The sequence below is a fragment of the Octopus sinensis genome, unplaced genomic scaffold, assembly GCF_006345805.1.
Source record: "Octopus sinensis unplaced genomic scaffold, ASM634580v1 Contig19321, whole genome shotgun sequence".
Classification (NCBI taxonomy): domain Eukaryota; kingdom Metazoa; phylum Mollusca; class Cephalopoda; order Octopoda; family Octopodidae; genus Octopus; species Octopus sinensis.
Genome location: NW_021836291.1, coordinates 424,644 through 482,653, shown reverse-complemented (window position 1 = coordinate 482,653; position 58,010 = coordinate 424,644). Strand labels below are relative to the sequence as shown.

At 38.3% G+C, this 58,010-nt stretch overlaps 4 protein-coding genes, 1 long non-coding RNA gene and 1 other non-coding gene across 6 annotated transcripts; 3 read left to right on the top strand and 3 right to left on the bottom strand.

Moving 5' to 3' along the window:
• Window positions 1-14,042: 14,042 nt before the first annotated feature.
• Window positions 14,043-14,123, bottom strand: Trnal-cag. The gene has a single exon. It is a non-coding gene; the product is annotated as a tRNA-Leu (tRNA).
• A 533-nt stretch (window positions 14,124-14,656) lies between these two features.
• On the top strand, window positions 14,657-15,036 carry LOC115232111 (splicing factor U2AF 50 kDa subunit-like). Its single transcript, XM_029801976.1, has one exon. The coding sequence runs from the start codon at window positions 14,668-14,670 to the stop codon at window positions 15,034-15,036; it is 369 nt and encodes a 122-aa protein (XP_029657836.1). The 5' UTR covers window positions 14,657-14,667.
• An 11,218-nt stretch (window positions 15,037-26,254) lies between these two features.
• On the bottom strand, window positions 26,255-27,386 carry LOC115232110 (squalene synthase-like). Its single transcript, XM_036500248.1, is given in 4 exon segments — window positions 26,255-26,449; window positions 26,489-26,510; window positions 26,625-27,007; window positions 27,009-27,386. Coding segments are annotated over 4 exon segments (978 nt in total).
• Window positions 27,387-30,750: 3,364 nt separating this feature from the next.
• LOC115232109 lies at window positions 30,751-31,586 on the top strand. The gene is made up of 2 exons (XM_029801973.2): window positions 30,751-31,226; window positions 31,259-31,586. The coding sequence occupies exons 1-2, from the start codon at window positions 30,800-30,802 to the stop codon at window positions 31,483-31,485; spliced, it is 654 nt and encodes a 217-aa protein (XP_029657833.2). The 5' UTR covers window positions 30,751-30,799; the 3' UTR covers window positions 31,486-31,586.
• A 13,303-nt stretch (window positions 31,587-44,889) lies between these two features.
• On the top strand, window positions 44,890-45,598 carry LOC118762016. The gene is made up of 2 exons (XR_004997797.1): window positions 44,890-45,125; window positions 45,157-45,598. It is a non-coding gene; the product is annotated as an uncharacterized LOC118762016 (long non-coding RNA).
• A 10,556-nt stretch (window positions 45,599-56,154) lies between these two features.
• Window positions 56,155-57,172, bottom strand: LOC115232108 (tyrosyl-DNA phosphodiesterase 2-like). Its single transcript, XM_029801972.1, has 2 exons — window positions 57,059-57,172; window positions 56,155-56,421 (listed from the first exon to the last, which is right to left on the bottom strand). The coding sequence occupies exons 1-2, from the start codon at window positions 57,170-57,172 to the stop codon at window positions 56,155-56,157; spliced, it is 381 nt and encodes a 126-aa protein (XP_029657832.1).
• Window positions 57,173-58,010: the final 838 nt, after the last annotated feature.

Sequence of the window (58,010 nt, the reverse complement as noted above, 5' to 3'; positions counted from 1 at the left end):
TATAGCAAAGTCCAAATTTGAAAAAAATCTCTGGATAGTAGTATAGAAAAATATTGATGCGACCAGTTAAGACGGGCTACTTTTAGATCGTATAACATTTACTGCGATGGTTAAAGATATATGTACTAGAAAAAGCGGGCTGTTTTCCGGATAATAAATTTCTGAGAAGCGTAGATAGTAAGTTGACTTTTTTTTTAGTTCAAGCAAAAGTGAATTATCAAAGGGAGGGCCAGCTGCCTGACAGATCGCAAATCTCTTCGCCAGGATAACGACGATCGTTTCATAGAGAGGCAGAAAAAAACATTCGTTATTGGGGGGTCGGATCTTGGAGTCGAATTTGCACAGATTCATCTCCAACTTCCACCGAGAGTCAAAAAAGCAATCTTTTACTGTTTTTTAATTTTGTTATTCCTTTTTTTAAATAAATCTTTAATTTTTTTATTTGTTAAAATTTTACATGTGATGGCGATCCTGTTTCCCCTCACTATTGCTTGGGACACGTTCTGGCGGAGCAAATTGAATTTAGTGTTATTATGATCCTAACTCGCTCGGATCACTTTTATATAGAATTTAAATTTGATTTTTGAAAAATTATGTTAACGGGCTTCTAGTTAGTTTGTAAAGTTTAAGAACAATTAGGCCGCTGGAGAGATCTCGCATATCGGAGGCACATAAAAATGTCAATATACTAATTGTTCAAGGACCATTAAATATATTTTTAACTTAAATAGTCAATTTTAAATACATATTCGAGCATATTTCCTTTATTGAGACACGTGTTTATCAAAAAGGCTTTGATTTGACATGGATAAAGGTCCTAAAAAAGGTTGAACAGGCTAATACAATTTACTATCATATTTACACACTTATGTCTGAAAAAATCGAGTCGATTGCATTTACACACGTGGGGATCTCGGGGGGTGTTTTGTCGGGAAATAAAGACTTATTTTTAGTTAGGATTATGTAAAGTTCAGACAGTTCAGCTTTTCAAATTTGTTAATCAACTAATTTATAATATGTTTAGTGAATTTTTTAATGTATTCTAAAGATTTTATCAATAAACTGCATAATTCCAGGCCTCTTCTAGAAGGGTTCTTATGGATAGTCCATTAGCATACATTGTAGTAGCCTATAAAGAAACTAAGGTCTAGGAACGTCTGACTCCAGTTTTGCATGCAAAAACGTTCATAAAACATCAAAATTGATATATAACAATATTTTTAATTAATTAATTTATTTATTTTCTTATTTACATTGTAAGTCTGACATCTTAAGTTACATCGTACATGGTTCCTTAGTTTGAGATAGTAAAAAGGTTTAGAGGAGGTTGAACAAGTTAATATAGTAGACGATCAAGGGAGGCAGTTGTCCTGAAAAAATCAGGTCGATTGGTTGCACACAAGTGGAGATCTCGCGTTTATTTTTGGTGAAAATAAAAACGCATTTTTAGATTTAAATAAGAACGCTATTATTTTAGAAGTGATTTATTATGTTTCTTGCCACTAAGGTAAATTTTGTTGACGTATTTGATCCAATTGAGTAAGATACTTGCGGTTTGATATATTACAATAGGGGACTCAAATAGATCCGACGTTGACCCTGAATCCCATCGCACGTGGTGCACCCACTAGAAACAATTAACAACCATCAAATTTAATCGCTTTAAAACATAATAATTTATAACTAAATTAACTAAAATTTCCTCCTGCGTTTGGAAATCACCTCGGTTTTCTCCTCAGACCTTCCTGAAGAAATGAGGGACAGAATTCATAACTCTCTCTAGGAACATCTGATGAGATTTCTGAATACAGAAATGAATTTAGAACGTCAAGATTAACATTTATATATATTTTTTAATTGCTAATTATGTATTTGTGATTTGTTTAGAATTAATATGTTTTATTACATGTTCCCACTAGAAACATGTTACATCAGTCAAATGAAATTTAAATATTACACAATTAAGTTGAAATAAAATATAACTATATTAGCTAAAATTTTCTGGCGAACTCGAAAAACAAGTTCTTTTTTATGTCAGACATTCCTAGGTGGAGATAAGAGATCAATTTCTAGATCTCGAAGTATAAAGGTCTGATCTCATATCTGATAACATTTTTGAATTCAGCGTCCAAAAATAATATAAGTTACCTTTTATTATTTTTTTTATAAATTTATTAATAATTTAGTTTGTTTTTCAGAAAATCCTGGTAATTTATTTGCCGCAGCCTGAAACTGGCTGACTTACTAAAGACTGCCCAGCTTTGGGCTAATCTTTCGATAAAATTGGAGCACAAGCTACAGTCAGTAGAGAAATAGAAAAATCACCAGAAAAAAAATTTGAAAAAATGGCCAAAATCCCAGAATAAATTTCGACTTTTTTTGACTATATAGGGGGGAGGTTAAATTTGAAAAGCTTTTTGGGCGTTTTTGGTTGCAAGCGGATTTAGGCTTGCATTTGGAAAAATGCTAGCTTATTCTGTTTGAAATCGAATGAACGTGGGTTCCGCTTGCTGCTTTGAGAATTTAGTCTCTCATGTCTTTTTTTCCACAGCCGACTATGTTACTCTATATGACCTATAGTTTATCTGTGGAAAGTTTGAACGTGTGTAAGTTACGGGTAGTTAATAAAATAAGCCTGAACCAGTATACGAGATGGACAGTTGTTTCCTATAGTCAGAGTTGGCGCTGGTTGTTCTTGTTGTGCCTATTGCAGATGGTTTTTTATTTCGTACCAAGCGGTATTCTGCTTCATGGGTTGTTGGAATGCAACTGTTGGAGCGAATGGCTATGTTCTGCGTATGGGCTTGAACAGCTAGAGGCTGGTATTTGTTGAATTGCACTTGAACGTCCTTTTTGGCGTTCTAGTCAAAGTAATAGATAGCTGGTTGATCCTGCCAGTAGTCATATGCTTATCTTACAGATTAAGCCATGCAAGTGTAAGTTCATGCTCTCTAATGAGCGAAACCGCGAACGGCTCATTAAATCGGACATAACTTACTTGATAATCTCACACGACGGTGGATAACTGTTGTAAATCTAGAGCTAATACATGCGTATAGCTTCTCGAAGCGCAATTATTAGAATTAGTTGACTCTGGATAAACTTGCTGATCACAGGCAGTGCCTGCGACGTATCAATTAGATGTCCGCCCCATCAATTTTCGACGGTGAGGTAGTGGCTTACCGTGGTTACAACGGGTAACGGGGAATCAGGGTTCGATTCCGGAGAGGGAGCATGAGAAATGGCTGCCAGATCTATGGATTGCAGCAGGTGCGTAAATTATCCACTTTTGGCATAAAGAGATAGTGATCATAAATAACGGATCCGGGCATTTGCCAGGAGATCGTAATGAAATAACTGTAAAAGCTTTAATGAATGCAATTGGAGGGCAAGTCTGGTGCCAGCAGCCGCGGCAATTCCAGTTCCAATAGTGTATACTAAAGTTGCTGCAGTTGAAAAGCTCGTAGTTGGATCTCGGTGTGCTAGTAGTACGTAATCGCGTGCTAGTAGGCCGTGCTAGTAGGCCTTTTGTTTGATTGCTGCGTAAGTGGTAGTTGAGCATTGAGTGGTAGGACAGTGAACAACCAAAGTAGAACTGGCACGGAGAAGGGGAATCTGACTGTGTAATAACAACAAAGCAGTGCGATAGCCGTAAACGGTTTTGACGCAGTGTGATTTCTGCCCAGTGCCCTGAATGTCAGCGTGTAGAGATTCACTTAAGCACGGGTAAACGGCGGGAGTAACTATGACTCTCTTAAGGTAGCCAAATGCCTCGTAATTTAATTGATGACGCGCATGAATGGATTAACGAGATTCCCACTGTCCCTATCAGCACTCTAGCGAAACCACAGACGGGGTAACGGGCCCGTGACAATCAGCGGGGAAAGAAGACCCTGTTGAGCTTGGACTCTAGATTGGCATTGTAGGAGGACATTGGGGATATAGTAATAGGTGGGAGCTGTTCCGCAGCGACAATGTAAGACCACTTCCTCAGTCGTCTTCCTACTAATTCAGTAATACCGTGCTTCCTTAATGGGAAAGTTTGCAGTGTAAGGCCCGTTCGGGGTCGATCGGATCTGAAAACAGTGTCATTTGGGGAGTTTGGCTGGGGCGGTACATCTGCTAAACAATAACGCAGATGTCCAAAGGTGAGCTCAGGTGGAACAGAAATCTACCATAGCGCGAAAGGGTAAAAGCTCGCCTTATTTGCATGTTCAGTACGTATGCAAGGCGCGAAAGCGTGGCCTATCGATCCTTTTACTTTTATAAGCTTTAAGTTAAAGGTGACAGAAAAGTTACCACAGGGATAATTGGCTTGTGGCACCCAAGCGTACATAGCGACGGTGCTTTTTGATCCTTCGATGTTGGCTCTTCCTATCATTGCGAAGCATAAATCGCAAAGTGTAGGATTGTTCACCCACTAACAGGGAACGTGAGCTGAGTTTAGACCATCGTGAGATAGGTTAGTTTTACCCTACTGATTGAGTGTCGTTGCCACAGTAATTCTGCAAATTACGTAAGGAACTGCAGAGTCAGACATTTGGTTCATGCACTTGACTGAAAAGTCAGTGGTGCGAAGCTATCGTCTGAAAGATAATAACTGAACGCCTCTAAGTTAGAATCTTGACTGGCTGCAACGATATTGTTCGAAGCTCTTGTATAGCAAATTTATGCTTTTATGCTGCTACTGGCTTGGTGTCGTTGATAACACTAAAAACTGTTGTTACACCAGGTTGACTTGCATTTTCACTGAGCTTTGTGCTAAATTATATGCAAACGACATATACTGGCATGGGAACTGTACATACGAAAGCCACGTATAGTGGCGATCTACTGAGGTCCATCCCTTTGCCTAAAATTTGTCCGCTTGTCGGACGCTTCTACCATTATTTATGACGGGCCAGAAACTGTAGTATAGTTGCTATATTCTCTATCTTACGTTATTAAAGGGCAATTAATCCAGCCTACTAGGATAAGTTCAAACCAACAAGTCAAAATCTAAAATAAACTCTTGTATAGCAAAGTCCAAATTTGAAAAAAATCTCTGGATAGTAGTATAGAAAAATATTGATGCGACCAGTTAAGACGGGCTACTTTTAGATCGTATAACATTTACTGCGATGGTTAAAGATATATGTACTAGAAAAAGCGGGCTGTTTTCCGGATAATAAATTTCTGAGAAGCGTAGATAGTAAGTTGACTTTTTTTTTAGTTCAAGCAAAAGTGAATTATCAAAGGGAGGGCCAGCTGCCTGACAGATCGCAAATCTCTTCGCCAGGATAACGACGATCTTTTCATAGAGAGGCAGAAAAAAACATTCGTTATTGGGGGGTCGGATCTTGGAGTCGAATTTGCACAGATTCATCTCCAACTTCCACCGAGGGTCAAAAAAGCAATCTTTTACTGTTTTTTAATTTTGTTATTCCTTTTTTAAATAAATCTTTAATTTTTTTATTTGTTAAAATTTTACATGTAAAGAAGAACTGATGGCGATCCTGTTTCCCCTCACTATTGCTTGGGACACGTTCTGGCGGAGCAAATTGAATTTAGTGTTATTATGATCCTAACTCGCTCGGATCACTTTTATATAGAATTTAAATTTGATTTTTGAAAAATTATGTTAACGGGCTTCTAGTTAGTTTGTAAAGTTTAAGAACAATTAGGCCGCTGGAGAGATCTCGCATATCGGAGGCACATAAAAATGTCAATATACTAATTGTTCAAGGACCATTAAATATATTTTTAACTTAAATAGTCAATTTTAAATACATATTCGAGCAAATTTCCTTTATTGAGACACGTGTTTATCAAAAAGGCTTTGATTTGACATGGATGAAGGTCCTAAAAAAGGTTGAACAGGCTAATACAATTTACTATCATATTTACACACTTATGTCTGAAAAAATCGAGTCGATTGCATGTACACACGTGGGGATCTCGGGGGGTGTTTTGTCGGGAAATAAAGACTTATTTAGTTAGAATTATGTTCAGCTTTTCAAATTTGTTAATCAACTAATTTATAATATGTTTAGTGAATTTTTTAATGTATTCTAAAGATTTTATCAATAAACTGCATAATTCCAGGCCTCTTCTAGAAGGGTTCTTATGGATAGTCCATTAGCATACATTGTAGTAGCCTATAAAGAAACTAAGGTCTAGGAACGTCTGACTCCAGTTTTGCATGCAAAAACGTTCATAAAACATCAAAATTGATATATAACAATATTTTTAATTTATTAATTTATTTATTTTCTTATTTACATTGTAAGTCTGACATCTTAAGTTACATCGTACATGGTTCCTTAGTTTGAGATAGTAAAAAGGTTTAGAGGAGGTTGAACAAGTGAATATAGTAGACCATCAAGGGAGGCAGTTGTCCTGAAAAAATCAGGTCGATTGGTTGCACACAAGTGGAGATCTCGGGGGGTGTTTTGTCGGGAAATAAAGACTCATTTTTAGTTAGAAATATGTAAAGTTCAGACAGTTCAGCTTTTCAAATTTGTTAATCAACTAATTTATAATTTTAGGGAATTTGTTAATGTATTCTAGAGATTTTATCAATAAACAGCATATTTCCAGGCCTCTTGTAGAAGGGCCCTTATAGATAGGCCATTAGCATACATTGTAGTAGCCTATAAAGAAACTAAGGTCTAGGAACGTCTGACTCCAGTTTTGCATGCAAAAACGTCCATAAAACATCAAAATTGATATATAACAATATTTTTAATTTATTAATTTATTTATTTTCTTATTTACATTGTAAGTCTGACATCTTGAGTTACATCGTACATGGTTCCTTAGTTTGAGATAGTAAAAAGGTTTAGAGGAGGTTGAACAAGAGAATATAGTAGACCATCAAGGGAGGCAGTTGTCCTGAAAAAATCAGGTCGATTGGTTGCACACAAGTGGAGATCTCGGGGGGTGTTTTGTCGGGAAATAAAGACTCATTTTTAGTTAGACATATGTAAAGTTCAGACAGTTCAGTTTTTCAAATTTGTTAATCAACTAATTTATAATTTTAGGGAATTTGTTAATGTATTCTAGAGATTTTATCAATAAACAGCATATTTCCAGGCCTCTTGTAGAAGGGCCCTTATAGATAGGCCATTAGCATACATTGTAGTAGCCTATAAAGAAACTAAGGTCTAGGAACGTCTGACTCCAGTTTTGCATGCAAAAACGTTCATAAAACATCAAAATTGATATATAACAATATTTTTAATTTATTAATTTATTTATTTTCTTATTTACATTGTAAGTCTGACATCTTAAGTTACATTGTACATGATTCCTTAGTTTGAGATAGTAAAAAGGTTTAGAGGAGGTTGAACAAGTTAATATAGTAGACCATCAAGGGAGGCAGTTGTCCTGAAAAAATCAGGTCGATTGGTTGCACACAAGTGGAGATCTCGCGTTTATTTTTGGTGAAAATAAAAACGCATTTTTAGATTTAAATAAGAACGCTATTATTTTAGAAGTGATTTATTATGTTTCTTGCCACTAAGGTAAATTTTGTTGACGTAGCTGGCAAATCTCGATCCCAAAGCGTAGACACAAACCAGTGCGGCCGAATTCGTTATCCAGGAACATTCCAGCAGAGGAAACCGGCAATGCGTCAAGCAAATCGGCCGAGTGGGGTTGACAGGCACAATTAATGCCTGCTAACTGAAATTGGTCAGCACGTAGTCGGATATCTTCGAGTACATGGGAACAATGTATATCATCCCAGTTCTTTTGAACTGAGGGGACGTCCGGGGTTTTAAGCCCACAATTAATCCACATGTTGACACCTGCCGCATATTCCAACAACTCGGGCTGTTCAGAGAAGGGGAAGAGAACAGAGTTGACGAAACTAGCGGAAGCAGACAACGAGGAAAGATAACATGGGAGGGATAAATCTTCACAAGAACGAATGCCGATGCCCTGTAACGAATAGGTAAATTAACCCGTCGTATGTCTGAAGGTTTGAATTTGATATTTACGAGTAGCTCAAGAGTTTTGGAGACCATGTTGTCGAGACGAGATAAGTGATTTTGTTCGAGAAAGCAGGGCGATGAGCGCATGAGATAAGTTAGCTTTGGTATAAAGAGATAGTTCTTGAGCAAGAAAAGGCCTAAATGGGATTCAAGTTTGGAAATGCGGGAGATTAGAGTTTCCAATTCTTCGAGCCTGTTACATAAAGCCTTCCTAGTAGCCTTGCTATTGATTGGGGAACCCAGAATGATAAGGTCATCAAGCTGGGTGATTGACAGGTCTTCAATATGGTGAGATAAGGTGGAAAAAATAAGTTTGAATTCTGAATGGCTCGCAGACAAACATATCAGCTCGGATTTGGATCCATTCAAAGCGAGTCCAATGGAAGCAAAACCAGAAATAATTTTTTTCTACATCATTCTTGACGATCTCCAAAGCCCCACCAAGAGTAACATCATCGAGGTACCAAATGTTGACCTCAGAGGACAATTGGCGGGCAATGTGATCAACACCGAGTGAGAATAAAAGAGGCCCAAGAGGGTCGCTTTGTTGAATACCAGTTTCGGACATAATAACATTGTCGGCAAACAAGAGACAGCTGAGGGAGGCGTAAGCCAGATGGACGATCAAATATAAGGCAGGGAAACGACTTCGGACAGTTTCAAGGATATGATCGCGCCGAATCGAGTTGAACGCGTTTTTGACATCAATTTTAAGGAGAAATGGGATTTCATTACATTTTGCAGAAGTCAGCTGCCATCGATACCCTCATTGCTACTGAATGGAAAAGAACTGAGGGTGGCAGTTACTTCTGTTGAAGAGACGGGATATACAGAATGGGAATCAGTAATCAGATCTGGGATTTCAGATGCACCGGGGTGTTTAGAGGGCAATTGGTCGAGGACTTTATCAGAAGGGGAGGGGCAATTGTAGTGTTCGGGGAAATGGCACGTACTGCACTCCGAACGTCGCCTTGCATAAGCTTGCTGCGAACCATTCGAGTAATGTCCTGAGTGCTCTGAATTGGACGAAGGAGCCTTTCAGCAGCATGAAGGGAAAAATAGCTGATATCAAATTCTGAATTGTTGAAAAACTCGCAGTTTGTTTTAATTTGCTGCGAGACGGACAAACGGTCACCACGAAGAGGGCCGTTTAAAGGGCTGCCCAGACAGACAGGGACAAATGAAAGAAACTTGCACCAATCGCACCAAGAATTCGAGGCCAGAGCCCCCTCAATAACTAGAGCTAGTTTTCCAATTTGAAAAAATAATAAGTATAATTGATCAAATATATTTTTCAGAAATGGTTTTACTCAAACTTACTAAACATGAACTTGAAGTAATTAAAAATATTCAATTAGATGTATTTTTATGGACCGATTTCAGAAATCTAAAAAAAAGATACAGAAAATTAGCAGAACAGTTAATTTTTGAAGACGAAGGGATAGTATACATAAAATACAAAAACCAGAGGTTACGCTTTTCCCCCAAGAAGAAAAGGAACTTAAAATAAAAACTATCAAGGGGGACACATTTTGGAAGAGAAAAGTTGCTTTCGATACTGAGAAAGAAAGTTTATGCAGTAACCTGAGTCGAAATTACTGCTGTGATCTCAAAATGCGTTCACTGTCAGGAGAATATGAATTGAATTATTTGAAAGCCATGTTTTCGCCGGAGAAAATATGAAAAAGAGGTGGGAATGGAAATTTGATGAAGATTTAGCCGTAGGAAATAATGTCCTACTCAGACACGATATTGATGCACATCCGAATAATCGAAAATACCCCTTGTATGACCAGATTGATTTAACTATATACCAAATATCCAAAGTTGATAAAGATAGGTGCGCACTTAAAGATATGAATGACGATTCGTTCAAATGGGTTTTGCCGACTCTTGGTAAAATTCATTCAATCAAAAAATTGAATAAATTGACTTAATTCCATTATCAAGTTATTTTTAATTAATTATCAGGTTATTTTCGTATGATTTTGATAAAATTTTTAAGGGGGTATTATCCAACCCGTGACATAATATTTTAAAACTGTCGCGAACTACGCTGGCGACCATGGTGACCTACATAGTTGACATGGTTGACAGGGTGACCTACATAGTTTGACACTAATTACTGACTCAAGATAAATGCTAAATATTCAAAAACCTTAACATTTTTTAACTCTATTCATAGTAACTATCTTGGTTTCATTTCCTAATTCGATCTAAATGTTAGGAAAAACAACTAACCATTAATCTGTTATTATACATTATATTTTTTACTTTTCCCTTTTCTTCATATGGGGATTCAAATCTGTGTAGCTTCAATGACGGATTCGTCTCACAATCTTTTAAGATTCGAACCTAAACTGTTATTATTTAATTATACCTCATTCCCTATTTCAAAATCATATTTTGACCTGTGTACTCTCATCTTTTTATTCATTCATTTAAAATAAGATGAATTCATGTCTGGAGGAGTAAAATTAAAAATTTTGTTATTCGTTTCTAAAATAAATACATCGTAAATTTACCACTAAGTTTATCTTTGACAAACAATGCCTCATTATTTTCATCTAAATTATAAATAAGATTATAACCTGGTATTTCATGAATCACAGTGTTAATTCCAGAAATACCCCTAAACTTTTTGAAGGGGGTCTCATTGATCGCCGAGTGGTGTGTCGTATTATAAGAAAAAGTTACTCTGTCTAAAAATTGTTTCCAATTTTTAGTTCCTTCTTTATCCATCAGTTTAGCCATACTCCGTGTCAATGTTTGGTTAAAGCGCTCAATTACACCCTAATTTATTTCAAATTTATAAACTTGTGACTGGGGATGGTTTGGTCTTCCATAAATATGTTTGATTTTATTTTCTCCGCATAGTTGATCCATCAGTTGATTTTTGAATTCCAATCCGTTGTCCGTTTGCAAAACTTGACAATATCCAATTTGACAAAAATTTTTTTTAATTTATTTCCAACTTCTAAAAGTAAATGTTAAGTTTTACCAAAAGCAGATTTATTTTTTAAGGATTTGCAAACCACGAATTTGCTGTAGATGTCAATAATTGTTAATATCCAATTATATCCATCGTTAAAATCTTTATATCTTCTAACATCAATAAGATCCGCCTGGAATCTTTCATTTGGACTTCTTGCCGTTACATGGTAATTAGAATCGGATACCTAAGTATATTTAATCAAAAATACTTTTAACGGGCCAGCAAATTTACAAATTTCGCAGTCTTTTATAATTTGTTCGATAATAGGGCGCTTCACAGTAAAATAAAATTTACAGCACTTCTTATGAAGCTTTAGCATTCCCCAGTGGCATTCTTGGTGAATAGCGAATGCCAGTGTCTTCATCTCCATTTCATTGTCCAAACAGATAACCAATTTGTGTTTTTGGTTATTATCGTCCTTTAGATAGAGACTACGAATTAGGAATATCAAATATACCGATCGTCAATTATCATAAATTGATTAGCTTTTTTAATAAGTTTGTATTTTTCGGATTTAGATGTAGTTTGTACGGGTATTTGGAGTTGTGCATTTACAATATTTTGGTATTCACTGTCATTTTTCACGTAACCTAAGGATTGAGACTATACTAATACAACATCTTTTGGAAGATAGCATTTTTCTAATTAAAATGACGCTAAACCCTTTTTATAATAAATTATTTTTGTTTTTAATTGAATGTCAAACTATGTAGGTCACGCTGTCAACAATGTAGGTCACCATGGTCGCCAGCTATAGGCGCGACAAAAACAATTCTTGACAAGATTCGAATTATTTGTTTGATATTAAAAATTATTTTTTTCCGTTTGAAATTGAATTTTTACGCAAAATTTAAATTTTGCCGGACATAATTAATTGAATTTTTTGATTTTAATAAAACAAATTAAAATTTAATAAACAGACATTCACCCACGTCTCTCATAAACTTCTTTTTTCATTGACATAACCAGATTTTCTAGGTATTTTTTGGTAGTGCCTCCCATATTTGAAATAATTTTGTTTCCAAATCTTTAAAATTTTTGGTGAATTTTGCAATCATTTGTTTTTCATCGTCGCCCAAGCATGCTCCATTGGATTCAGGTCAGGTGATTGAGAGACCCAATCATAAATTGTATATTTTCTATCTTTTGTATATTCAGTTACTGCTCATGAAGTATGGCAAGGGAAATTATCTTGCTAAAAATAAAAGAGTTTAGCCCCATTTTCGACCCTGATTGTTTTAGATTATTTGACAAAATGTTTATATTTTGCACCGTTCATTTTTCGATTAATGATGACGAGATTGCCCACACCTTTATATGAGAAACATCCCCAGACCATTAACAGATATTAACAAAAATTACCTTCATTAAAAGGAAAACCACTTATACAGAGGAAAGATGGAGGCAGACAAAGAACCTTGAAACTCTACTGGGAAATACCGAAGATATCTCTTACACAAAAATGTTAGCTGCCGTCGATTTCAAAAGATTGATAAATATCTGGATCTGCTAAAAAATAAGTCTAAAACTTTGACTAAGGATATATAATGCCTTGCTACCAGTGCTTCTATACAACGCCGGTACCTAGAGATTTACCAAAAAATCATTCTGTTTCTAGATTCTTTCCATAAAATTCAGAGGAGGTAGGTCACTTGTTTGGGACGTGACCTGTGTGGATTTTTTTCCGAGACGCTGTTGCCCTGGACAGCATATTCTCCAGGATAGGCTTGCGCGCTTGCGGAGGAGAGGAAGAGGTCGAAATGCGTACTTCTTTCCTGCGCTTACGAGTTTGTCCCCCTTGCTTTTGAGACCACGGCCGTGGTCGGTAAGAAAGCTGAGAAGTTGTTGCGTCTGCTTGGCGATAAAATTGCTTTGAAGACCCATGACCGGAGGGAGGCGAGCTAGCTTTTCCAGCGCGTCTCGGTCCCTATTCTACGCGGGAACTGCTTCTCGATCCGCAATACGTCTTTGTCGGACTGACCCCCAGGTCCGATGTAGCTCTACTAGTTTCTGATTTCATTTCATTAAAAAATAAATTTTAAAAAAAGTAAAAAAGAATCGTTGGTATATTGGCCACACAAAGTATCCAATGAAAGTCAATTATAAGATATGCATTTTGCGGATTATAAGCATTGAAATCCTGGAAGGCAGATGAGGCCTCTGAACATATCCGAGGATGGATGAAAAAACACCGTATAATATCGTCTTGAAGTCTACTTAAAACTACAAGAGTTTCCCAAATCCAGAAGAAGGCATAGACACTGCCTACCAGTAGTGCTAAAAGAAACTTTATTTTTATTAAACATAAATTTAAAATCTGGTGAAGATCTTGACGAAAATTTCAAGAGGGCCAAATAAAGAGGGAGATAGAGGAATTTCGTAAAAAGGATGATGAAGAGGATGGCATGTGCCAATAACTGCTTTGACGAGAACTGTCTGAAACTAATAAGTCTATTGTTTTCTGAAACTGATTTATCCGTAAAAATAAGAACAAAGGATTCACTGGGATTCAACACCAATATATGGGAACTCCACAAATAGACTCTTTATACCCAATTCTATTCATCATATAGCTCGAAACGGGTCGTAGACAGATGAGAGATTATATGGACCCTAAATACGAAGATACAATCACACTAATCTATGCAAATGATGTAGAATTTGTATCTACTAACAAAGAAATATTTTATCAAATTTAACTAAAAGCACAAAATATTTAGAATAAATGGTACCTGCAAATAAATATTCTGAAAACTGACTATACTCAAATCAACAGTTTAAGTCAAGAAATGATGGAGGCACACAAAAAAACTCGGCTAACTACATATTTTTAGGTTATGTCTAAATACACCGTGCAACAAAAAGTATTATTTTCGCACAAGAAATAATGGATTTCAAGGAAAACCAAGAACATCACTTTCAACTTGTTCAAAAATAGACTACGCAAAAATCGGAAGAAAAATGCTGACTGCAAAAGAATTAGACCATGTTCGAATGAGGGACAGTAAAATGCAGATAATGATAGGTAGGATGTTGGAAATAAATGAAACAATGATATGAGGGTGATAAAATACCAACAGTGGGATTCGAACCCACGCACGTTTCCGTAATAGCACCTGAAGCTACCGCCTTAACCACTCGGCCATGTTGGCATTTTTTTAGTTCAGATTCTTTAAAAACTATCTATAAAGTTTTGTATTTTTATTGATAGAAGTCTAAAGATTAACAGATTTTACGATGATTAGTGAAAAATTGATCAAATAAAACTTTTAATAATAATATATTTATACATATTATTTTTTTAAAAATACACTTCATTTTGCTGTCTTTTGTTGATGCCGTCTGAAGTTGAACTTAGTTCATTATATTGCCTTGACAATTATTAAGGGAGACGATCTCGGAGCCCTCGAAGAGAAAGGGATAAAGATCGGGGGAGAGAAAGAGGGCGTGATCGAGACAGGGATCGCGACCGAGACAGAGAACGTGACCGGGATCACAGAGATCGGCATAAACGTTCTTCTCACCGTCATTCTCGTTCGAGTCCTCGTCCTCTATCACCACTTCCTCCCCGACGGCGACCTTATCAATATTGGGATGTGGCTCCTCCGGGATATGAACATGTCACTCCTTCCCAATATAAGGCCATGCAGCGTAATTGGACGATAAACAATATTGATAGAGACTGGACAGGTCCCCATGGATGCACCTGGGTGTCCGTCCATGATGCCCGCACTCACTCAGTCGGGGTCTACCATGAGTCGGCAGGCCCGGCGAATATACGTCGGAGGAATCCCTTTCAAGACCACCGAGGATGAGCTAATGGAGACTTTCAATTACCAAATGAAGGTCAATGGATACAACCAGGCTGAGGGGAATCCAATTATTGCCGTACAAGTCAATATTGAGAAAAACTATGCCTTTCTCGAGTTCAGATCTGCTGAAGAGACCACTGCGGCTTTGGCTTTTGATGGGATCACTTTGAGAGGCCAATGTCTCAAACTACGTCGACCACGAGATTACCTACAGAACACCGGACTGCCAGAAATAGAAGGAATTCTTGGTTGAGTAGGGAAATTGAGTGGTAGGAATTGAGGCGCCTCCTGAGTCAGCCAACAAGCTCTTCATTGGAGGCCTTCCCACATATTTGACTGAGGATCAGGTAATTATTTGTAATCTATTTCGAAGGTTAAAGAACTTTTAGTTTCTTTCGGGGAAATTAAAAGTTTTAATCTGATCATCGACTTGGCTACCGGGATATCGAAGGGTTACTCCTTTTGTGAGTACATGGATCCAACTTCTGTGGACAAGGCTTGTATTGGACTGAACGGAATGACGGTCGGGGAGAAGAAATTAGTAGTCCAACGTGCGCCCGTGGCGGCAAAGCCTCAAATGACTGTGGCCCTGCAGTCACAAATAGCACTTCCGGGATATAACCATAGCATGAATGCTGGTCCGCCCACTGAAGTGTTGTGTCTAATGAATATGGTTACCATTGAGGACATTGCATGTGACGACGAGTATGAAGGTCAGGTTTGTATTGACATTTTCAGAGATTGTCGATGACATAAGACAGGAGTGTTCGAAATATGGAGTTGTCAAGTCAATGCAAGTACCTCGTCCGACGAACGATATTGACGTCCCTGGGATCGGCAAGATTTTTGTTGAGTTTGGGTCAATCTCTGCTTGTCAGAATGCTCAATTGCATTTGTCTGGTCGTAAGTTTATGGATCGAGTTGTGGTTACCGCGTACTACGATATTAATAAGTATCGCAACAGGGATTTCTGACTCTGTCTTTGTTAACTTGATTGTATTCCTGGCTTATTTTTCCTAACAAAACTATTTTTTGAGAATAAGTTGTGCCATCTCATACTATTTGTGTCTGTTTGACAATGCGGATGACATTACTCTACGCCCATAAATTAAAGAAGGGAGCAAGTTATTTATCATGCTGGATGTACTCTAGCCATCAAATCTAATAGACTAGTGAATGATGGTGCCCATTGGCCACAGCCAGTTTCCTCTGCCCTATAATAGTTGAGTTGCCACCCTTTCTGATTGATTTCAGGATTTCTTCTTTGCAGAAAAGATTTTCTAATCCACTAAGTTAATTCTGAATGTTAATTTTTGCGCAGTGACAATTTTTTTAATTTAGATAAGATTTCTTGCAGCGATAGCAAAATACCGGGGTTTAAGTCAATATAATAAATATGGAAAGGTGGCTGTGATATAGACAAATAAAAAGGTCCTACGTTCATTATGCAGTCCAATACGAAGCTAAATGGTCTTCTTAATTTTTAGAGAAATATGTTTTATTGCCGAAATTTGTACGACGGTGAAACTAAAGTAACAAATAAGCTTGAAATCAAACAGATAATAGTGTATTTTGAACGGCATGTGCGCATGTTATAAAATCTAACGACTACCCCGAAGAAATGTAGTCGACTACTGCACTATTTATAATATCCATGTAAACTAAGATGCGGTTTCGGGGATCGAAGGATCTTTCAAAAGATCGAAGAGCAACACATCATTGGCATAAAAGAGAATAACAGTTGAATGACCGTCGACGTTGTGAAATTTTTTATGACCATATTGCATACCACGGAATAGAAAGAATATTTATTTATCTGTCAATGTCAATTAAAAAAGCTTCTCTGTTAAAAGTAGTTTTTTCTTGCTAAGTGGCGGGAAAAGGTTCCTTCAAAGAGATCAAGTTAAAAAGGCTTTTTTTAACACCATAACCACAGTAAAAACGAAACAAATTAATTACTTGATCTCGATATACATCACAAGCGACCTCATCTTCTCTTTAAAATCTTCTCACGAGCCCATCCAGGATCGCACCGGACGGCTAGTCGGTTTTGCAGCGACATATTCCAGAATTTTAGAATTCCGATTAATCAGATCTTTTAGAGAAGGAGGCCCGGAACGACTAACGTTTGGTTAATCTGCACGTTCTTTTCTTTTTTGTCTAAGGTAAAAGCGGCCCCCATGAAGCACAAGCGTAGCAAAAGCATGGTTCGATGTATTGTTAGCGGAAGGGACTATGAAAAATCAAGAACGAGAACTCAAACAAAGACAGAAGGTTATCCTTAAACAAACACATAAGAATTTTGTCGTGCCTTGCTGCGCTGTCTTTTGCAACCGGCCTGTTTAAATAACTTCGTTTGGTAAAGAGTAATAGCGACCTCAAAATTATGCCTACGGGCTGTTAATTGGCAATAGCTGTCAATTCATATGGTTCACAGATCTATTCCTAGCAGAGCAAAATAGTTTATTTTAATTGTGAATTAGTTTGGCAAAGAAGAAAATGATCATTTACGAATGGCGGGGGAATTACTCGTGGCAATAACTAAAATCAGAAAATTTATTTTTTAAAAGCTAAAGATCCGCTTAAAAGTCATTCATAGGACTTTTTAAGTTTATTTTAAATCGTATCTTTATTGAGGAAAAAAGGGCACTGTTAAAAGGCACTTGCGGTTGCATGCATGATGGAGTGTGTTTTCCGCTAATGCCAGCTATTCCGATTTTTTGGAATTCCCACGTCGCATAGCGTCTTTTCCTCCGACTTCTTTGATGAATAAAGTCGTTAGATGGCCAATTACCCTAGATGTCTTTACGGCAATAGGAATGAAGCAATACCGTTGTCCAAGATTTGCATAGATTGGAATTTTTCTTTGTTCTGCAGCATCTGTTGCAGAACTCAGAGAAACAGTCGAAGAGAAAAGGTGTCAACACACATTGAATCTCAAACCAACAATTTCCCATGGAGTAAGGAAAGGTGATTATCCCATTAGTCTTTTACCATCTCCACGGGCAAGCCCGCAGAATCAAAAACTCGTAATATAACATCGTAAATAGGCGAGGCTATGATAATCGAGCTTTATTACAAGTGTTACTGTGTAAATTGTCCAGCTCTTTTAGAGTGAGAATTTTAATCCTGAATCCTTCCGCATAATTTGTCCATCTTCAAAAGGCTTTTCCAAGAAAGATGCGGGAGATTTATGTAGAATCTCCAAGGATAAGTTTTGGCAAAATGAGTGGAAGAACAGAAAGGCCGGTAGGGCAAGGTCCAGGGTAGATCTTAGCCTAGCTCAGCCAGAATTAAGTGGTAGTTTACATTGAGTCTCCTACCTCAAAACGAATGCTTAGCATCGACTCGGCACACAATCTTAACCTATTATCGATAGAATGCAATTTTTTTTTAAATTTTTGAGGAGGAAAAAAGACCTGTGTGAGTAAAGTAGAAACACGTTTAGAAAAATAGCACTCTTAGCTCGGAGGTAGTTTTGCAATTCGGACTCCCTAAAAGGACACCCAAAGAAATAAACATCATTGAGGTGTGTTTGTTTTGTGCCTGTCAAGATTTACGAAATATTTTCTATTACTAAACCAAATTCTTGTGTTGGGACTGAGATAATTATGATGTCGCTTTTTTTGGTGTTGAGTCCCATTTTTGCCAGGGTGGGAACAATTTTAGATAACTCATAAAATGCCACATCAACAGGCCCCCCGATAGTGGCGTCGTCGATGTACCAAAGATTGAAAGATGTTACAAGCAACCTCGTCAATTGACAGATAGTAAGGATGCGAGAGGGTCCCTTGTTGGACTCAAGTCAGGACTGAACAATGTGTTTGTCAAAGCAAATTTTTAGACCCATAAGCAAGATGAGCCAAACTCATGATCTCAGGTGTACGCCGCCAATTCCAACATACAGTCCCTGCTCAGACTGTTGAACGCGTTTGAGATATCCAGCTTCACTGCGCAGGTATTCGGGAAATGCCTTGTGTCATAGGAAAAAATCCCCCGTCGCGAGGACAGCGGCTTCACATCTGTTAAAAACACCAACTCCCAGTTGAACTGGAGATAATTCAGCAGCAACACGGCGACAGACTCTTCGAGCTGCAATTTTAAATGCGAACCTCCGAAAGACATTACCGACTGCACTATGACGTACTTCTCCATCATTTTTTTGGAAATCAATAAGATGTAAACTGAAAAGGAGATCACTAGCCAAGTCTGGGATCTCAGCATTGACGATCCGTTCGACAAGTTTGACAATACATTTTATCAAGCGGATTTAAGCTTCCATGGTCAATCTAGAATTCATGTCATATGCCTCGCCCGGAGACCATCAATTCAGCCACTGGTATTCGGGCTGAAAAAACAAATTTCTTCCGAGCTGAAAGGACGTCAATTTCATCCTCAGAAATTGAAAATATTTGAGCATTGTCTCGTATGTAAAACTTCCGTAAGTCATCTGGGGAGATCGGATGTTTGTTTTTGAGATGTTCCAAAATCTCGGCGAACCTTCAATTGCTAGTCCAAGCACACAAGGTGCAAAGGAGAGAAGAGGGATCCAATAAAGGTTCACCAAGAGCTTAGCGTATGAGTGATAATATCGCACAAGCAGTTTGCCGCAAAGATCCGAGCCTGTTTAGGGACCCGTAATAGTATCTACTTGGATTTCCGTAAGTTGGAGATTTTGGGAATATAATGATCTGTTTTGGGTTTATGATGCGATGGAGACTTATGTGCCATCCGACAAGCTTTATGCTGTAAGACCGCGATTCCAATTAAAGCCATACAACAATGGCACTTCCAACGAGGAAGTAATTTTACTACGGCTTTGGTAGGATGTGCATGGCCAATATGCAAAGAATTTATTACAAATTGAACAGTAAACGCCACATTTCCTGGTGTTGATTTTATTACACCCATGAAAAACAGATGAAACTAGGACGACCAAGAAATCACCTTATTTCAAAAGAAGGCAAGCAATAAGTATTGATGGACTCATCAGAACAGTCATCTTCTTTATTGTAATACAAAGGAGGAATATATTGGGAATCAGACCCACGGAATAGTTGCCCATAAGAATTAAAAGAGTAATAACACAATTCTTCTATTAAACTAATTTAATTTTTGATCGAATTAAGTAAAAAACTTACTGTTTTTAATAATAAAAACATTTTAAGGGAATTATTTATAGTTGTAGAAAAACAAGACTAAATCTTGTATTTACCTCGCCTCTTCTTGTTGACATCAATCCGTTTAGACAACTTGCGGCGTTTCCTGGCATCTTTTGCGTGTAGGTAATTCTCGACGATATGATTGTCCTTAATTTCACTCAGAGACATATCAATTTCCATTTTATTCGACAATATTCGACTTAGAGATTTGGGCTTGTAGTCACTATCTATACTCATATGACATTGTGAATCTACCATTCAGCGGGTCCTTCGAAATTGCTGACTTGAGCCTCGTCAATTCCTTTTCTTTATTTTTTAGTCTTTTTATGCTTCGATTCTTCCTCATTCTTTTGCTTTTTGCACTTTTAGCCATCAGCAATATGCGCCACTAATCAACTTAATCGCAACGTGAATTACAAACTATTATTTATAAAAAAATGTATTTTAAATTAAATAAACAAAAATTAAATGGAATGGCGCATTCTACAAACAAAATCAAGAGAGGAAGAAAAATATCCGCGAAAAAGAGAAATCTCAAAGGACGTTAAATTGTTAATCCGGGCAAAGTTAGCCAAGTCGGGAGTGGCCTCCAAATTCTTCAAAAAAGTGAAGATTGAAGTCCTTAACTTAGAAGTACGAATATCGACAATGTCCATGAGGAGTGATTTGAGTAGTCCTAACTGGGGAATCTCCTCCCCCACGTGTCGAATTAGATTGTACGACATTTCTCGGAAATGTTGAGAAGGGAGTCGACTGAATAACTGTGATTCTCTTTCTGCTTCTTTTATTTGACGGAAGCTCTCGACTGAGAACCAACTTGGAAGGACTATTTGGCATTTGTGGCGAAGTTTAAGAGACATGGCCACCCAGAAGGGAGTTTCGACTGGGAGACCAGCCTCGAATGGGCCAAATTCTCCACTGATCAAGGACAATTTGTTCATTGAGAAGTTGGGGACAATGCTTATTGGTTCTCTTTCACCCACAAATTCTACGTCCTCAAAAGAAAAATCCCTTTTTAATTTGTGAAATAATGACCAACATTAACAGACGCTCTACTATTTAATATTTTATCTCTTTTAATGAATAACTATTACATAAATTAAATTGTAATATTACGTTTGAAAATTAAATAACAAAAATCATATTTAACAAAAAATAACAGAATTTAACTTAATTTAGATTCTCAGTCCTTGGATTAGTTAGTTTCCTAATAACATGTTCTCTGTCTTGATCTTATGTGGCTGGCCCAAGCGAGATGTTAACATTCCGTTCTCATCTTGCGGCAGGGCTTCTTTTTGTTGTTGTTAGATTCTCAGTCCCGATTATTGGAAATCTCTCTCCTCCTTTTAGGAGAAGAGTTTGCAACCAGTTCCTCCTCACTCTCCATCTCCCCTCAGATAAATTTTCTATTTGTCTCATATCTTTCACCGGCGTGTCACGGCAGCATTCCACTTCTGCAATGCGTACAAAGTTATACTCGTGCGAATATTGCCATGAAATATTTGGTTTTTTTTCGTAACAATATAGAGAGGTTGAAGTGTATCTCGAAACAACGCCATCCCACGTCAAGACAACCGGGATAATCTTTACCTTTGCATCATAAAGTATCGAAAGTTCGTTTGCGAGCAGATCATATTTATAAAATTTCTCGATTTCGACTTATTTGAGGCGGTCTTGTGAAGTAAAGCCAACATCTATTAAAGTTATTTCTTGTTTAATTTGGACGTAAACGAAAATATATGGTGTATTCCATTGAACTTTTGTTTCTGTCATAATTGACGTATCAATTAGGATTTCAACATTCTGCGTCGATATTATAGACTGAACAGAATGAGTCTTTATTTTCCTTCCTCTTTTAATACCATAGAGTCGGCACAAATGAAGATGAATGCACTTCACAACTTCATTGTGTTTTCGCAGATAATCACTGTTCAACATTTGCCCGCACTGCGTGGGCAAATGATCAACTGTTTTCTTGAATTTTTTGCAGTGCCTGCATAAAGATCCCATGGATGTGAAAAACAAATTCCTATCCTGCAAGAGACAGTACAATGCTTCACTCCGTGGGCCATTATTTCCATTAGATAACCACTCTGAGGACGTAGCTAGATCAACATTTTGTCAAGATAAAACTTGCGCCTACTTGTCAGAGTTCATGAAACTGGAGTCGGTATGACGATCTATTGATGACTGAAGGGCTTGTCTGGAAGTTAATCTTTTGTTTGCTGGGGTAACTGCCTATCAGAGTGTGTAGAACTTAGAAGAAGCGTCCCGAAGGGATCAGTCTTAAGTCCACTTCTGTTCAACCTCGGTCTGGCGGACATTCCCTTGTCGTCCGTACATACTGGCAAACTCATCTCATATGCTGATGATATCTTCTCACTGATACCTCAAAAAGGATTTCCCAGTCGAGGAGACGACTCAAGTCATACATTGCCATGCTAAAGAAGTGGACAGCAGACAATGGCTTGACCATAGCACCCGAGAAGAGCACTATTTCATGGATGCGGAGAGGGAATCGTTATGTGCCGTCGTGCGCTTATGCTATGGATTTCTCCAAGATCGTGAATTTACTGTATCTCGGAGTAATTGGCAACTTTCGTGGCTCGTACGCCGATCACGTAGCAATTCAGAGGAAAAGGAGTGCGAGTGGATCCTTAAAAGCCTAACCAGGTAACATCGGGGTCTGGAAACGTATATCTACGTGTACAGAACGTGTGTACAACCAGTCCTCACATATGGTTACAGGGCCTGTTCGGTATTGAGGATAGTAACTACCTTATCGAACAGCTGGAAAAGACAACACTTCTTGCATTAAAACTAGGTTACAGAGTACAACTTGACGGAAGGCTAGAAGACTCGCAAGAATTATCTGTGCCCACGATCCGGATGGTCCTGGAGAAAAGTTATGCTAGGTACAGTAAAATATTTCAACCACGCTAAATTCAACATGCGTAAGTGCACAAGGTTGTCTTTTAATGAAAAACGTCGCATTATTGCGTACATGGAGGAGAACAAAAGTCTCACGATGGACCGTATAGCTTACATTTTTTCTTCTGTTTTGAAGAATAAAATATCTCGAAGTGCTGTGAACGATTTAAGACTTGAAAAGAGAAAATAATGTCTACTGATCCTATTTTCTCCAATAAGAAGAGATTATCTAACTTAACTTATTCTGTTATTGACACCGAACTATTAACTTGGATGGAATACATTGAGCTTAGAGGGGGTTTCTGGACGATAATTCAATTTTGTTGAAAGCAAAGAACATTGCTAATATTTATGGAATTAAAAAGTTTAAAGCCAGCAATGGATGGCTAAGCAAGTTCAAGATACGGAACAACTTAAAATTGAGGACTTTACATGGAGAATCAGGATCTACTGAAATTGGTAATTATGATCAAATGGTAAATATCTTGAAAATATTGGACCCGGTGGATTACCATGAATTTACCGAAATCATGAATTATTTATTAATCATGAATTTACCGAAATAGATGAAATTGAAGATTACCTTAATATTGCTGGAGATTCTTTCTCACAAAAATATGACGATGAAGATACTCATAATGACAAATCTCATGTGAATTCAGAAGAGGCTTCGAAAATGTTGAAAAGAATAAAGACATTCTTTTATCAAAATGAAAATTTTGATATAAATTCGTTGGAACTAATCGACACCGTTATTAGAAATATTTTGCTGAATTAAAAAAAACTATTAAAGATTTTTTAGTTAATTTTTTCCTTTTAATTTCTTTCGATTCTCTTTGTTTCTTTGCTCAAATATGACTTGGAAGGCTCACTTATGATCGGAAAGTATCGAAAACCGAGATGTTTTCAAAATTTCAAAGTCAAAAAATTTATTGATTATTTCCATTGCTTGCCAAATTCTATTGCCCGTCATTTTTTCTTCGGTCTACCGGAGGTTTTACGTAATTATAATTGAGTTAGCATGGAAAGAGACACTTTGATGCCTTATTTTTATTTTCCCTGTAATGATCTTTTGGGTTTTGGTTTTTCTTGAATAATAAAAAAGTATTCTATTCTAAAGTTTTATCAATCAAATTGCCTCTAATGTTAAAAAAATTCTATGATACCAACTCGTTCAGATCACTTTTACATAAAATTTCGAGTTGATTTTTAAAAAAATGTGTAAAAACGGGCTAGTCTTTAAATTTTTAAAACAATCGGGTGATTCATCAAAGAGATCTTGAATATCAGAGGCACATATTAGTATTATACGCACTTTCTCGATGCCATGAATCATGACAAAGTTTGTGCGACCACATAAGATCAAGACAGAGAGAGAACATGTTATTAAGAATCCAAACGAAAACATATGTCTCTGTTCCATCTATTTTCTTTTGTGCTGTGGCTGAGATAGACATCCGGTTCCGCAGTGGAGTTACTGATGACGGCGTCACTCGTCAATCCGGGGTGCACGTAATATACATGGAACCTTCATGGCCATATAGTTATATGGATAGCATTCCATCTGCTTTCATGCGACTGTAAAATGCTACAGGTAAACAAAGTCAGGTCATGAAACAAATATGGCGGTGCCACATAAATGCAACCACTGAGGGTCGCATGAGGCATAAAAAGAGGCACATAAGGATTTCAAAAACATACTGATTGCTCGAACCAAGCACCATTAAATATGTTTTTAAATTAAATAGTCAATTTTAATCACATATTTGAACAAATTCCTTTATTGAAGAATGTGTGTGTTTGTCAAAAAGTCTTTTGTTTGGCAGGAACAAAGGTTCTAAAAGAAGTCAAACAGGCTAATACAATTTACTTTATATATCTGAAAAAATCAGATCCATGCAAAAACGCTCATAAAACGACAAAATTGATAAACAAAATGGATTAAGTTAATATTATTTAATCGATGTTAATCCGACCGTTGTCCGCTGGAGGTTGATCTCCCCCTTTTAGAGGAGGAAGTAACCAACACCACTCCTTGATCCTCTGTCTCTAAGTTAGTTGCGACTCTTTTTCCCTCATTCTCCATATTATCTTCATACGAATGACTTGCTTCAATTAAGAGACTATTGGCTGAATTTATCCCCTCATCAGTGATTCTGATCCCATATCTATGCTCAACAATCATATTCTCCAATGTTTTCTTCAATATAACTGACTGTATATAAGACTGAGTTGCGTCTTCGATAGCCAACTTTTTAATGTATTTCTTAAAAAAACTTGGAAACAAGCCCGTCCAAGTCAAAACCAGTGGAATTATTTTCACTTGAGCGTCGTAAAGAATGGTCAACTCCCCTGCCATAGATCGTATGTCAAAATTGATATATAACCTTTCTGATTTATTAATTTCTTAACAAGTTAATATAGTCAAAAATCACGGATTTAGTTTTCTTGAAAAAATCAGGTCGATTGGTTGCACACACATGGGGATCTCGCGTTTTTTGGTGAAAATAAACATATTTTTAGATTTGAATATGGACTCTATTATTTTAGAAGTGATTTATTATGTTTCTCGCCTCTGAGGTGGGATTTTTAAAGTATTTGATCAGGTTCAGTAAGATAGTTTGATATATTAGAGTAAGGGATCAAATGGATCCGAACTTGATCCTCAAGGCAATGGCACGTGAATCAATCTTGATGTATATTGCAAATCTTAAGCTAAGTATTCCTCCGCAGGAGAATAGACCAACATCCCTTTAACAACAAATTCCTGAGTTATCCTCCAATCTCACATGAAATTTTTGATCTCGTTTGAATGCATCACGGGTTGCCGGTCAGGAAGCTTAAATGATCAAATTATTTTGGAAGGAAGCATAACTCTCTAAGTCTCTATACAAACAGTTTAACTAACGGATTATCAATCATTCCTGCTTTGCCTGGGGAATTAACTCTGTTAAATGGACTAAAATCAGCTCTCTAAAGTGGAAAATATTAACAAGACACCAATTTTTTTCCATAAAAGTCTTAACGACTTAATCATAGAAAACAGTGGAGGATTTCTCACGCTATTATACAAAGATCTGCCATACAAGCAATTTCCTTCAAAAAATTACACTACAACTTCCCGTTCTACGTTCGATTCGGATCAAAGCCAGGATTTTTAAAGAATGGAAGATCAGTAATTAGTGGGTGAACAAAATAAGTCAATTTAATTTCATTAATTGTCAAAAAATATTATTAATGACCACGTTTAGTTCAAAAATGTGAGTAAAAAAGCTAATAAAAAGGCAAAGGCCAAATCAGCCCACTGAAGGTGCAAAGGGGAGGGAGGTCGACACATTACGCAGACACTCTCCACAAACTCAGCATCTTTGTAACTCTTCACTTTACTTGCAAGCTAGGAATACCACCCATTAACCTCACCGATCGAATGTATTTGTAGAGCAATGCCCGTGCACTGTCATAGTCCCTGGCACCCATAATGATAGCCACAGTCTCCCCTCGTCGTATCTTGACATTCCGTCTAAGCACATCAGGGTTATTGAAGCATCTTTCAAGAGTGGCCATTGCCATCACCTAAACTCAATATATTAAAAAAAACTTGAGGAATTGCACAAAATAAGAATATTTTGGAGTCCTTAATGAGAGATAGGTAAGTCAGGACATCCTCTACGTGGGCTAGAGTATTCAATATTAGCTGATTCAGTACATTCACTCCATCGGAATCCTGCAGATCACTCAAATTGCTCACATATTTGCACCAAACCTAAAAAATATATATATCATTACTTCTTTTGGCCAAAAAGCTCTGTTTTCTGAAAGGTCTTCGGCATAGTCACGAATAATGTTAGTCTTTTGAAGGAAAAGCCCCATGGAATTCCACAGCTGTTTTTGGTTCAATCGATCGTCTTCCCCCGAAACACCCACAAAAAGAGCAGACAAGCCCATCCCAACCAACCCGGCGACATAATAGCAATACTCGTCCCATTCCGCCAAAGTATTTACTCCTCTGTCCATGTACTCACACATCCCTCTCGCCATTTGCTCACACACCCGGACAATCACTCGTCGATAGGAATCATCCAGTAACAGATATTCCCGTGAAATCTGCACGTGAAATTTTAAATTTAACATGCGGAAACATTTGGAGAATCTCTGATCCGTTGGATTGTGGATAAACAAAAGAAGGGTCACTCAATCGTGTTGGGAATTCCTTGAGCATGACTTTCCTGAGTTCGAGGTCGATGGACGTGTCGTCCTCGATTGTGTCCAATGCACGCAAGACGAGATAAAATATGGCCACGGGGAGGCTCAACTCTTTGTTTAGGGACTGGATGACTCCACCAAAACTGCGACTTGTTTTGGCTAGCAGATCAAAGCATATTTTTTGATCTCCACTGATGTTTCCCTTGAATGAAGGGGTTAGGGGACTCCCTCCAAGACGGAATTTTGCCATGTAGAACAAATCTTGTGGGTGAAATAAACATTCCAGTAATTTAGACAAAGAAACCATTACTATGTGACCACAATTTTATTTATTAAAACTGATATTTAATTACCTTATATTATTAATAAAATTTTTAAATCTAATAAAATACTGGTATCAATGAAGATTTACCATAGAGTAGGAGTGTCAAACTCACTTTGCTTCGAAGGCAGCATTTATAATAATTTTTCATCAATGAAAGATTATTTACTTTAATGAAAAACCAAAAATAAGGAAGTCTAAATATGTAATCATCATTTTTAATCATGCTTAGAGCTAAATTCGGATGATTTACATGTTTTTCCGAAACAATTTTTGATATGTCGAACCCAATTATTTGTGTAGTTCTGACTTTAATTAAAGTCGACAAATTTTCATTTGTGAGTCGTGTTTTATGAACAGTTTTTGCTAATTTTAATTTTTTCATTTAAAAGAATTCGCGTCTTCTGTTAAAGCTTTTCAGAAAGTTTTACTGGAATTTAATGGCTCGTCTAAAAACACTTATTTGTTAAACATTGAAGATTAATTATACTTTTCCCCTACCAGACCTTCCCTGATCACATAGGACTCGGCGGTGATGGAATTGATAATTATTTTTTACTAGAAATAATCTGTTAAAATTATTAATTTAGTATACGAATAAAATTAAATTATTTAAACTTAATGTTTGACTAAACAATGCCCCACGTCAAGATTAATGGTAATCACCCAAAGCATAATTTTTAGAAATCAAAAAAGAAAAAAGGCAGGCTGAACTGAGTGGAGATATCTCAAAGAGGGCAGACTGTTGTCAAATCTTAGGCACTCATTACTTTGAGATCAGTTAAAATCTATTTTCAAAAGTTAAAGGTAACATATCTGCAGCCGTCGAAGAGTTTGAGACAGAATTAGTTCTCAGAACGTCTCTGGGAGATCAACTTGGAGTAGCACTGGCACACAAATTGCTGGGAGAATGCTACTTCGAGTCCGGGCAATTTGTAACCTCGACAGAACACCACAGACAGTCATTGCGACTGTACGACAGCCTGGGCAACGTGGATGAGGTTGCCCGAGCAAGTGTGTCCTATGGACGGGCACTACTCTGTCAGGCTGAGATGGAGGGGCACTTTGAGAGACATGAAGGACTGGCCGAGGCTTTGAAAATTTTTAAAAAGTGTCTTTTTCTCATTGAAGCGGAGATTCAGCCCAGCTGTGAACTCTCCTCCTCAAAAATATGCTGCTTAATCAACATTGGTGTATTTTTTTCGCCATTTTTAGGGCTAGTCCACGAAATGTTGGGCAGCTGGATGATGCACTCAACACGTGGGAGGAAGGCCTCAAATTGGCTAGGTTATTGTTCTTTCTATGAAGACAGACATTTAAAACTCTCTCAAATGGAATATACTTGTCTCACCTCCCTCACGTCCTTTCATCTCAACCGACGAGATCTTCAGAAGGCACAGACCTACAATCAACTGGCCTCCAACCTCTCGTCCAAAGTACCCTCAAAGTTATCTTATGACTGTTATTATCAACGAGTACTGGTTTCATTATTTACAATATGAACAAGGTTGATGTAGAGAGAGGACAATTTGAGAGTGCATATCAGAGCATGTGGAAGCTCAGGGACCTCAAGTTGTGGAAATATGTCGAGAATGAGTGGACAAAGACAATCAGACCACGTATTCACATTTTTATAGTTCTAGTAAAGAATATAAGGGAGGCTGTCAACAAACTGGCCAACGGCGAGTTATCAGGCGAAGAAAGGCTTAGACAGTATGAACTGGTTGGTGATAGGGCTTCCTCGATATCTGCCCACTCCACTGCCCTGTACTACTATGATTTGATGGTCTTCTCCCCATTACATTGCAGTATTGGGAGGCACATGAGTCAGGACATTTGAAAAAATGTGGAGAAGCCTGTTTCTCATTGGGAAAGACTTATTTTGACACATACAACTATTCTGAGGCCCTAAAATATTATGAAATGTGTTTGAATGAACATTCGGACACACCTCTAGACGTTGGTTGTGTATAATTTGGTAGAAGGCCACGATGTGTCTGGAAATGGGGGACTGCTACTCATTGATGTCGAAATATGACTTGTCTGTGGAGACATACACCAGAGGACTTGGAATGCTGACTGAGGGGACACATAGATCCACACAGGTGGGGCAAATAAACTCAAAATAAGAAATTGATTGCACGGCATATGCTCGTTACTGCCCAGAGGTGGGGAAAGGAGAGCCAGGCTGACATTGCGAGGGGGATTATATCCTCACTAGAAGACTGTTCGACAGAGGATAGTCAGGGAAAGTCTTCTCTGAGCGAGTCCAGTCTGTCCCCTCTCAGTCCACCCAAATGTGTGGTTAGGAAGTGTCGGCCTCCACGCAAAGTATTTCAGTGAGTAACAATTTTAAGAGGAATGAGAAAGGGGAGACTCCTCTCCACATTGCCTGCATTAAACAGAATGTGAGGAAGGTCAGAGCAATATTGAGGGAGGTCAGTGAGGTCACTGGTATGGCAGTAGGACGTGGATTCTGTCAACCAAAGGGACAACTGTGGGTGGACTCCACTCCACGAGGCTGCTAATCGAGGAAATTTTGAAATTGTTGAGATGCTTTTAAAAAACGGTGCTCGAGTGGACGACAGTGGTGGGAAGTATTGCGAAGGAGTGACCCCGCTTCAGTCGGCTGCTTCGTGTGGCCATGCTGACGTGATCAACGTTCTACTGGAATTCCAGGCAGATGTGAATTTGGCCGACGATAATGTACAGTGCATATGTACATTCTTAAGGGAGATCGAGCTTATGAATGTTATCAAATGTGGTTGAAAAGGACAGGGGCTCAAATAGACGACCAGGTCAGAAGAATTCTTCGATGTTTGACTCCCTCTGAGGACCCTCCTTTCAGAAACAGTGTTCCTCGCGTCCCCACTCCCAGACGAAGGAAGGCAAGTAAGGAGACACATTTGGAGGCCTATAAGGTTAGTTTATGTGAAGTCTATGTTAGAATGCTATTCGAGGGGTTAAACGACCAGTGAGGGTAAAGATGGAACCATTTCCCACAGTCCTTCCTTGTTCTGCTCTCATCGACGAGGACTGTTCGAGTATGTCCACTGAGGAGGTGGAGAATATCTCGATCAATGTGATATTCGGGGATATTAACTTTGAGTTAACTTATTCAGAGTTATTGTTTGATATATTACGTCCAGAAATGACCAGTTGGCACAGCTTGTGGGTCAATATTTACTCCCAATTCTTGGATTCCGTCTAGACAGCAAATGCCTCAGATTTACCCACGAGGTTCATTCTCCGAAATCAGTCAGCATATTTTATTTAGAATATAGGTTGTGTGTGGGATTGATGAAATGTGCGAGATCGACTTGGCTTCTCTCTATTCGAGTGCCTGTCGAACATTTGACTGCCAGTTCTATCAATGTGTTGAAGATTCGTTGAAAACTATGAGGGCAACTGACTGCTTTGATGTGTCACTACAGCTGCTTCCCTATTCATTTTTCCGTCCACTTCACGGAGTCCTCATTTGCTTTGGAAAATCACTGGTCAGACTAAATTTGAGCGGGAACTATTTGACTGACTATGCTGTTAAGGAATGGCTGATTCCTGTTCTTAAAAGTTGCACCAACCTAAAGTATTTGGACGTTTCTTCGAATGAACTCACTTCTTCGTGTTTGGAACAACTCGGCTGTGTTCTACGGGGAAAGTCCCTTCATGAATTGTCTCTTTCCTACAATTGTTTCTCTGATTGTTTTTCACAAAGTATTTCTACTTTGTTGATTGGATTGACGAGCCTTGTCAGTCTCGGTTTAAAGGCATGTTCATTGCCATCCGACCTGTTCGATGATCTGGGATTATTGGAGGCATTGAAAGGTCGGTTGTTTTGTGTTTCGCTGACTGTGTAGGTTTGACATGTCTTGAGAATTTGGACATTTCCAGTAACCAGTTAAGTCTCCCCTCTGTGATGGACATTTTTTTCAGAAGGAGCATACGTAGACTCGATTTGTCGTCCAACGTGTTTCCCTGCTCCCTAATTTTAACCCCGTCGATAGCACACTCTCTTGGGAAAATCATTTTGTGTAACTGTTCATTGACGGACCACATTTTTTCCTCCTTCTACGAGTATTGTTGATGAATTATTATAGTAGCAATCTGAAATGTGTTAAGCTGATTGAGTTGGATGTGTCACACAACAAATCTTTAAAAGTGTGCTCGCTTCTAAAATGTCTTGAAAATCCGATAGCTGAGTGTTTTAAATTTATCAATTGTGGAATTTCTTCACCTCTTGGATACGTCTTCTTTCACTCTTTAAAATTTACTGGTCGAATGAGACTTTTACAGTTCAGTGTGGATGGACTCTTTGTTAGTGAGATGACAAGGTTGGAGTCTCACTCCATGTACTCTACGGCTTTTAATAACGGATTGGTTACTCTTGTACGTCGTTAGTCATTGTTGTATGTGTCAAGATCAGTGACTGAGCTCTCCTTATTTGTACAGATAATATTTTTGATATGCGAATAGTTTTTATTTGTTTATTATTTATGTTTCTAATGTTATAAATCATATATTTGTTAACAGGCTGTGATCTCTGTTTGTAAATTTCAAATTAAATTCAAAGTTGATCGAGTGAGATTTAGAGATTGTATCTCTGTGATTTAAAATTTTAATTATTCATTATGATCAAATTATACAAATTTATTTTGATTCCTGGTTAAATGTTTATTAGAAAAACAATTGTATAAACATTGTGGTTTTAAGAAATCGCGAGTAGGATAAGTTATTTGTTTACTTTGGCTACTCGAAAATTTTCTTTTCATATTATCGAACAATTGACAATTAATGATTTCTTTTTTGCTAATGCTGTAACATGTAATGAATAACGTAAATGTGGTATTGACCAAAAACAATAAAATCAATTTTGATGAATAATTAACCTCTTCTTAGTCAATAACCATACCGACGAATTGCTCGGGAGTCAATTTCTTTAAATATATTGGAGTCTCGCTACACTTGCACAACCTCGAATCATTCTATGTATTTAGCCATTTAATTGCATACCGACCAAAAGACGTGCGAGCATTTGTAGCAGTAGTTCAGATAGACCAGATATATCACTTCCCGACATCTGCTAATCATAAAACACAAACTCGAGAGATTTAAAATAAGTCAACTGCCAATCTATTTTACCCCCTTCTTGGCAGATTGAAGATACATCTAATTCCCTGCAAAAATATTTCCAAACAACCTCCCCTGCAAATAGTCTGACATTAAAACAGTCATGACCTATAAAAAAGTCGGCATGTTCTACGAATATTGTCCAGATCTTCTGGATTCTGAACGTATTTGAGTATTTCGATGACATTGTAAATCGGTAAGTCGGAGAAAAAACGTACATTTTCTGAATCTTTAACAGCTTTCTGCAGTTAAGCGCAAGTAAAACCCTTTCGATAAATCTGGCAGTTCTTTTGAGGCTGTTCTGATGCTGAGACCACAGTGATTTGGAGCCAACACAGACGCAGTGGTTGTCTAGGACGACCTGTGCGGAGGAGAGCAGGTCGCGGATGAGTCGGACATTCACTTGAAGAGCAATGACTAGAAATATTGAATTTGCAATGTTAATCAATATCATATTTTACTCGTCTTACAAATCTCAACTTACTTCTTTTAGAGAACGATTCCAGAGCAGAGAAAAGTTTTTTTTGACTGGACCCCCCCATGTGGTTGCAGTGGGAGATAAGCAGTTGGATTGTCTCAGATTCAATTTATACTCTCACCCTCGAAATGAACAAAACCATTTCAAAGTCGGCACCTCTGTAACTTTGTTCTAGAAAATTTAAAACATCGTCCAGCGACGTTCGAATTTTGACCTTGGAATAAATTAATCAAATAACTTCAGGAGTGAAATTAGGCCTGTAGTATAGGTTTGTCTTTTTTCTTTTAGAGCAGGGAATTCTATTTTCATTCACGTATGTAATGCGCTGAACTCTGCCAATTTAGGTTGCATTTGACCTTTCGTATAGTTCATTTTCCAGATCGCTCTGGATTAGTTTTTTAATGTATTTGACTTTGAGCCACCCGCCCCCAAATTTTATGTAGGCTTCCGGCCACTGAGAGCTAAGCGACAACCTCATTTATGAATATATCATCAAAAATTATTTTATATTTTTATTTAGAAGTTGGTTAATCAGTCAATAAATCGAAAGTAAAAAAAATAATCATATAAATAAATATAAATTGCTTCATTATTAGTAGTAATTAAATAATTTTACAAAATTTTTTTTGAATCAGCAAAACAAGAAACAAAAGTAAATCACCTACTAGCCGCAGAAAAAAAAATGAGAAACAGTTCCCCCTAAAGACAGCTATTGAGACACGCTCAAAAAGCTGATTAAATTCGCGGGGGTCGTTTCTAGATCTTCCGAGGTGACGACCTCTCTCGTTGAGGAAACCTAGTGTCGATTTTCCTGAAGTTTTGACTGACACAGGTTCAAAGACGAATCTGTCCAATAGAAATACGTATCTATTTGCTTTGAGAATCTCCGCGTTTGTCGCCACTATACCGGCTTTGATAGCAGACGCGATTTCAGAGACGATCGCTTTACCACACTTGTAGACGCCTTCTTGCCTCTTACCATTCTTTCTGTTAAGACCAAATGATTTAGGATGCTGGTTGCCTCAACCAGACGTTTTACGATGCTATTAAGCTTCACATGCCTAGGTATCTTTAGGACAAGAGAGCGGGTGTAAACCTTTGCGGTCTATATAAGTTCCTCAGCGGCATTACTGAGGCTTGCAAATTTCCAAGGCGAGTCGAAGAGATATTCCGATTCTTAAGCACTTGGAGTCTAGGAAGGATCCAGCTGCAAGGGAAAGATAGGCGTTAATCCAAGCGCACGTATGTGGAGATGCTCCTGATAACAGGTAAGCGCGCTGGTGTTGGCTTCCGTGAGACTCTAACTACCGAAAAGACTAAGAGCTGGTGACCTCCGCCCACTCGCGCACTCGACATAGGTCTTTGAGTCCGCTAGCTGTCCACAAAGATGTCCCGTATGAAAGCTCTGTGTGCGATTCAGAGAGAAGAGGAACAATCTGGATCACGAGAGATCTCCATCGAGAAGAGGACAATAGAAAGCATGACAAGGAAACTGCCGAGGGGGCCTGGAATCCGAGACCGCCGTGCCTAATATGAAGGATAGGCTGTTTCCAGTTATGTCGCACAAAATGTACATTTAAAATTTGAACGAAAGTATTTTTTAGCAACGAATCGAATTCTCCGACTACGTTCGGGAATTGGAAGCAGGGTGAAATTCGAAGTGCGTAGTCCAAACGAAGAAATTCAGTATAAAGAAAGCCACGTAGGCGTCGATGGGTTTATGAAAGTTGAATGATTTTTTCATTTTGCAAAGTTTAGCATGGAGGAATGATCGAATTCAGAACAAGAAAAGAGACGTGCCAAGAAGGATAAGGTCTTTGGGAAAGACGGCGCGTATGCCCTGGAGATAATGGTTAAACAAGAGCCGGATTTTCGAAGTAAAGAGTGCATGGTCGTAGCCAATGTTGAAAATCACTGATTTTTTTGGGTTTATCGTAAGACCTATAAAAACAAGAATCGGAGCAACTTTAATCAGGTCATTTACTATTGCCAGAACGCCAATAAAAGCGTTGTCGAAGTACCAGACTTTTAACTTGGACATGCGAATCGCCTCATCGATGGCCAGCAAAAATACGAAGGTAGAGTGGGTCGCTCTGTACATCGGTGGTTGAAATAATGGTAGAAGAGCCAAAAATAAGAAGAGAAGGAGAGCCGTAGGTTTGCAGCACGAACCAAGAAATGGATGGAGGAAGCAAGATTTCAGCACAGAGTCACGGCGGACACTGTTAAATGCGTTTCTAATGTCAAGTTTGACAAAGATTCGGAGACGTAAACTCGCGATCAAAAAAACATTTTGGCAGCATTCACCGCTGCCTCACAGGCTAGGGAATCTTGACTCCAAGCTGTAGCGGGCTAAAAGTTTTTTAAAGTTCCGGGGAGACCGACCAGCAGGAGAGCTTTGAAGCCAGGCGGTGGAGAACGTTCCTGACGGCGTTTGGACGAACACCGCCGTCTTTTTGCAAAAATAAGCAGATGGGTGGAGAAAATGAGTCCACGAGCGAAAGCGATAAATCTAAAGACAAAAGGTTATTGACTAGTTCCGTGATTTTGGTAAGGAGCAGCAAGCCTGTTGGGCCAATCACAGTGAAAATAAGGTTGTAAAAATGACTTGGGTGGAGACCATCAATGCCTACATTACTACTAGGCGAAAAAGATTTGAGAACCCTACAGATCGCTTCGTTTGTGAGTTTCAAATGAGAGGGCGCGGATTCTATGGATGGAAATGACTTGAGGTCTGCAGGTGCGGAAGGGTGTTGCTTTTCAGAGTGTTAATTACATTTTTGGCGGATGGGAGTACGCCACCATTGGAGTCAGAACTCTCATAGCAGCTCTAACTTCACTTTCGATCAGTTTTGACATGAAACGGGGCCAAAAGAGTCGGTAGTAAAGCAAACCCCTATTAATCGCCATCTTTATTGCTCGCCATATTTTTTAAAAAAATTAATAATTTTAAAAAAAACCTCTGCTGGTCGTCAAATTCTAAATTTTGTCACTATTTATCATTATTAAAAATTTTTGTGTTTAAACTAGCTTTTAATATAAAATAATTTTAACCGCGCTTTATCCAACATGCATAAGTGTATTAGACTGACGTTTAATTAAAAAAGACGCATAATCGCTTACATCGACAATAGCAAACATGTGACAATTGAACATATAGCCTCTGTTTTTGTTCAATTTAAAGAAAAAATTCACGAGGATAAAGTCGACCTTTTTAAGTTATCCCGAATAAACCTGTTTAAGTTATCTAAAAGAATACCAAGAAGAATAGTTATCAATTAATTTGGAAGATGGATTGAAAATGTAAAAGGAATTTTATTATTAAAATGAAAATTTTAGGAACTTACATATGAAGAAAAAAACTATTGATGATTATTTTCATTAATTTTTTAAAACAATTTGATAATTTCTTAACTTTTTTACAATTTTAAATTTTTAAATAATTAACCAATTACGTATATAATTTCCAACTTTTGAGGTAACTCCCCTCAGAGATTGGTTTAATCATCTCGAAGAGGAGTCACGACAATCGTAAAACGAGCTGGCTATTTTAGCGGATATCGCTCTCAATATTACGTCGAAATTGCCTGCTCGGCGACTAATCTAAATTAAACTTCTCTTTTTCATATTTCTTTGCGAAAAAAATTTTGTTAAACAACCGGAGATGCAAAACCTCTTTTGCTCGCCAAATTCTATATCTTGCAAAGATTTGTTTGGTCCCCAAAATGAAGAGATTTAGAGATTCATTCTATAAATGACCCCCTATACCTCGACAAATAAAAGGGAATAATTATAATATAAACAAAAACGTTACATAGTCCCTTCAAAGCACCTAAATGAATTTCTGCACGACAACTGGAAATCCTTGACACATCTGTAATATTAGGAAAAGGGACAACCGCATGATCCTCTTGCTGACGAATGTCAAGTTTTCAAAGTCGCATTCAGGAACTGTGGTCAAAATCAAAAACAAATTCATGAGCCCCCAAGGATGAGGCCTTCTGACCATCAATCTCCTGATCAAGAGACTGGGAATGAGGAATGGGCATACGTGATTATCATCTCCCGAATGATTGGACTGTCACAATAGGCGAACAATTGGAGGATCGCACACGTGAAATAATTGGTGTGCCTGCTCTTGTAACGTACGTGGTTCAGCATTGATACGATGAGCAAATATTTCCCCTGCATGTCCAGATTGACGAGAAGATGTTGGAATACATCAGTGTGTCCACTATATCCAATATTGTCGATGGTATAGGTCACTCCTTCCTCTTGAATTGAACTGATGTAAGTTATGGCCTGCATTCCGATATAAAGCACAAGCGAATTGAGCAATTTCACGTCGTACTCCGTCCCCATCTCGACACTACTCGCAATGCACTCTTTAAGATGCACAAGGAAGCCCACGGACTGTCGTTCCCGCAAATACACGTCGAGTTGGGTCTTCAGACTGTCCTCGATCGGCTCGAATATTGCCCCCATTATGCGGGGAGTGTTGGTCCCGTCCTTCTCCTCAATGTACTCTTCCCTCGGGATGGCGGAGATTATTATATTGAAAAATTGGTGTGCGTGCATAGGCACGTGACAAACCAAAGACATGTAATGCAAAGCGAATAGCTCGGGTACTTCCTTCAGCAGGCGAATCAACAGAAAACACGTCGTTTTGAAGTAACAAGCAAATGAACGGACACAGTTGACGTGTTCAAAAATGATTTGAGTATATATGAGAGAGTATTTTACCAAGGAGGAGTATGTCCTCCAATTATCTCTCAGGTTACGGAGAAATCGGGCAAGAACGAGCCGATTAGAAAGAAGAGACATCCACGAAAAGGCGAATCTGTCCAACTTGCCAGGCTGAGACTCCTCCATGAAATTTCTATTTATATACCCAAAATACCAACGAAAAGAAAAAAAGTGCCTGAGCACAGTCCGGACCCTTTAGCACCTCAGTGAGTCGTTTGAACAGACCAATGAGTATTCGTTGGTAGCAAATTTGGTGACAATTGTCCTCGGCCATCACAATGGAAAGCACAGTCAGCAACTACAAATTACAACACAATATTCACAGCTTGGAGAATTGACATCCGAGGATGTGAGGTAAATCTTTCTGAGTTAACGACCAAGGTTGAGTAGAAAACAGTCAATTGGTCAACAAAGTAGAACAACAGAGTGGAGAAGATATAGGATCGTTCGTCGAATTGACTCACCAACCTATTCTATGGAAAATGATCAGTACCAGTCTGAAAAAGAACGGCAAATCAGGAAAGAATGGTAGAAAACAGCAGTTATCGTATCATCGTTGCAAACGGACATAATCAGTGAATTGTCACAAATTAAGGTCAGAACATGGTCATGGTGTGTCCGTAAACCAATTTTCTTGCCGGAAAGTACTACCAACAAATCTTCCGCTAGTTGTGACGCTCGATGATTCCCTGCCAATATATTGGTTGCTGGGACTTGCATCTCCGTTGTTATTTGTGGGCTAGAATGAGTTATAGCCCTTACATTTCCCGCGTCTGCTTGAGAACAGCCATTGATTTGACCAGAGGTTGGAGCGGAGTATTCTATGAATATCACAAAAAACGAACCGCCATCTTCATGAACCGCTCAAACTCAATGAAAAACGAGTATTCGTCCGGCTCCCCTGCGATGAGTGACTAGAATAAAAAAACAGACACACCTGGGACATAAAGTCGTCAAATTCCGTGACAGGGACAATGTATGTGACTATAAACAAATTGGCCTCCAAATTACGTCGAATAGAGACATCCTCGGCCCACACATAACTAGAACTCTACAACCCTGCAAATACATGAGGAAGTTTTGTTGAACAGATGTGTGGAGGGGAGTCTCGTGGTACAAATAACGGAAAAAGTAGAGCATAAAGTCAGAAATATAGTTTGACTCGAACTGTTTTCCTTTAAAGAACTGTCCACTGAAATACTGGAAAAAGACGTGAATACTCTATAGGTGAAACTAACATAATTACAAGTCTGACGAGAGAAAGGACTTGTTCTCTGTTATTGAGTTGTACTTTATCTAATTCGCTGATCATTCTATCCAGACATGTCTTGATAATTTCCTTGCATTCAATCTTGTCGTTTATTTCCATCAAACAGTCCACGACCTTTCGTCGTTGTGCCTCCGATTTGTTGGCTACTTGAGGAGTTGGTGATGGTCGGTATGACTGGTAGTAATTGTACATCTCCGCCTGGAATAATCAAACGCAGTACATTGTAGTGTTCCAAGTAATTCTTAATAGTAAATCGGATAGTATCGATAAATAGAGTCCAGTTTTGAAAACAAATTTCATTACATTTGGAAAGAATAGATTCCGACTACAATAAACCACAACAGGTTACATCAAGGTTGTAGAACTGGCCTAAAGTGTTTTGCAGAACATTAGTCATCTTTTGCTGCAAACTAACTTGGAATTGTTGTGACATGACAATCCTTTCAACACTTGCCTCCGCTGACTCCTATTCACTAACTCACACACAACAACCCCCGGCTGCACAGAAAAAGACTTGAGGAATGTCTCGGTAACATCACTCATTATGTACTCCACATCCAACAATATCTGCTTCTTAATATTCGGGTCAAAGTTTATCTGCAATTATACGGCAACCATACCACGTCATCAAATCGAAGGAAAGTCTTCCACATGCAAATGTTCTCCTGAGTTATAAGTGGGGACATAGAATAGTGTCTCCCTCCAGTCTGCCCATAGAGAGAGTCGCTGGGATATGTCTCAAAATTATTCCCTTTCTGAGGAGGGGGCTTGTATGGCAAAAATGGCTGGATAAATAGATTAAGCATGGATTGATCAAAGGGCTCCTCATCTGGACTCATTCTGTTCTTGTTCTCAGGAAAGTTCTACAATTGCCACCAATAAATTAACAATGTCATTGGTGGACAAAATAATGCACAACGAGTCCAATTCAAGTCCTGTTTGTGCATAAAGTCTTCCCTGCACATGCAGTAACATAAGCAATTTCATTATTCCCAGCACATAAGGATTGGGCATTGCAAAGACCTACAGTGAATACTCCTCACAATACAATTTCTGAATATTTTGAACATTTCAAGAATTCGATTATAAAAAGCACGTGAGCATTCAACAGGACGCCAGCTGGGAAGAAATAGAGTATCTGAGTCATACGATACGGATTATAGTTCTAAATTGTAGTGGAAAGTAGAACAGTGAGAGGGAATCCTCGGTCGATGGCAATAGTAAGACACCCCAACCAATGCCCCATTATACTCAGAATGTGGAGAGACGTCCCCTCCCGAACTTTAACCATCAAACTCTAATAATGAACGACATTCAAACATACAATTCTAGTCTGGAGTGTTTGTAAAAGGACCATGTCGTAAAGATCGGAGGTCCCCGATTCGTGATCAAGTGCAAGGATAAGTTGCACGCAATAAGGGTGTATCTGTTTTTCAATTCGCAGCAGTTTTTTAAGCAAAAACTGTGTAAAGAATTTACACAAGTTCTTCGTCATTCTTCGATGTCCGACAATCTTGATGACCTGCACTGTGACGTGGGAACACAACCATTCCACCAATGTTGTCTTTGTTAATCTCGTTGATGACTTGTTCAAGCACAATCACAAAATCTTGAGATATGCCATATGATCGAGCATCAAGTGGTTCATCCGAATGTTGTAAGTAGCGAGGGATAGGGACATATGTCAGGGGGTAGTTGTCCAATGAAAGGGTCCTTTCCAATATTAGAGAGTAATAATCCATAAAACTAATATACTCCTTCGCACAAGAATCCCACATTCTGAAATAGCAAGAATGGAAAACCTTATAGAATTTTGAAGATAGTTCATTGCGACCACTGAATTGAACCTTTTCTCCTCGAGGGATGAGGCAATCGAGTCCACCTTCTGCATAAGAGAGGACCACGCATCTGGACTGCAATTTAAATGTAACACAATACGTGTATAGTTTGTATGTGTACATTGCCAACAGAGTAACAGTCAGGTTCTCAATCACGCTTAACGTGAAGGTGTGGAGACTGTCTAGTTCTTCTTTGGTGATTGTGGACATTAGCAGATTGTAGTGAGACTGAAATACCACAACACGCTTTAACCGTATTCTGAATTTCTCTGGAAGAACACACTTTGGTGAAATAAGGAATAAAGTGGTCAAGGGTAATGTAACCAGTCTTGATTGCCCTCAGCAAGTGTGTCGTACGCTGTCGAACGTCGTCATCTGCCAATTAACAGACAGGGCAACCACATTCGGGAAGACGCGTCAGCTTCCGGGCTGCCTCTGCGGTAGATGGATTCTTTTTATTCTAAAACTAATTATAACAACACGACTGAGAAGAAGAGGTCGCTAATATGAGCCCTTAGTTTGGAGAGTTGTGGAGTGTTGGTGATTCGGAGTGCTGCGTGCACAATCATGAGCGTGTAATCTTCCTTTTCTTTCTGTTTGAGAAAAACGGAGTAGACGAATGTGATGATTTTCTCAATGATTCCTGGAATGAGAAAATAAGATCACCATTCCCGTATTTCTCCACGTTGACCATCAACCACCCGTCGGGCGTCCAATGTTCGTCATGCAGCCAACAATGGCGGTTGTAGTAGTAACTGAAGGGAATATTCGTCGAAAAACGAATGTCGTGTAATTTCTACGTGTAAATCGAGAACTACCTCGACATTGCAGGTCATTCTGTACATTGCCTCAAAATAATCCCTAGAGGATAGGCAAATCACCTCCAACGCCTTCTTTATTGCATGCACGACATCGACGTCCAACTAAAATAATAATACTCTGACAAACCTGCACAGCAAAACGGAAAAATGACCAATAATCCTTGTTTTTGGAAAAAAACTTAATGAGTGAACATACGAGACTCATTTTGAGAGGATTGCGCCAATCCACCTGCAATAAAGTTACGCAATCACAACTGTGCCGCAATTAACAATTGCTATGAACAATAATTCAGGACACAACTCCATCGGGGGATTGAACAACTTGATTATATTTTCCTGCAACGCATTTCCAGAGCTATCGAACATGCGAAGAAGACAGGCACACATGTCAGTGCAAGTCCTAATCGTAACATCTCAGGGGACCACCAAATGAGATGTCGTTTGGTCGAGTCCAAGAAGGGAACGTTTATTTTCTCGATTAAAAGCACTCGGGAGGCGTGTGGAATCAGATCAAAGATATCTCTGCACTCCAACATCATTTTTATAATATTAAACTAAAGTCAATACAAGTACTAACCTGGACTTGCTTATGAATCCAGTCACTAAATATGTTCCTACACGACAATCGGATATTTAGATCATTGCAGGCCAATGAAAACAGTGCGGCCAGTTTACGACGATGTCCGTCGGTAATGATATGGAGATGATCATTGTCCAATCCTTTGAGCACATCATTCCAATCAATTCTCATTTCCTGTGTGGCCACCTCGCACAGAGCTCCCAAGTCACCCTGAATGTGACCTCATGGACTAACCCCTCCACCCATAAAATGTGACAGAGCCACAGCCAACTGCCGCATAGTCATCTTGCCCTCACTCTTCCGAATTGCCTCCCGTATTTTCTCCCGATTCAATGACTCCCCTGACCTCAATATTTGCTGCAGAAGAGGCGAGTCGTCCTTCCAATGATACCGCAGATTACCAATTCAAGAAGGATGGGTCCCTCCTTGTCTTTCAAGTTCGACGTCGCTTTTTTCAATTCTGGTCTGAGTGGGTGAAATACCTGTATTGTTGAGGATATCAAATATTTTGGGAGAATTCCGCTTTTCGGGAGGGAAATGGAGGCAAATGATGACGAACAAGTACAAGGATATATTCCTGTATTGTGTGTTCCCAAAATATTTTAGTCTCACGGACTCTGCATTGGGCTATCAGTCACTAACCAAAGTTCTCCTCCGGTATATTGAAAACTGACTCAAAAAAGTCAGAAAGAACATCCACGGCGGAGTTCTGGACATGCTCGTTCGCTTTGGAGATGGTCAGTGTCATCAATGCGGACATGATTTGAGGAGGCAGGTCCCCTTCCCTCCCAACTAGACACTCCACAAGCGAAGGCTGTGGGAATGTAACCAAAAATACGTTTGGAGATTTTTCTAGTATTTCGGATACGCGGTCAAAGGACTGGACAAAATTATTGTACCCTGAAAGAGCCATGATCTGAAGTGTATCAAAAACAATTACTTTGTCATTCAAAGTTAAGTCTCTTAGTTTAATGTTGAGAATATCTCTGGATCTTTGTAGATCACATCCCATCGAAACTATTTGAGGCGGATCGTTTGGTTGCCTCTTGATGTCCTTTTGATTGTATATGTAATGCTTTCGATAATGCATCAATGCTCCACTTAGAAATACAAATTTATAGTATTTATTTATAATTTTCACAAATTAACTAAATAATTTAAAATAACTTAAAATAAATTAATACTCAATTAATTAATCTTTCTAATAATTATCTATACTATTGATTTAAAAATCAATTTTAAATACTTATTACGAATTGAGTCAAAGCATAATTTTGTCGTAATTATTAAAATTTAATATTTACATAATGTTGACAAAAAATCATTAATCGTCAATTGTCAAATTTTTCCTCTTTTATGCCTACCTTCCCCTGCTCTGCTATCTTTCGTTCACGTCGGCATTCGGGAATTCCGTTTTCTCAGTTCTATTTTCCTATTTCAAACTTAACGAGCTCTCGGAATATTCCTCCCCTTCCGTGCTTTGCGCTCTCGGCCTTAATTTAACTGCAATTCCTTCAGTCAAAAGGGACTGGGACGAAATCTGCATAAATAACCCCAACTGTCTCCACTAAATTGCGCTTTTTACCCGCATAGGGGAGATAGGCTCAAAGCACGTGATTACTACTAGACGATTAATCGGAGGGATTGGTATCTTCTTACGTTTGGGCTTGAAAATCTGCCATTTTCACCCTTTCCCGGTGCGGGACCACAATTTCGTAGAACGGTTTGCACTTCTTGTAGTGCTAGAAGAGTGCCGTTAGAATTTCTTACCGCAGGAGGGCTCTAGAGTTGGCAGGTTTCCGTTTCACTCTAGAGCCAGTCGGCCTTTCCCGGATTGACGGCAGGCGTCCTGATGGGATGATAATCTTTCCTTTTAAGGAAGGCAAGTCCCTGTTTTGGGATGTCAATTCCGTGACTTTTTTCTGGGGCTTTGCTACCAAAGCAAACCGGGCTACGCCAGTTCTCAGGCCAAAGAGTTAAATAGGACAAAATATTTGTGTATTCTGTTGAGTTTTCTCTTTTGCCTTTTAAAGTTAGAAATCTTCTGCAAGACTGCGTCTTAATTCTTCACTGAAATTGGTGCGAGAATCTCTTCAAAATAAACTACTGGAAAGAGACGAGTTGGCTCTTTCAGCGAATCTCGGTCGCCGTGCTCCGCGAAAACTGCTATTCAATACGCAGTGTCATTGAGCTGACCTAAGGCTCTCGACTACCCTTTCAGCCACTTACTTTAGTTAACATCTAGCTTTTTTCTTTATCTTTACTTGATTTAAATATTACCAGTCTTCGTCTAAAATGTACTAATCAGGGATAATTATTAATACAACATTAAAAATGTTGGGATTATTAAACTTCAATTTATACTCAGTTTTATACTTTTTAAGTCTGATTAATTAAGAGGGCAATGTAATCATTGTTGCCTGCCAACGTGAATTAATCAGCCTACATGTTCAATGGCAGTTGTTCCAATGGCTATGACGAACATTACAAAATGTGTAAAAAAATAGCTCAACTTACAAAGGTATGGTCAACCCTCAATGTCTCGAAGGTAATATACAACCTCAAGTCAAGAAATGACGACAACGAATATGTTGTTCAGTGTTTGCAAGACGAGTTGTCCGCAGAAAATAGCCATGACTTGGACCAACTGAGGTCCAAGATCGATTCATGCAAAAATATGTTGATTGAAAACGTAAGAATATAATCTGAACACTCAGGAATACCTTTTCACCAAAATTAAAGAGCTCGAATTTTCAAACAATGAAAAAGATAACGAACTTGTCAATCTGAAAAATTCACACAAACAAGATAAGCTCGAGCTGTTAAACAACTTTACTAAAATCCGAGAAGAACATCTCAAACAAGTTACTTTCAGTCCTCCTCAGGTTCGAATAGGTCAGTGAAATGTTCAATCAGCACAAGACCGCAATCTCAAAGTACGAAAAAGACATGAAAACTTTGAAAAACTCCCTCGAACAATCCAACAAGGAGAACAAAGTCCTCACTACACAAATCATGACCTGCAGGTAATGTCAGTTTACGAATTCAGAAAAGAGGTCGAAGCTTGTCAAGATAGGATTCTCACTAAGACGGTTCTTCTCCGTCCTCGCAGACTTATCGACATGTCAAACCAACAAAAAAATTCAAAAGTCGAGTTCAACGAATTTAAATCCAACGTGTCTTGGCAATTCCAACACTACCGACGGATCCTCGCGGAGTTTTCGGAAAAGTTCAGTCAGACACGTGCCAAAGTCACTCAAATGGAAAAACACGCAACTTTTCAAAACAACAAAATCGTCGCACTCAGGAAAGAAAGTTGTAAATTGGAAAGACTTAATGAATCCCACGTTAAACAAATTCAGACATTTAAAACACAATGTCACTCAGAGTTTTATATTTGGTTAAAACGTCAAGGATGCATTCTCGCATTGCCGAGCTCTCAAAAATGACTTGCAAACTTTCGTCGTACAAATCCGAGTTGACAGAACTCAAACACCATTTCTCTGAGATGAAGCAAACTTTGAACTCAAAAGTCGAAAATACCAAAAGTTAGTCGTCGTAGTAGTACCGATATAAGAGTATTTAAACAAACAAGACAAAACATGTACTCAGGACCAAATGTGTCAAATTGAACTTGACGATTTGATTGCAATGAAAGCGGAGATTGACAAACTGAGTGCAGCAAATATCAATCTCAAAAAAGAGCAGGAAGTCTTGATGGTAAGATTGCATTCAATCAGCACAGGAAACTTCACAGAAAACAGTCAAATCCTGGCAAAACGAATCCAAGGCATGGAAAACCAAATCCACTGCTTTGACAACAAAAGTCAAACAACTTGAAAAAAATCTGAAACAACTCGAATCTCCTGAAAAACACAGGCAGTCGGTGGAGCTAGAAATGAAGGAATACAAGGAAATCAACGACAGGGAACTCATACAACTACAAATGGTTTACAATACAAGAGAACCGTAAACAAGATAGAAATATGACCAACAGATGGTTCTGCATTCCAACGTCGTCAAGGAACAGGAAACCAAAATTAACGAAATGCAGAACCAACTCACTATTAGTAAGACTCAACACAGAAAAGAGGCACGTTTTTAACTTTTATTTTCCAGACCGAGGAAGTTCAAAATTCAAAAAAAGTCATAGAAGAAAGTTTAAAAAAGTCACAAGATCGCATAATCGTTATAAACAAATCCCTAAATGACGCAAAACTGGAAAACAAAAGACTCGAAGATATTTCCGATTCTCTAAAAAACGAAAACGAGACTTTGGAAGTATTTGATTTCCGTTAAATTTCTGTAGAAATCTATAGAAGAACTTTGGCGGAGGATGCAACGAGATGGGAAAGATTCATCGGAGGTTCAACTAAAACTGGCAGAGAACGAAAAAGAAAAACATAAACTTTGCCAGAAACAGTATTTTTAGTCTACCAATTCTTTAGAAATCAACTGGAACTTATTTTGGGAGAGGAAAAGAGCAAAAATGAGGTTTTGCTTAAGCGCTGCATCGAACTGGAAGCTTGTTCAGCAGATTTCGACCACCAAATTTCCGAGAATAGGAAATTAACAGCAAAACTGAGAAAATCGTTTGGCCTAGTGAGTCGAATGGTCTCTCAAGGGACAGCTGATTTGAAAAAAAGAGTCACATCAATGTCTCAAGAATTGTCTCGTATTAAAATGACAGTTGAAAATAGCAAAAAAGAGTTCAATTCGAATGTTAGTAAACTATTTCTTGTCCAAAAATCTATACAAACATATTTTGGCTCTATTCAAACACACATTGAGGTTGATCTATTGTATGAATGAGCAAGTCCGCAATTTCCAAGCTTTCTAAGGAGAATGTGATGGCTGTGTCTTGCCTTGAAAAGTCATTGAAGTCTATCCGTGCCTCTGAGCTTCGACAAATCAGTGAAGAGGGAAAGGCTGCATTGGGTTGTCTTATTGAATAAATTGTTTAGATCAACAATTCTTCAAAATGAACCAAGAAAAAATCGAAGAAATTGAAAAACTCGAATATTTGCACAAAGAACAAATTGAATGTTCAAAACTTATTTTTGAACAGGAGAAGAATAAGTACAGTCTGGAGGTTAAATCATTAATCTACCGTTCCAAGGTCTCCAAACTGCAGGAGAAAATGCATTCTCTATGTGAGGAATGTGACCTGCTAAATCTCACCAATAAATCTCTCGTCGAATGCAAAAATGAATGCGAGCTACAGTTGGAGCAGGAAAGAACGCACATCTCTCAATTAAAACTTGAAATTATTAGCAAAACCAGAGAGTTTGAAGATAAAATAACGTTAATTTTAAATTGAAAGATTCGTTCTTAGAAAAATAAACAAAAATTGGGAAGAAACTCTCAAAAAAAAGTTGGACGAAGTAATTTTAATTTACCGAGAAAAAATCGAACAAATCACAGCAGAGTTTGAGTCATTGAAAAACGAAGATTTGCGAAAAGCCAAGGCATTGCAACTGAGGTAGAATTGTTGACTAATCCTAGACTGGATACGACAATCCAGGAACTGGAAAGCCACAGGTTGATGGTGAATGAAGAAAGAGCGAGAAATCAAGAATTGGAGAATGATGTCAAACGACTGATGGTTTATTTCCATTAAACAAGGTAATTTAGAAAGAGAAAAACCAGTACCAACTGGAGCTGGTGAACAGAGAAAAGAACTTTAATCAAATGTTTACACAGAGGCTTAATATCAGCAAAAAATAATGTTTTTTTGGTTACTAATTTAAACACTGTTTGGTAAAAAATAATTGGAGAGTTAAAAATCATCTTAATTATCAAAAACGATTTGTTCAAAAGGAAATCAGGATGATTATCGTATGAATTATTAATATTAATGTTCTAATTAAAAATGAATAATTGATCCATTTCTGTCCATAGTTTGTCCAGCCCGAATGCACTTAAACGTGGCTTCTTCCAGCTCGAGCGATTCCTTCTCTTTATTAAGAACGTGGCGAGGCTCAAAGATTCCCTAAAATAAATTGTCACACAACCTCATATCCCAGCCGAAAAGTCCCCCAATGAACTCCAATGCAGTGTTTAGCTTGAACATCTTGTTGAATAAGAATGCACTCCCTGGGGTCAGCATGTTGGTATTTGAATAAGAATTTTGGAGCGTACGCACCAATTGGGAGTGCAGCAACGTCGAAGGGCCCATATTTCATGCCAATGGTTTTAAAGATTGGCTGATAGTATCCAGTGTCTCCAGAATAGTAAAATGTTCCAACATCACTTGTTCCCACCAAACACCACCCTCCCCAGAGTGTCTTACTATCATATCGACCTCAAACTTTGTTTTCGTCAAAAAGGGATCTTCTACTTCCGTGTTGAGCAGGTACGAATGCCACAGTGACTTGATTACTTAACTGGACTTGGTCCCACCATCCAAACTCCTCAACTTGAGCCTCGCACACAGACAGAATTAATGCTTTGACCTTGAGAGGGACTAGAAATTTAATTTTTGGAAATCTTTGGTGTAGTTGTGTGATAGCAGGGTAGTCTAAGTGGTCGTGGTGGCTGTGAGAGATTAGCACATACTCAATCTCGGGCAATTCGGAGATGGATATGGCATTTTTATTTACCCTCGGGGGAAAAATGTACCTGGACAGCACAATGTCCGATACAATGGGATCGGCAAGGATATTTAAATTGTCCATTTGGACTAGAAGATAGCTGTGAGATATCCACGTGACAATCAATTCTTTAGAGCGGACAGGTCTCTTCTCTGGTGATACACAGAAAACAGTATCTTCCAATTCCTAGAATTGATCAGAACATTTACTTTGGTTTCATTCACGGAGTCCGAGTAAGTCAAATAGTATTTGATACGTTGAAAAAGGCTGACATCAGAGAAACCAAGCCATGGACAATAAAACCTACCATTCCTGAAGTCAGGTTGAACTAGATTATTAAGAATTGGATCGCTCATTATTTTCCATAATTAATTGATTAAATTGAATTCTAGAATAACCAACATAAAGTAATATTTGAAAAATTCAATAAAAATTATTCGAGCAATTTAACCAAAAATCTAAATATTGTGAGTTTTTTTGATAAATTTGTCAATTTCTGAATCAACCATATTGAGGCAAACCCCATTGGGAACAAAAACGCAGAAGACGCCTAAAATATTCAAAATACGACAACCCAAAGAACCAACTTGGCGAATATTGTCCATTTCATCGTCAAAAAAATCATCCGTTTAAACGGAATTCCAAATTTTTTTTCAAGACTACAAAATGCATTGGACGATAATACATTTTAAAATGATGTTTTTTGTCGCAAGGAATGATCAGTATTTCACGAAAGTACTTTTCCCAATCCAAGCATTTAAGCATTTTTTGGGCTCCCTCCAAATCTACCGACCTGGGCTTGTAGTTTGCAATACCTCGATGCAACTGCCAGTGGGAATTTAGAAGAGTATTTTTGCAGTATTTTAGTGGAGTCGACAAAAGGATATTCATGGATGTCGATCGTCCTAAAATGAAGTTTTGGAAATGACTTGTCAGTGAATAATGAATGGGAGACACATTCGATGTAGCAATTCCATAGTGTATAGTCTTTATTTTAAATATCAGACACACCTAAATCAAACACCACAAGAACTGAATCGTCCATTCTATTATTTATTTTTACCAATGTATTTCCAGTACTTTACTTCCATCTGGATACTTAAGAGTTACCTTCTTAGCATCTATTCCACCAACTTAAATCCTAGTAAAATGACGACCCTGGTTCTACTTTTCCAAGGACGATGGAATGTTTTAAAAGAACTTAAAAACCACAAAAATTTTATTCTTTTATTAGGTAGATTCAAAAGGTTCGAATTAGAAAATTAATCAAACTGGAAAAATATCTTATCCAGATAATATTAGTTCCGACTTCCTCCTTCTGCTAGACTCATGGGCCGGGATACGGCGTCGGTGCTCTCGAAAAGTTTCATTGATGTGTCGTGGTGGGTAATTCCTCCATTCAATTGGTCGTTGTTGCCCCAACACTCATTGAAATACTTGTTAGGGGATACGCTGCCATACTTGAGAGTTTTTATTTCAGATGCATGCTCTCTAATGTCTTTTTAATCACAATCGTCTGGACATTGGCATGAGTTGTTCAACATTCTGCACATCTTGTAGCAAAATGAGCGAGTCTTTTTGGCGGTGTTGCAATGATTGCAACTACTATCACCGTTGTCAAAGAATAAGTCCTAACCATAAACAGCATTCCCTCCGACCTTGGAGAGTTTTTCCCATGCGAGAACCACCATGACGATTACTTCAGAAACAAGTCCAAATCATTATGGCAAATAAACTAAATCGAGTTAAGAGGCTTTCTTCGTATCTGCTCAATTAAGTACTTTCATTAAAAATCCTTTAAAACGTTCGGTTTGAGGCTTTCCGGAGTTGAAAATTGGTACTTTCTGCATAGGAATACCTTTTAGTGGCCATGTGTGTTTCTTTGATCTCGCGGCCTTCAGGATTCTTTCTCTTCTCAAACAATAAGAAGTCTTCATCTCAATATCCTTGAAAAATTTAGGAAGCATTCGACTGTTTTTATGCACCACAGTGACCAATCCTCTTTCTAGTCAGTCTCTTGGAAGATAAAATCTACGTTTGCTTCCAGGTTTTATGTGTATTTGACGGCGTATCCGGACCCCTTGCACATTCTTATCAATATTCTCAAATCCGCATGATTCGATGTCACCTCATTACATGGTCTTCCTTCCGATCAAACACTTTTAGGTCGTCCATGAATAACAAGTTGAGTATACATAAGCACTCTTGCCAGAATTGTACAGTAGCACATTTGGGAATTTTGCATTCAATATTTTACTCAGGGAGGTCAAGGACAGGAACAAAAATTTGCAAGATCCCTTTCTCCATTCTCACTTCCGGTATCCATGTTTGGCTAAATGTCTCTCCATTCGTCACTGAATGATTTACTCGTTTTGTCATTATTAGTTAGTAGTGTGACCAAATCGAGTTCCTTCCTAAGTTTCTCAAGCTTCCCGTCCATAATTCCGATCCACTCACTTCTTTTGATCAGTGCGTCACATGCTCGTTGGCAAGCATAGAGGATGTCAGCAATGTCTCATAAATTCTCCAATCGAGATATTTATACCAGTCAAAATTTATTTATTTATAAGCTGATAGGGAACTTTGTTGATCGGCCGACACAAACATGGACGTACCACAAGAATTAATTTAATTCAAATATAGAATAATACAATTAATAAAACTATTTCATTTTGCTTGTTGCTTGTTGAAGAAAAGCAGAATCGATCGTATTAAGCTTGTTATGAAAGAACCGAATCATGAGCAGGAATAAACACAACCCAGACGTCAAAATACTTCCAATGACTAAAGTAATGACATTCTTTTCTGAGACGAGAACTCTGTCCTTGGATTCTGAATATTTTATTTCTTCAGTTTTTGTCTCATAAATTGCATTTCGTGCAATGTGTCGCATTTCCTTGTATTCCAGAGCCAGTAGAGGAATTGTATCTGGGTGGATTTGGTATGTTTCCTAAATATATTTGATATGACTAACCACAAGATTGGCTATTTTGTCCGCTTCCTCGTCCAGGTTGAAATAGAAATATGATTTGTCGTCTTTGGTAAGTTTCTTGGGCTTTCTGACTGTAAAGGATTCGTATTTGTCGAATTGGGGGACATTAGAATCAGGATAAATCCTTTGAAGAGAGGAAATAAAACTTAGGTACAACAACACTGAGAACATTTAAATTTCTTTAATTAGAAATATCATTTTTATATTACAATATCGTAAATAAAATTTTTAAAATATAAAATAATAAAACATTATTAATTTTGGTTATAATTTCATTTTCTTCAACGATTTTAATTTCGACATTCAAAAAGCGTTTGACTCCGTCCCAAGGAAGATCCTAATTCAAAAGATATTTGGTACAAAAATTTCTACACCTATGAAGCTATGGATAGCAAATTTTTTGAGCGGACGTCGTGGGAAAGTCGGGAACGAGAGTTCAAGATCACGCTTATTGCCCAATGGTGTACCCTAGGGTTTTCCTTTATCCCCGACCCTCTTCAACTTGTTTCTGAATGATCTCCCAGTTCCTATGGATAATAATGACATACTACTCTCCTATGCCGATGACATAGTTGTCGCATCTAGGGATGTAAATGTCGAATACGCGAAGGAAAGACTACAAAGAATACTGGACGACTTATATGGATGGCTATATGAAAACAGACTACATGCATGTTCCGAAAAGTCAGCAGTCACCCTATTCACGAAAAACAGGAAGATGGGGACGAAAACTATTGAAGTCACGCTGAATGGAGTCCCAATACCACAAAAGAAAACACAGAAGATATTGGGTGTAACGTTTGATACTTTCCTCTGTTTTTCACCTCACGTTGAATCGATCGTGTCAACCTGTATAAAGAAGATCAATTTTGTGAAAGCCTTCCTTTGGAACTGTGGGAGAACTTATCCGCCAGGGGTAGAGACCCTTTACAAGCAGTATATCGAGCCAACAAAAGGGTATGCATGTGCTGCTTGGGGCTGTAACCTGGCGGCAACGAACCAGCTAAAAATCGAAAAAATCCAAGAAAAATCTATCAACCTATTGAAGGACCATACCGATAGGGAAATTGTCCATTGAACACTGGAGTCTCTCGTAGAGGCAAATGGGGGGGATCGTAGAGATGGACCACAAACCATTCACCGTATATACAGAAAGTGTGTGGGGTCACGGTCTGAACATCGTGAAAAGATGGCTCGACTGTTGAGAAGTGTCGGAATCACCTGAACACGTTAGTTAATGGTTAAGACGGTGATTTTGTTTGGCTTAAATAATAATAATAAACCACAACACTAATTGTCATTTTACCTCCTCGTGGAGACGATTGGTTGCTGATTCTCCTTCAGTAACTAACAGAATTACTTTTTTCCCCTTGCCAATCAACCTGTCAACGGTTTGGTTGGTAGTGGCTACGGGACGACCGTCAAGCTTACGTTTCCTGACTCTGTTGTTGATTCGGTGTGGAGATGTGGAGCAAAACCAAACCTATTAGAAAACTAATCATTCTTCAACTGAACATCAACGGGATCTCTAAGAAATGCAATAACCTACACTACTTTCTTCACTCGAACTCTATCGATATAGGTCTTATTCAAGAGACCAAACTTACCCCAAAATCCAAAACCCCCCGTGTTAAGGGATATTCCATTATTCGCCACAACCGCCGCTCTGGAAAACCTGGCGGTGGCCTTATTACTCTCATTCACGAGGCCATTTTTTTTCCTGATTCAACTGCCAGCATTAAATCTCTCTTAACTAATGATCGATTTACCTAAATTTCATCTAATCAAATTGACAAGATCTGTTACTCTGTTGTGAACACATATATCCCCCCGATTTTGTAATGTATCCCAATTATACTCCGAACTTACTGCCTCTCACCTGAAAACTGTATTCTTTGTGGCGACTTAACGCCCATCATTCTCTTTGGCTATCCGCAAACAAAACCGATAAACGAGGCCAACAAATCATAACTGATGCGGAAGAATTAATTACTCTAAACAATTCTCTTCTGCACACCCGCTGTGAAGTGCGTCCTGGAGATTCAAACACTTCTCCTGACATTACCTTATGTTCCCCAAACATTGCACTCGACACCAAATGGACAGTACGACCTACCAACGGACTACAATCCTATTCTAATCAAAATAAACCATCAGCCTGTAAAGAAGAGAATTATGAAGACCTACATCAACTACAAACGTCGAAATGGGACTTCTTCAGGAATGATACTGAGCGTATATTCAGTAATTTTTCTTGCTCCTCTTTTCGATCATTTGATGCTGCTGTTGCTTTCTTTACTAATACACTTCTTTCTGCGGACAAAAGATTTATTCCCCGCGGTTTTATTCGAAATCACGGCCTCCATTATCCTCCCCCGATCATTGAACAATTCAAAAAAACAAAGAAGGATCAAATTGACAACCTCCATAAATGGAAATTCGGAATGTCTAGCAGAAATCAACAAACAAATTGACGAATTAATCAAAAAACATAAAACTGAAGAATGGAATAATTTTATCACATCTATATCCCCACATACTGGATCCTGTGTTTTCTGGAGAACCCTCAGGAAAATTCACACAAGGCAAACATGCCCTCTCTCACATGCCACCGGGATTTCGTCCAAAAAATCTGTCCTATCCTTTCGGGATCAAGCTAACATCTTAATTCGTCATTATGCAAAAATTAGTCACCTTCCTACCCCAAAGGATCTTCGTTTCATAGGAAAATTTCATTATAATTTCAATGTCATTTCTACACACTTTATTAACATCCCAGAATCACTTACCAAACAGCTTGTTGTTAACTCGCGGAATTATAACGCCAGAGGTCCGGATGGTTTTGACATTCACCATCTAAAAAATCTGGGTCCAAATGGCTCTCTGGCTCTGACTAATTTAATCGAATACTCGATCAACCATGGTTTGGTTCCTATGCTTTGGAAAAAATCTACCATCATCCCTATTCCAAAGGATATTAATGAATACGACAACATTAAAAAGATATTATGTGGAATTCAAATTGAGGATACCAATACCAGAGGAATCGCAGATTGCGAAAAAAATCCTCACATTTTTTCGTGACGAAGGGAATCAGATTTCTTGGAATAAACAAGCTTCTGGGACGCATTCCGCCACCAATAAACAACAACGAATCCTCCCTCTCGAGAGAAGCCCGAGTGAATTTGGCCCGTATTGGGCTACGCAATTATCGTCGAAGAATAGGCCTTGCCGAATCCACGCATTCTCACTCTCTCAGTGACCTTTTCTCGTGTCCAGGCCCACCTTCTGCTTTATCAAAACACCGGATCGCGATCGGGGATCTTCGGAGCGTCCGACATTGACAATTTTACTTTTGTACACGCTCCGCTGCCTTCCATGCTACTCGCATCCAGGCATTTTGTCTTCCATGGAAAAATCATTGAAATCTTGCACGGAAGCAGTTTTGAACATTTCCTTTGACGAAGTCAGTTGGATGCAAGCAAAACTTCCCGTCATGCTCGCCTCGTCATGGAGCAATTAACGACGTAATTTCAAAAGCACTCAACGCTGATGGCTTTCCCAATGTGCTTGAACCAGCCGGATTGGACAGAGGGGACGGCAAACGCCCGGATGGGATTACCACGTTCCCATTCCGGAATGGCAATTGCCTGGTCTGGGATGCCACATGTGCAGACACGTGGTTTCCATTCGCTTTATTGTCATCTGCTTCTTCTCCAAGCTCGGCCGCTGCTTTGGCGGAAGCCCGCAAAATAGAAAAGCACAAAAATCTTTTTACTCGACATTCCTTCGTGCCTGTGGCTTTTGAGTTTAGAATGTTCAATGGTACGCAGAAAAGAAAATTTATTCATGTATGCCAAGGAAAGACGGACAATGAACATCGTTTATCAACAGGTGTTAGAATAGGGTTACATCAAAACAGCTAAAAGCGCTGTCAATTGTGTTAATGTTGTTATAACTGTCAAGGTTTTTTAAAAATCTGTTCATTGCACACTTTATTTAAAGTCGGCAATCTTCTATTTCCACATTCTGTCAAAGTCAAATTTGAAAAGGAATTTTTTAAAATTTTTTTGGTGGGAAGGTTTTAAGCACTTAATCGTGTAAGTCGGGGATATCTTAGTTGTTTATTTTAACCAAAATCAAGAAAATATTTTCTTAAATTTTTTGGCGTGTAGGATTTAAGGACCTCATCATTGAGGATATTCTTACAAAAGGCTTCCCATGCTTCGCAATAACATGAGAATATTGTACAAGCTAGCAAAGTGTCGACAAGCAAATTATCATATTAATAAACATTCAAAAGAAAATTTAAAGAACAAAATGTGCAACAATCCCCCAGTGATCGCTGGGAAACAGTTGAGTGTTAGGCACGATCTCCAAACCCACCAATTCAAAGTGAATAGGTGTCAGTAAATCACTTTTTAAGTACATTCTGTCCATCCGTTTCCTACAAGCATAGCTACACCTCAAATTGTGATTTCGAGTAGTGTCCCACGTATGCATCGTCTCCTTCCTGCCTCCTGTCGCCTCCCACACATCAACTAGTCCATCGGGGACACCACCAATGGCTGCCACCTACGAATATAAGGCACATCACCACCTCCTTGTCGTTCAAATTCAAGTCTCCGGCCAAAATACCAGAATCGGCTGAGTTGAGAAAATTAAAAGACATTTTTAGTTGAGACTTTCTCTCTGCAGAGAACTGTCGACAACTCTCCAGGTGAGTGTTATAAAAAAGAATTTCACGCCCCCCAAAACCCCTCAAAACGAGCTCGGGTTTGTAGAAGACCTCTTCCCATTCGACTTCCCTCAAACTCTTTGACTTGGAAATCAACTAGCCTTGCTGTTTCTCGACGAAGAAGAGTGGCAGTGAAATATAGAGCAGTTGGGGAGGAATGGATGGAATAACTGTCCTTCATAACATTTTGTAGAATGTCGAGAGTGGCTGGAACCACTTCCTGTAACATGACAACATCGAAAGAGCCCCTGAGAGTGTTAGGCAAGAAAATACTCAGATATTATTCGGGCAACCTCGAGAGTTCTTAGGCGAAGACTGCGAGTTTCAAGTCCCTGGATATTCCAAGACATTACCTTTAAATATATTCTTTACTATATTAACGAAATGTCACCTATTTTGGGATGGGGAGTCGTTCTTGGTTGTTCGGAAGTAATTATTAAGTGCCCTCTGGTGGTACTCATAGTTTGTACATACCTCTAAATCCCAGTCCACGTCCTGCAGATAGAACATGGCTAATGCAGTGTCTGTGTCTGTTATCTCGGCAAAGTTAGCACAGGCAATGTCGAACTTTGATCCACCAGCAGACATATTAGTGATATAAACATTATCCCGCACTAGTTCATTCAGTTGCAATTTAAAAATATTATTTCCAAATAGTTTCCTCCTTTTGTTTTTTAATTTGTGCTCATTTTTCATTGATAGTCAATTGTGAATGTCATCACCTAATGATTTTTAAATAAGATGTTGAAGACATCTATCTTTGCCCTCACAGACGACTTTCAGGTCTACCAGCTATATATTCCATTTGCTTTCCCAAAATTAATTGATCCTTGTAGCATCCCCTGCTTCCAATCCACTCCACAATGCCCACATTCCTCTGAGTATTGTAGCCAAAATAATTACCCAAAATTTAAAGAATTATTTTGATTGTTTGTAAACAACAAGAATCAGATGACAGGATTGTTTGAGGAAAATTCAGGCTTTTGTGCAAGACAAAGAAAATCTTTATAATTAATAGGAATCAAAAAAACTTAGGGATTCTGACTTTTTGATCGAACAGACTGGAAAACAATTATTAATGAATAATCAAAATTAATATTATAGTCACAAACAAACATCTGTGATGTTACTAATATAAAATGAAAGCAATAATCTAAATAAAAATGATTTTGTACATTCTGATTCATTTGACACTGCAATGTATAATTAATGACCAATAAAATAGTCGAGAACCAAATAAGCATTCACGGAGGACAATTAATGGGCGATGATGTGTTTTCTACTGTAGAGTGTCCTCAAAGAACAGTCGTGTCTAAATGCACATATCAAGGAGCTTCCGATGGGACATATGTGCAAGAAAACATGTGCCATGCTAGAGGAGGGAGAAACGGATTATCATTTATGGTATTGAACTTTACAATTACAG

Excerpts from the sequence above, each read along its gene's own strand:
- LOC115232111 (XM_029801976.1), top strand. The coding sequence starts at position 14,668 with ATGGATGCACCTGGGTGTCCGTCCATGATGCCCGCACTCACTCAGTCG.
- LOC115232109 (XM_029801973.2), top strand. The coding sequence starts at position 30,800 with ATGAGGGCAACTGACTGCTTTGATGTGTCACTACAGCTGCTTCCCTAT. Across the intron at positions 31,227-31,258 it reads ATTATTGGAGGCATTGAAAG|GTTTGACATGTCTTGAGAAT; the intron begins GTCGGTTGTTTT and ends CTGACTGTGTAG.
- LOC115232108 (XM_029801972.1), bottom strand. The coding sequence starts at position 57,172 with ATGTCTGCTGGTGGATCAAAGTTCGACATTGCCTGTGCTAACTTTGCC. Across the intron at positions 56,422-57,058 it reads ACGTGGACTGGGATTTAGAG|GTGGCAGCCATTGGTGGTGT; the intron begins GTATGTACAAAC and ends TTATATTCGTAG.